Below are 72,089 nucleotides of genomic sequence, written 5' to 3' on the forward strand. Positions count from 1 at the left end.
CGGTATCTGTTAACAATAGCTTATTACAATAACCAACTGTAAGAAATTGGATTATTATTTGGGATGGTTGACCATCCACCTCAAGGAATACTCACAGCGAACGCTTAAAGTCACAAAATTAACCTGAGCTCAACCGCCTGATAACTATGACACAGAGCAGACGGACTCAACTTAGGACACTGTAAACTATTCATGCAGTACCAAACCAATAATAAAGTTGAAATTCAAAACAATAAAAATCCCAAATCAAATTAGAAAAATAGAGTAAAATGTAATAAACAAAATTACACCAAATTGACAAAGCTTCAATAAGTGGAACAGGAGGTACGAACATTAACATTTTTCAGTATGAACAGTGTCAAGAAGCATACAGTGCCAATGATAGACAATGGTTATGTAGACCAGAATCTTGGACCGGTTTTACGCTGACCGTGATGGAACACGGGTAGGATAGACCAATCAGGCTCATCATGCTCAAATATTTTACCTTCTAGCTTCAGTCTTTTAAGTATCAATCCACAATAGGAGAACACTTCTAAAGTCCCCAGAACCTCTGAGGAGGCTCTAAAAGACTTATAGGGTGTCAAGCAGAGGACAACAGCAGGGTCCAGTCCAGGTCCAGTTGCCACTAACCAGCTGGGTATGGGAGGAAATGCCTCTTGTAGCATGAGCTGAAGATCAGTTTCATGGCCCTAGGAGTTCACTTATTTCTAAGCGGTACAAGAAAGAGCAGTTCCAGCCCTGCACTGCTCTTTTCAGTTTGCAGATAGTAGGTTCAGTCCGCTTCTGATCTTCATCTGTCCAGGAGTGTTCTAAAGATTGCACCTGGAGGCGCGACATTTATGTCCAACATGAGCTAGTTCGAAATGACTCCTGGACAAGCCCTAACCAATGGGATAAAAGATCCCCAGGCCAACCTTACCCACTGTTGGCATTTCCAAGGTGACAAAAGTCTTTGGACCCACTAAACTTGGGCTGTGGGAACTGGAGATGTGTGTGGTGAGTGTACCATGGAAACCCTAGTGTCCTCCACATATTGGGAAGTTGGGGGACTACAAAACACTAACACTAAAATTCAGTTTGAGGTAGCCAATGTACCCACAATAAATCCAGAGGCCGAAGCATGGTAGAACAAAAGAAGGGTTTTCCAGCAACCAGGCAGTGGATACACAAGAATAGTCTTGCTATCCTGTTCTCTGCCTTCCAAGTGTGCCACAAAGTGTGATATATAAACCCAGCAGACCTGTCAAGCAACCTTTGACACTTAAACAGGATTTGACACAGTAATGTCGAAAGGGTGCTCCCAGCCCCCACCCTGTATATTCTGTGAGCTTCAGAGGAGTATCTCTACGCCTGTTCATGTTAGCCTATTGTTTATTCCTGAGTGGTAGTGAAGACCTTTTTTCACTCCTATTCAGATGCTAATCCTCAGTTGGGAGATGTTCGAGAGAGAATACAAATTAGCCTCCCGTAATATCAGGCAGTGAAAAGTTAACATTTTAAAACAATACTTTCCCTTAATATTTATAAAAAATTGATTTCACCATTAAATTGGATTTTTAATAAATATTAAAAATAGCTGTGTAATTATTTTTCTAGTTATTTCCATTCCCAAGATACAGTATTAGGATTTGAATCTGTACCCTAGTAGTCTACATTGGACAGCTAGGCCTGTCACAGTGAAAAATAGCTTTTGGGTGCTAGTAAGGCCATGTTAACATTACATTTCTACATTTCCTACTTTTAAATGACGTGCACCCTGCCATGTGGATTACAAGGCCTACATGGAGGTGATATTAATACTGAAAAAGGAGGTTTTGACCTGTCAAAATGGGTTTATTTTAACAGGTTCAATTGCCACTTTCAGGCTACATTAGTAAACCTGGAAGCCTGGTAAAATAGGTGCAGCATTCAACTATTTACATTTAACTTACAGGCCTGGGTACATTTTGTACCAAATTCTAGGGACTTGTAGGTAAGTTAAATATGCCAGTTAACAAGATGACAATTCAACCATGTTCAATGGGAAAGCACAGGTCCTATACCTGGCTGGCACAGGTAAAGTGCACAGAATTCTAATCCAAGTACATCAAAAGGTGAGAAATTTGGGGTGACCACTCAGAAAAGCCTGATTTCCTACACCAGCCGATGCCTCCTGTATTGTCCGTAACCATTCCCACAAGATAACCATCAGGCATACAGCAATAAAATTACACAGTACACAAAATTACAGTTGGCAAAATGGAATACCATCGCTCATAAGAGGGACTAACAAGGATTCTGACAGTACAAACCTTCTATACTCATGGTTTCTCAGTGGGGACAACCAGTATTAATAACTATGGCAAGATTCCCTGTAAACAAACACCCATAAATGTAGGCTTTAATACAGAGTAATAACAATCTACCCTTAAACACCTATATGCTTTTCACAATCAATTTGTCAGGCTACTGCATTTACCACAACGTTTCATTATAAACAATCAGGCCATTAACCTCTATCACGGCTGTCATCATAAGTAACTCAGATGTACTGCGTTTGTTCATAAGCCTTCCCACAAGGCAAACACCAGGACCACTGTAATAAAATTACAAATATGTAAAAAATACAGTTGGTAAAACAATATCCCTACTAATAGAGCTTATTAACAATTACTGTATTGCAAATCGTCTATTTTTAACATAATTTGATGGCAATCCACTGTTAGAGGCCTATTGGTTTTAACATATGCTTTTCACAATAAATAAGCCAGACCTGATGGATTTGTAATAACTTTTCATAATACACAGAAACAGACCTATGGCAGTGGGCATAACATTTTCCTACACACCAATAGCTGTTATCCTTGGTTTGTCACCATAACCAACTCAGGCCAATTGTACTGGGTGCAACCTTTTTCTCCGGGCAACCATCAGGCATACAGTCATAAAATATCAAATGTAAACACAATTAGAGTTAGCAAAGAAAAACACTACCTCCCCTTATAAGGCTTGACAGGCATTCTCACCATGCAATTCTGCTATGCTCCTGGTTTGTCAGAGGGGGGTCACAAACCCCAATTCCCTTGCATACTAGTGTAATCAATGACATTCTATGCAACAGAAAAACGACCTGTAGGCTTTAATTCAGAGTAATAACAATCTACCCTTAAATGTCTATTGACTTTAACATATGTTTTTCACAATCAATATGTCAAACCCGCTGTTTCTATCATAACCTTTTAATAAACAACCAGGCATGTGGCCTTTATCATTGGCTTGTCAACACTCCAAACTCAAGCCTGTTGTACTAAGCGTAAACTTTGCACAAGGCAAGCACATGGCATACAGTCATAAAAGTACAACTGAATACCAAATTACAGAGGAATAGCAAAATACTATCTCTCCTAAGAGAGCCCACCAAGGATTACTGGAGTACGTAGTCTCTTTCTCCTCACTTTGTTCACTTTGATCACCAACACAAAAACTCTTGACTACTATGATAATCTGTGAAATTCCATATAGCAAACTACTTGTCTATAGGTTTTAGAACGGTTTAATAACAATCTGTCCTTAACAGCCTATTGTCTTTAACGCATGCTTTTCACAATAGGTATGTCAGGCCGACTGGCTTTGTCATAATGTTTCATAATAAATAGATCACACTTATGAAATCTGTAATTACTCCTCCCAATGAACCAATGAAGTGTACAATGACTTTACACCTTACCCCACAACATCCAATTTAAGTTCACATAAACTGGCATCCATCATGTATACAGTTCTAAAATTGCAAATATGGTGAAAATATCACTTTCAGAATAATACATAACCCCTCTCAACAGGGCCTAATAAGAATCATCAAGTGAACACCATAGGATTTGTCAGAGTGGGCGGCCAGTGCTAAACCCTTGCCTACTACGGTAATCTGTGAGGTTACATGTAACAAAATACCTGTCTATCGCTCGGACCACAATGTGATAACAGCCAACTGTTAAAGGCAGGGTGGTTTCAACACTAAGGGCCTCATTATGAGTCTGGTGGTCTGAGGACTGGACTACTCCTTGTGGCATGGTGGTGGCAGATCCAGCCACGACTGCACTGGTGGTCCGCCGCCCGATTATGACTCGGGCAAAAAGACCACACTAGGCCTCAGGTTCCACCAGGGAACCGCCATTTCTTGGCATAGGAGTGGCGGGAATGCCCCAGTCCTGCCATGCATATTATGAGTTTCCTCCGGATCAGGCTTTTTAAAAAGCCTGGCAGAGAGGAAACAAAGTGGGCCTTATGGGGCGCCCCTGTGCTTCAAACATATGTGGATTCACACAGGGGAGCATGACATATGCCTCCCTGTGTGCATACACATAGGTTTGTACACGTCATGGACTTTCGAGTCCATGCCCTGCAGGAACCTTGTGAGGCGTTGCCATTGCCGTGCCCTTTTAAAAGTCACGGACGCTTTTATAGGGCACTGCAGAGGGAACTGTCATGCCACCTCCACACCATACCACTGAAAAGTAGTAATCTGGTGGGCGGTGAACTGCTTCGGCTGAACAGTTGCGTGGCGTTTTGCACAAGCGCGACACCGCTCCCCTGAAAGGTCGTAACTTGGCCCTTAGAGTATTACACATACAGTATAAACTTTGCCATAATTCAAAAAGTGCAATACAAGCAGTGGAAGCATACTAATAAAAAATCCTGTACTCTGGGAACCAACATGTGGGTGGAGCCTAAGCCCCTCTATTAGTAGGACTCTGAAAGTTCTTTTATTGTTAATTACATTAGGTCATGTGACAGTTGCGCTGCCAAGCCAGACCTAAAAATACATGTAGATCAGTGTAGCCCTGGTCTGCCTATCACAAAACTGCACTGTGAAGTCTAAAGTTAATGACTGTCTCCTCGCATCAGTGCTGATGCCAGAGAGAAACAAATACAGTATATTATTTAGTTATCACAGACACCTTAATAGCATTGCCCCTGAAAAGCTCAAGCTCAATCAGCTAGAAATATAAACAAAATGATCGTAGCATAGAATCAAAACACGTACTTCTGGACACCAACATTTGGGGGAGCCAGAGCCCCTCGTCTGGTGGTGCTTCTTAGGCTGATCATATAATGCCTGGCCACAGCTGTGCCGTCAAACCGGATCTAAAATGGGTCAATTCAAATATTTTGCCCTGATTACGACTCAGGCAGCGTGGTATCCCATATTGAAATACTGCTTCGCCTGAACACGAATGGCTCATTGTTTCTGTATCTGTCTTCCCGGGTCTAAATATATTACAGAGAAGACATTAGATTTGGCAAGTATTTCAAAAGGGGAAATATTTATGTATTCCACGACCTCAGTATGTAAAACACTATATCCAAGTCAGTATCCACTATGTCCCTGCATGTAAATCACCACTCCAGTGCCAGTTCTGCAATATCCCCGCCTATAAAACATCAGTCAGGCCTGTTTCCACATTGCATATGCATGTAAAGCACCGCTCTCAGGTCAGGTTTCAGGTGGAGATTGTGCTCTTGATAGTTTTTGCTTTCTTTCTATTTTCGTGGTAACGTGCGTTGAAGCTAAGGAAGAGGTATTATTTAAGGCTTAAAGGTTTGACTCTGACCGAGGGGTGTCGCGGTCAGACTGCATTATATGCAGTGCCGTGTGGATTGTGTAAAGGCAGGTCTTGGCTAAGATAGAAATGTTCCCTTGGTGCTGAACTGAGGGCAGAATGGTCCACCCATCCAGTGCTAAAGGGGGACACCAGCCTCCATCTTTCTGCAAATATGGGAACCCACCAGCCCAGCTTTGAGACTGTGTCTGGAGTGGGTCCAGTGACAACATTTACCTTTGGACTGTGACAAGCGTGTGGAGGAAACATCAAGCATCTGTGAGCTTGGCACAGACAGTTACTGAAATAATTCCAGAACCACACACTGTACTGAACAAAAGTGCCAAATATTTGAAGGCACCTCAGTTCACTGAAGCTAAACAAACAGACATAGGAGCCTATTGGTCAACTTATCTGTGCATGGAGATTCTCGAGCATGGAATTTTGCTCAACTTGTTCTACGACCATGTCAATAGTGTGCTCAATGACCTAAGAGATGGTGTGCACCTTTCTGGATTCACACAGTGAGCTTTCCCTTTCAGTTCTTGTTGTGTCTTAACCTTTCTCTCTTTCCTTTACCCTTTCCTGCGCGTTGTGGTATGCGCTCTAGTCTATGAGCGTATACGCGATGACGCGTCACGCCATAGACTGGAGCGGATAGGCGCGCATGCGTAGAGACGCAAGCAGAAAGGCGCGAACATAGAAAAACGGCAGTTGGCGACCGGAGCTGGAGAGAGTTAGACGCTCGGCGCCCTAAGCTCTGTAATACTTTGTAAGATCCAATAAACCTGAGTTATTTACCTCACCCTGGCTCAGCGTGTACTTGTGGGGGAAGAGAGAAACATTACAGTGGCGACGAGGCTGGCTTCCGAACACCACCAGGCACAGTGGACGACAGCAAGCACCCCCTACAACCCACACACACGAGCCAGCACGGCAGGACACCTACAAGGGAGAGCTAAGGGCGTGGCAGCAGCGCAGCAGTACGGTACGGACCCAAACACCAACCTTCTGAGGCAGGTTAGTGCTGCCCAAGACACCAGGAGCCCTCAGCCAGCAACCTGGCAACCAAGGGAGACACCCCCAAGCTAGAGGACGGGGGGAAGAGTGAGCAGTCTGCGCAAAGTGCGAGGGACAATACCCCAGGTAGTCCCAGGGGCCAAGGCGACACGGCAGAGAGCGCAGGAGCGTCCGGTGAGCCTACCCAACGAAGGGCCCAGGAGGGAGACCCTAGAGGCGAAGTCAGAATGGCGAATCAAGCTTCAGCCCTGATGGCACCAGTCCCTTTCCTACCCAGACCGGGAGAACCCCAATTAAAATGGGAAGACTGGAAAGAATACTTCCTCAATTACATTGAGGCTCTCGGGGATGAAAGTGAAGGGGAATACACGCCGGAAAGGAAAAAGAGACTGTTGCTCCACAACTTAGGCCCAGAAGGGGTGAGGGTGTTTAAGAATCTGGTACCCAAGGAGAGGGGTGCAGCGGAGACAGATGTCTTTATGAATGCACTGGACGACTTGGACAGCCATTACCGCCCAGCAGTTTGTGTCTCTATAGACCGCTATAATTTCCAACAGAGAAAACAAGAGGCGGGAGAATCCATTGATGACTATGTGGCGGCACTCCGATGCCTGGCTATCATGTGTCGGTATGGGACTCTGCAGGATGAATACATAAAAGACCAAATCGTGATGCACACCACCAGCAGAGCGGTCCAAGACAAGTTATGGGCGATGAATGAGACATCCCTTAAAGAAGTGGTGGCGATGGTCAAGAAGGCAGAAATGTCTAAGCGAGGCGCAGATGCGGCAAAAAGGGAGAATGGGCCGAGACAGATGATTAACAAAATTGATGAGGCACCACAGTCCAGCAAGTCCAAAAGCACTTATGGAGACCAGAGGAAGGACACAAGAGGGTCTGGAAAACAGACGGCCCGCTCCAGCCCTGGGAACAAATTTGCGTGCTACAGATGCGGCAGTGCAGCGCACGCAGCTCAGGACAGGCGTTGTCCCGCGTTCCGCGCCAGGTGCTCGTTCTGTGGTTTGACCGGCCATTTCGAAAAGGTGTGTCGGAAGAAAGGGTCGAAGTCCACCGTTAAGTGTATCGACTCGGCCACAGCAAACGTGAGTGAGGAAGAGGACCCGGAAGAAGATGATTTGGTTCTGTGCATAGAGGACCAAGTGCTGGATGTAGCAGGGAAGCGAAGAGATAAGCCCCGCACGGACATGCTCATCGGGGGCGTGAAGGTACATGTGGCAGTCGATTCAGGGTCCCCCTGGACCATCGTGCAAAGATCGATAGGGGAAGAGGACTTCGCACCGGTCGTGGGGCCTGACCTAATGCCGCCGGACATCAGACCCATCTCGTATACAGAGGATTCCATCCCCCTGGTGGGGTGCCGGGACTTCGTGTTCGAATTCAGAGGACGGTCGGCCACGTGCACCCTGTACGTAGCAGAGAAGGGCCCATCGGTGCTGGGATGGAGAGACGCTGGAGATCTCGGCATCATACTCAATCCAGGAGGGAAAGAGCAGAATCTGTTAACGGATGAATGGCCCCTCTCGAAAGATGAAGACTGGAAGGCGGCATACCCCAAGGTCTTTGAGGGCACGGTCGGCAAACTGGACAAATTCGTACATAAAATGATTCTTAAGGAGGGGGCAGTACCAGTTGTTCATAAGGTCCGGAACATACCCATATCCACGAGTGAAGCAGTGCAACAGGAACTGCTGAAGTTGGAAGAACAGGGCATCATTGAGCCAGTGGACAGTGCGGAATGGCTATCGCCCTTGGTGGTGGTCAAGAAACCGAATGGCAAGGTCCGGCTCTGCGTGGACCTCAGAGAGCTCAACAAAAATCTCATCGTGGAGAGATTCCCGCTCCCCAGGATCGAGGAGATGCTGGCGAGGACAAAAGGCATCACCCACTTCTCCACTATCGACCTCACGTCAGCATATTACCAAATAGAACTGCATCCATCAAGTAGGAAGTACACATCCTTCATAACGCCCTTCGGGTGCTACCAATTCCGGAGGATGCCCTTTGGCTTGGCATCTGCTGCGGCCGTTTTCCAGAAGTTGATGCACAGGTTGTTTAAGGACATCTCGGGAGTGCAGTATTTTCAAGATGACATCTTAGTGATGGGCTCCGACAAAGAAGAGCACGATAAGAAACTGCATCGAGTTCTAGGAGTGTTGCAAGGAAAAGGCTTAACGGCGGAATGGAGCAAATGTAGAATTGGGACTCAATCAGTGACCTACTTAGGGCACGAAATAGGAACACACGGCATCTCGCCGAAAGAACAAAATGTGAAGGCAATAAGGGACGCCAAGGCCCCAGCAACCAAGGAGGAAGTGCGGTCATTCCTTGGAATGGCCGAGTATTACAGCAAGTTTGTCAGACATTTTGCCACCAGAACCTACAGGATGAGACAACTAATCAGGAACAATGCAAAATTCGAATGGGATGCAGAGGCTCAATCTGAATTTGAGACAATAAAAGACTGCATCAGCCACGCTGTCCCACTGCAAGGGTACGTCCCCACCGGCAAGACCATAGTGACGACAGATGCAAGCGACAAGGGCTTGGGGGCTGTCTTAGCGCAGGAAAGGGAGGATGGATCCAAAGAAACGATCAGTTTTGCGTCCCGAGCGCTGTCCCGGACGGAACAAAGGTACAGCGTAATTGAAAAAGAGATGCTGGCGGTCACGTGGGCCTTGAACAAGTTTAGGCAGTTTATATGGGGTACGAGATTCAGGCTCCAAACGGATCACAAGCCACTCATCAAAGTGTTGACGTCCTCGGGCCATGACACCGCGACCCCAAGAATCGCTAAAATGACTTTGAAGTTGCTGGATTACACCTACGACGTAGAATATCTTCCAGGTACGCAAAACAGGGTGGCTGATTACCTCAGCCGGGCAGCAGCGATGGAGGAAGCGCCGAAGGAGGCCCCGGACAAAGAGGAGATGGTGGCCAGCATGGAGGATCACGAGATGTCGATTAGTGCACAGGAATGGGAGGCTGCCTACGAGCTAGATGAGGAGAAGGTGGAAGTAAGGAGACACCTCACGCTGGGGTGGCCGGACAAAAAGAAGCTCACGGAGGGGGTGCGACGATTCTATGAGATGAGAGAGGAATTGTCCCTGAGCGACTCAGGAATATTCTTGTACAGAGGAGAAAGAGTTGTGCCCCCAGTGACACTGATAACCCGGTTGTTGAAGTTACTACATGAGGGACATTTGGGCATTGTGAAAACCAAGGCGCTGGTCAAGCAGATGTACTGGTGGCCAGGAATGGATGCCCACATAGAGAGACAAGTGCGGGAGTGCGGGCAGTGCCAAGGAGCGGACAAGGTGCTCCGCCCACTCAGACCAGCATTGGGGAAGTTTGACACCCCGCAAGGCCCCTGGGAAGATGTGGCAATAGACATTCTGGGGCCCGTCCTGGACAGTAGAGGGGTGAATAAATACATATGTGTGATAATAGACAAGTATTCCAAATGGCCTGAAGTGGACATACAAGAGTCGATGGACACTGATACGATTTTGAGATTCCTGACCGCGGTGTTCCTACGAGAGGGTATACCCAAATCCATTCTCAGTGACAATGGACCGCAATTTGTATCGGACAAGTGGGGTCGATATATGAAGAGGAACGGGATCGAGGTGAAACACACAGCCGTTTACCATCCGGCATGCAACGGCCAGGTCGAAAGGTTCAACAGGGTGCTCATGGGCTCCATTCAGGCAGCCATATCACAAGGAAAGGACTGGGAAGTGGAAGTAATGAGCATGCTATGGGCCTACCGGATCACGCCTTCTGTAGTGGGGTACAGTCCGTTCCAAGTGCTAAGAGGACGGCATCCCTTCACCCGGGACAACGTAGCATGGAGGGAGAAGACCATCACCAGCAAGTGGTCCCCAGCGGTGGTGCAGCACAATCTGGAGAAGGCCCAGAAAATCTACGCAGCACACTATGACAAGCGACGCAGCACAAAGGAAACGGTGCTGGAAGAGAGGGGTATGGGTCAGGGTCAAACTCCCTACCCTACAAAAGAAAGGTGAAAGCAAATTCAGCCGGCCCCTACAAGTTAAGGAGGTACGAGGCAGGGCGGCTCTTCTCAGTGACGGAAAGGTCTGGTCGCAAGACCGCATGGCCAGAGTAAACAAAATAATAGTCTGGCCCAAGGCTGAGGAGGGTGAGAGACGGATGGACTTCCAGGAAGCAAGACCCCTATCGGGGCACGGCACAGAAGACCGCGGGGAAGGTGCAGGTGAAGACAATGAAACGGAGGTCCCGGGAGCAGTGCCTACCGACGGAGATGGCACGCCGGCGAATGCAGAGCAGAGAGCAGATTTGAGAGAAGCTGGGAGGTCCCAAGGAGAGACAGAAGTGGGAGAGAACATGCCGGTAAGACACACCCGCAGCGGAAGGGCAGTTATAGTGCCCTCTCGTTATAGAGACTTTCTGATGGATGGACACTAGCTTTTGGTGCCACCTCCCGAGGTGCCCCCACATAGACTCTTACCACTGCTGTGGGACTCACAACCGGTTGGGGGGAATGTTAGATGTTGTTTATATTAAAGGGGGGAGATATGTGGTATGCGCTCTAGTCTATGAGCGTATACGCGATGACGCGTCACGCCATAGACTGGAGCGGATAGGCGCGCATGCGTAGAGACGCAAGCAGAAAGGCGCGAACATAGAAAAACGGCAGTTGGCGACCGGAGCTGGAGAGAGTTAGACGCTCGGCGCCCTAAGCTCTGTAATACTTTGTAAGATCCAATAAACCTGAGTTATTTACCTCACCCTGGCTCAGCGTGTACTTGTGGGGGAAGAGAGAAACATTACACGCGTGCCTGTCCCTAGCGCGCAATTGGTTAATGCAGCTGGAATGTTGACAGCTGAGGGTTCCGTGGGTTAACAGTTGATATTGACAGTTATACTGAGTTGAGATCTGGCTGCGATGCTTACGCTTGCTGCGGTGTGTTGTCTTTGACAATAAATAATACTTCAAAAAACCTCTCATGTTCCCGAGCGTTATACTTAACAATTTGGCGACGAAGGTGAAGGCAACACACAAAGAACCCACAAGAAGAAAATCGGGATAGAAACGAACGGAGAGAAAAGGAAAATCTTAAAGCAGCGTGAGCAAAGGAAGTTAATGCAGCAGATGAATGAGAAGAAATGAGGAAGATGAAAGAAAGGAATTAAACGGAAAGAAATTCCAGTGAGGAGAAGAAATACAGTCTGTAAAGTGTTTGTTAAAACACGAAGAATTTATGAAGTGAGGAAAAATAGCGCAAACAACGCAAGTGTTGGCGGCCACAGACAGAACTTTTGGTGATTTTGAGGAAATACATAAAGGGAAAAGAAGTACCTTAAGTTCGACTATCGGTGGAATCTGCGCAAATTTAAAGGTGAGCCTCGTATGCTGAGAGGAGGTTGAGTGACCAGTGAAGAGAGCACTGTGATTTGAGTTAAAGCGCCTTGTGGAAATAAGACGCATTTATTTACATCTGAGCGGGGAAGCGTGTGAGGAAGCATTCTCCTCAGATCTCAAGAGCACCGCATGAGGCAACGTGATGACGTAATATGCGACAGGGGCCATATTGAATGAGGAAAACACCGCAGCTGACGCTCCTACCAGCCACAAGAAAAGCACGGATATTTCAAAAGTAAAGGATTAACTATTGAAGCATCAGTAGCGACTGTTTAGAAGTGGAGAAGATTAAAAAATAAAGCGCAAACGAGCTATATTTACAGTGAGAGTGAAGGCAATTAGTTTAATTGGAAATAAGGAATCGTATGTTTAAACAATTTCGAACAGGAAATTATACTGGGTAAAAAATAATAAGAACATACGTCATAAAGAAAATATTCAAAGCTATTGTAAAAGGAAGATTCTTATATTTATCCAACATGGCTACAGGCAATATTTACAATTTACCACCCCCACAATCATTTCTAACAGGAAAAAAAGAACCAGAAATAAAGTGGGAAGAATGGAGGGAATTCTTTAATAACTATATAACGACTTTTGATAAGCCAGATGAACCTTTACCAGCGGTGGAAAAGAAAAAAATTCTGCTGCACTGTTTAGGGGCAGGTGGTCTGAAGGTGTACAACAGCATTACTAAGAAAGCTCGATGAGTAGATGAAGGTGATGTGTTTAAAAATGCTATGGAAGACTTGAACAATTATTATAAGCCAACTGTATGTGTAGCAGTTAACAGGTATAAATTTTATAGGAGGAAACAAGGAAAGGAAGAAAGTATAGAGGACTATGTTTCTGCTTTAAAAAATTTAGCACTTACATGCAAATTTGAAAATATGCATGACGACTTAATAAGAGACCAAATCGTAATGTGTGCGGCCAATTCCGACATACAGGACGCATTATGGGCAAAGGGAGAAAAACCTCTCAAAGAGGTTATCGAAATAGTTTAAAAAAAAGAACTGACTGGTCGTTGTGCTAAAGCTGTGTTGAAAGAGGATGAGAACAAAAAGGAGGAACCTGGAATGGTAGCTAGAATAAGCTGCGGAAAAAAGAAGCACATAATAAGGAAAAATAGAAATGAGGAAGAAAATGAAAAAAAAAGTGGAAATAGAAATTACAAGGATCTAAAATGTTTCCGTTGTGGTAGCAACAAACACTTGGCAGATAATTGGGAATGTCCCGCAAGGAACAGTAAATGTACCCAATGTGGAATGATTGGTCATTTTCAAAAAGTGTGCTACAGGAAAGCGGAGAGAAAAGTGAGATACGTTGAAGAGGACGAGGAAGAAGAATCTGAATCATCTGATGAGTCTGAATACAACCTATGTGTGCTCGTCATAACAGAGGGTGAAACCAGAGAGAAGGAGGAAGAGAATGGTAATGAAATACCAAAGTGTGTCATCACCATTGGTGGAGTCGAAATAGATATAGTTGTTGATTCTGGAGCATTTTGTACAATTGTTAACAAGAATGTGTGGAAAAACAAACTTGCAGAAAAACTAGGAAATGAGTTAAAGGAAGCTGACATATCATTGAAAACATAAACTGGTGAAATTGTTAATTTGGTTGGATGTAGAGAGCTGAATTTAAAATTCATGGACAGGAGTGCCAGAAGTAAGTTATATTTCTCAGAAAAAGGCCCTTCTGTACTGGGATGGAAAGATCAGAGGAAATTAGGGATAACTCTAAATCCCAACAGTTCGGAACCTGTGAGTTGGATTGCACCAAATGATTGTGCACAATATAGCCATATTGAGACGATGAGTGAGAGAACTTCACTTTCTGTGGACAATATTGGTTGGCAAGGGGCTGCTGAGAGAACGGAGGGGACAAGTGAAACGGCAATGGAAAACTCCGAACAAATACAAAGTACGTACAAGGAAAAACGTAATACAAAACATATAAAGAAAGAAATCGTGATAAGTAAAGAGCAAAGAGTAAGAGTGGAAAAGGGTGGATTTGTCAAAAAGAGACAAAGTAGGTTTTCACAAACTATAATAGAGGAAGAAGACTTTTATAATTCTGCCCACATCAGTGATGGGAAAGTGGGGCAGGCATCTGCATTAACTGTGTGCAACCCCAAGGCAAGGAGAGATTATGCTGGTGACACTGTCCAGGATGGGAAAGAATGTACTTTTCAAGATGAACTAGAGTACAACATCAAAAAGGATTACTTTGACTGGTTGTATTGTGAGGAGTCAGTGAAGGAGGGTGAGAGGATCAACACACAAGTGGATAACAAGTTTACTGCACCATTGGAAGTCGTGGAGGTTACCTGCAATTCTGCTGTGCTAGGTGATGAAAGAGAATGGCACACCTTAGCTATGTACATTTGTCAAGGAGGCAATATCAAGCAAAGTAATGGCTGTGAACGATGCCCAAAGCAAGAAGGAAGCTGCGGCAGTGAATCACAAGGGATGGAAGTGGAGTTAGAACTTGGAGTGGATCGCAATGGAGCAACAACCACAGCTCAGGATAACCTGGGTAGGCAAGACCGAGAGAATAGCGAATCTATTGGCAAACTTAAAGACGTCACCACGGATTCCTCTGGAAGTGAACAAGAGGGAAATGAGTTTGAAAGTGCGAGAAGCGACTACATGCATGAAGATACTGGAGAACTTTTACAAATCAAAGATGGAACTGTTATAGCACCGGCTGGTGCAACTATGAGCGATCCAGAAGATGTTACAGCCTGCACTAGCAGTTTTAGCAGGGTTCTGATTGAACCCAACTAATTGGATGACTATGTTTGAGTGTAGCACCACGTTGTGAATTATTGGGGTTTCCAGCACATGTCTAAATTCTCTCCTTTTTAGGGATGGAGATGTGTTGTGTCTTAACCTTTCTCTCTTTCCTTTACCCTTTCCTGCGCATGCCTGTCCCTAGCGCGCAATTGGTTAATGCAGCTGGAATGTTGACAGCTGAGGGTTCCGTGGGTTAACAGTTGATATTGACAGTTATACTGAGTTGAGATCTGGCTGCGATGCTTACGCTTGCTGCGGTGTGTTGTCTTTGACAATAAATAATACTTCAAAAAACCTCTCATGTTCCCGAACGTTATACTTAACAGTTCTTATCTTGCAAGAAGTTTTTCCACGGTTTTTTCCACAAGATGTCTAAGGTCTTTGATGTTGTTCTTTGTATAAAGAGTGGCTCCCCGTCCTTTAGAAAATCTTTGTGACTTGGCACAAAACAATGAAGAGCCAGCAGAACTGTTCGCCAGCTCTTAGGGCTGATGTGTTAATGCCCAAATAATTGTGTGGATTTTATTCCTGTCTCTTATCTTTAAAGAGCAACTGTGCTGGTTTACCAAAGAGGCCTTTTCAATGGTCATGGTGACCCTTTCTATCACCTTTCACCCTGTGTGACTGGGTGCACACCTGCCATCTCTGTCAAAGGTTTGCCGGCACTTGGGCACCAAGGCAGAAAGACAAGCTCAGGTGTCCTTAGAAAAAGGGTGTTCTGGGGATAATGGGATCGTTCAAACAAGCAAGGAGACAGCCAGAGCGTTTTTTCAGCATGGAGAAACATTCCCAAAAGACCTTTAAGATGACACAGCGCGTGCGTCAGCGTAGGGGAATGTAACTCTAATGGTGTAAGAACCAGTTGCAATTACTAGCTTATCGCATCTTTCACTAACCCCAATATCAATCTACCTTTTATAGCCAAGTTGTCATCAACTTTCTGAGTTGATTGATGCCCGAGTGTTAATGTGGAGTTTCCAGTGTAGCCAACGTTCTACATATGAAAGTCTTTGTCAAGAAATCTCTGTCTGTTGCTAGATGTATTGCCACCTTGTAGTGGACTAAAGCCGGCCATTGCTCACCATTGGTTGGCCTCATTGTCACTCTCGTTTGCTTGCTTTTTATTCGAAAGCTTATGTGTGCTTTGCTTCCTCTTTCTGCGTTTATCTCTTCCCAGCGACAGGGGCGTATTCACCGGGTCCTTCCACTGCTCACTCTTCAGGCACTACTTTTTCGATTACGCACTCCACATGAGTGCATGTATTTTCGGGCTGTCGTCCTCGTGTACTTCCCCCCCTCCACCACATTTGTGCTGCTCTTTCCCCACCGGCACCTCTGTGTTGCTTCTCCGTGCCATTTATGTTGCTTTCCCCCCACACTCTTGTTGCATTTCTATTCCTGTTCATGATTCACATTCTCCGTTATGCATCCTCTATCAGCATTGCTTCTCCCTCCCGTGCTACTTAAAAAAAAAATCTTCACCATAGTAAGTACTCTGATCAGTTAACAACCATTTAAAAAAAAGCACTCAAGTAATTTCTTAGGCATGCACATGCTTGGGGCACATGCCTACACAATGATGCGGCCGACTGTGTAATAGTTTTTTTTTATTATTGCCATGTTGCACAGCCTGAGTAAATCTGTACAGCATGCTTAAAACCATTGAAAAGCCAATAGGTCGCAAAGTCGAGACCTATTGGTTTGGGAAGTGGTAAGTGTGTTCTCCACATGCAGTTATATCAATTTTCAAGATTAATGTCCATTTGTTCAGATCATAATATGGAGGACAGACACATTTTTTTGTTTGCAGTGCAATTTCCTTTATTTTAGTTGATAGAGCAAAGGACAGCCGACACGTGTTTCGCCCCCTATTGGCGATTTGCGCCGGGGCTTTCTCAAGGCTAGGATGATTAGGTCACGTGGACAATCCTCGTTTCCAAATATTTACAATGTCCCAGATACAAAAATATATAGTTCTTCAAAGGTAAAACATTCTTTGTTGGCCTGATGCCCCCGATCCTAAAGTCCTTCCGTCATGGTGATTACTTGGGTTGAATCCCAGCGCTGGGATCAACTAAAATAAAGGAAATTGCACTGCAAACAAAAAAATGTGTCTGTGCTCCATATTATGATCTGAACAAATGGACATTAATCTTGAAAATTGATATAACTGCATGTGGAGAACACACTTACCACTTCCCAAACCTGTTTCGTATCTGAAGTCTATGAGGTCCAGAGCTTCGAGTGTGTCTCCACCCACCCACTGAGATCACTTATTCAAGTGTTGTCTAAAGCCTCAAATTCCCTGGACCTTTGCTATTCTATTCACTTCGAGACCTATTGGCTTTGCCAATGCTTGCCTCTCTCTGTCACCTTTCTCAAATATATTTTTGTGGTAGTGCATATGTAATGGTATGGTATGTAGATGTGGTTAAGGACTTCTGGATTCTTAATGAAACATCTGTCAGCCACAATGCAAGCCTTCTTGCAGGCTGACGAAAGAGGGTACAGCCTGGATTGATTATTAGTGACCAATATCACAGCTAACAATACGTGAGGGAAAGATTAATAGCGAATAATAAAATAAATATTACAAGGTCTTGTCTTGACCTGATTTCAGCCTCGGGGATCCTAAGTTTGGTTTGGGGTGGGGAGTGACTCACCTAGCAGGATCCTGTAGCTTGATGACATTTTTCGATAAATTGTACCGCCGTGTACAATTTAATTTCGTATCGTAACGTCATTTTTCAACACTGAGATACACAGAGGATGGGTAATGTGTTATTTGCAGAGACATCAGGCAAATAAGGTATTTGAGATAATAGGGGTAATCTAACTAGTACACGAAGCTTGCTTATTTGCAGTATACGCGCAACAGTTGCTGTTGGAAAAGCTTCAAAAGAGTAAAAAATACATTAGGAAAATTGTTTACATTCTGATGCTAAAGTTTTTCTAAGTACTCAATTGAAATTATTATACATCGCGTACGATAATTTAATGAGTTAATGTGTCCCCTGCATATATACCTCAATGCAAGTCATTGATTTCAATATAAAATGACGATTAAGAAGCTGAAATAATATCAATAGTACCTACTTTTGTAGCACATAAGAATTGCTGCCTGTGGCAGTAACCTTGTAGATACAACAGTATTGCTATCAAGGTCTAATGCTGAAGTGACAACGTGCTGTTGAAAGATGACTTTAGGTGTTAGAGGTTTACAATTTCTTTAATTTCCATGAAGCAAAGCACTTTTGAAGCAGTTACTTGAAGGAATGAAATGAACAAACACCCTTCTTCCAAAGAGGTGAACTTTTGATCCACTTAACCAATTTACACCTAATGTGGCCCGCTCAGCCTTGCCTACAGCACACTGTACCCTCCAAGTGTGGTGCAATTTTTCAAAGGTGAGCAAAGCAATTAAGTTGCAAAAATGAGATTGCCTTTGAAGTGAGATGTCAACTTTAATTACAGAGGCGCCGTCGCACCTATGTAAGCTTACATCATCAACAATGGGATTTGTTGTTTTCAGGGCCCTGTCCCTGATAAGACCCCTCTTCCCTTATCTTCCTCACTTTAAATGTGATTGTGAATGCCTTACAATGACTTTTCAGGGGGTCTGAAATTCTGACATTTCTAACCAAAGGGCTGGGAAGGCTTTGGGACTCAACATCTGTGGCTGTTCATAGAAACTGACGTTTGTCATGGACCACGGTCATGCTGTCATTGAAAAGGGTGTCACCATCAAAGAAACACAAGAGTGGAAACTCCGCACGTGGCAACTGTAAAGGAACCCAGACTGAGGCTGGCACTATTCCAGGCGGGCACCAGTTTCAAAAAGTCCTACATCTCCTGGATCTCCTTGGGTTACAGGGCTGGCCAAGACCCGGAGCAGCCTCATAGCACCATATGAAATCTCCCTCAGTTCTTGGAATTCTGAAGCTGATTCTCCGCCACACACCGTCGACCTTCACAGACCTCTGCAACTACTGGTCTAAGGTCTCCTGTACTGCCCTAGAGTCCCTCCAGTAGAGGTTGTACATTAGGCAGTGTCTCTCCAATCATGGCTTTAGGCACACTCTACAAATACATCTGACCTAACATCACATAATTAATGCAGTGCAATGTCAAAAAACTTCCTTAAGAGGCACTATGAAACCATTTGTGTGGATAGAGATGTGCATTGAGAAGCTCCTGCAATAATTAAAGCTAGGGGGAGGTGTTGAATGTATTAATGGATATGAAATAAAGATTAGTTAGACTGTAGAGCATAACATTTACTAGCCGTGGCTATGGATATAGAAAGGTAAATGTGAACTCTTGAAATGCTGGACTTCCCGTGCTACCAATGAACCCCCAGGGTATGGACAGGTAAATAGAGGCTCGGCCAGGCCAGAATTCACGGCCATACACCAGCAGCAAAGGTAGCGTGCCTTTAATGGTGCTGGAGGCAATGTACAAGAAACCTGTCCAGGTGCAGCCTGAAAAGTACGACATGGCAAACACTACAGCGGTCTGGTACATGGAGCAATATGCCTCGAGCTAGGAGTCACTCGGTGATTACCGACACCTCAAATACATTCACCTGAGGCCTAGGGAAAACAGAGGCAGCATCACTTTATTAGGTTACTTTGTAAAGTGAGGCTGTCTATAAATAAGCATTAATAAGCACTTCCTTGGTGTTTCAAAGGTTTCACCATTATTCCCCAGTCGCAACCGAACGGATCTGAGATAGAAAATAAATGAAACCCTAGGGGGTTGTATGTATTTATTACAGAATCTTTCTAGAACCCCAACACACCAGTGTTTCCTTTAAGAATGCCCGCCAGCCCTCCCTGTGATATAGAATAAACAGGAAAGGAAGCGCACACTTCCAATAGCATATATTTTCACGTCTTACCTCTGTGCCAGAGGTCATCAAATCACAAAAAATAATAATTAATAGGAGAGAGGGGCATTGACTCTTCCCTTTTATTGATTTTTCATAGGCACTGGGTGGGGCGGCAAGTGTCTTTGTTCCAGTGTTGATAAATCATAGACACATTGTTAACTCCATGCAGCATGCAAAAAGAATGGGCTCGGTGTGGTGTTGCAAATACAATAGGACAGTGTTTTGTGAACTCTAACAAACACAATATGGAGAAGTAATATATTGGGAACTCTATAATATATACAAAACAACAGTGCTTTACATTGTTTAACACTGAGGAACATTTGCATGCAGATATCTAGCTCATAAGGCGCTAGAGATGATCTGGCTTTCACTGTGTACATGTATAATTTTATATTTAGTGTATGGAATTAACATACATTTCTTTTCTAAAAGTAAAAGGACTGATTCAACATTTACGTGTTACTGTATTTTTGTGGACTTCTGACTTTTTAACTCATACCATCTTCTTAAGAAAGCTTTGGTCTCTGTCATAAAGGGGTGAGTGCACTTGTTACAAGTTTGGATCTGAAAGTAATATGGCCCTGAGGCTTTTGTTCTACCCTTTTCTGAAGTTCTCCTTTAAGGCAAATTGTATTAGCACTCATGTTAACACACCTACGAAGTAGTTCCTTTGGTCGTAACTGACAAAGGCATTGTTAACACAGACCCTGTGTTAAATGACATAGGAAGGGGCTTTTCGTGGTATTACCGGTATTACCCTGTGATAAATTCAATAAGAAGGTGTTCAAAAGACGCAAAGTCCACTGGCAAACCTTATTCCAAGAGGGAAAAGTAGGATTCAGGTTCCTGATAACATATCAAATTATTCTCTTCATTTAATTAATTAATGAATTTATTTGTTAATATAACACCAGAATGGACTCCCGGAGGAGTATTTCTGCGCTTCAGACGGGCATCATAGATAATTACAAGTGCAGCAGAAGTCAGAAAAAGAAAAGGGTTGTCTTAAGCAATTTTCTGAAGCAAAGATGATTAGAACATTGCCTTAAATGTAGAGGAAGCTCATTCCAATACCGTGGGCCAAGGCAGGAGAGGGCTTTTCCTCCCAGTCTTGCTCTCCTATCTCGAGGGACCTCCGGCAGATGTTTGGAGCTGGAGCCAAGAGACCTTGAGGGTCGATAGGGAGTACATTTTTCTGAAAGATAACAAAGGCCAAGGTTAAGGAGTGCCTTGAGGATGGTACAGCAGATTTTGAATTTTATTCTTATTCGTTACCGTATGGGGAGCCAATGACGTTGCAGAAGAAGGGGACGAGCATATGGAAGGCATATTCGGAACCAGTCGTGCTGTCGTGTTCTGGACCAACTGAAGTCTGCTGATCAAGGGCTAATTAGCAGAGATCAGTAGACCGTTCCAGTAGTCCAGACGGCTTAATATGAGAGCCTGAGTCAGAGTCTTCAGAGTAGAGTCCGGAAGGAGAGGAAAGACTCGACGCAGTAGGCCCAGAGTATGGAAGCAGGTACCCACTGTCTGAGCTATGTGCTCCTTAAAAGTTAGGGCTCGGTCCAGACGGACGCCTAAGTTCTTAACAGTAACTTTAGGAGTAGGGGGGGGGGGGGGGCACCATAGTCGGTCGGCCACCACTTGGGCGACCAAAATAGGGGACCCTCTCTGAAGAGCAAGATCTCTGTTTTACCGAAGTTACATTGGAGGAGATTGCTTTTCATCCACTGTGAGATAGCTCTCATTCCAGAAGAGAAGGTCGTCTGTACAGAGGGAGTGAATTTGTCGAACGGGAAAAGCAGATGTGTGTCGTCGGCATATGATATTGGAATAAACCCATGGGTCCTTAGGACATTGGCCAAGGGAGCAACATAGATATTAAACAGGGTGGGGCTTAGACATGAGCCCTGAGGTACTCCCTTGGATAGTTCCATGGGTGCCGAACGAAATGGTTCCAAGTTGACAGTCTGGGATCGGCCTGATAGAAAACTCGACATCCACTGAAAAGCGGAGTCTTTTAGTCTGATCTCCTTCATTCTCCTGACCAATATTTGATGAGAGACCGTGTTGAATGAGGCCGATAGGTCCAATAGCACCAGAATCGTAGAGTGGCCCTTGTCTAGAGTCATTCTGATGTTTTCGGTGACCACTAGCAGAGCTGATTCGGAGCTATGTTTGGGCCTAAATCCTGACTGGGAGGAATCTAAACAGCCAGAAAGTTCAACATGGTTTGAAAGATGTTTATTGATATGACTCTCAAGTATCTTGCTGAGGAGAGGGAGGAGCGAAATGGGGCGGAGGTTAGTCAGATCAGTTATAGGGACATTTGCGTTCTTACAAATCGGTGTAACCTGCGCAGCTTTCCATTCCGATGGGACATGACCCTCTTTTAATGAGAGACTGAGAAGATATACAATCTGCGGGGATAGTTGGGGGGCCAGGATGGTGGTGATTCTAGCTGGAATCAAATCACAGGGCAAACCATATTTTATTTTATGGATTAGAGTTATTACATCAGCTGTAGTTAGAGGAGGAAAGCTTTCAAGTAACAGCGGATTGGCTGATTCGTGAGTGTCTAAAGTCAAAGGAGCCAGACACTGGCTTCCGGACAAACCTATTTTTTCATTAATTAGCTTTATTTTTTGTGAAAAATAGTGGTCTATATCGTTACACAATGTTTGTGTAGGTGCTTCAGGAATCTCACAAGCCTTGGGTTTCGTAAATGATTGCAAAATACGGTATAAAACCTTAGGGGCACTGCCAGCCAGTACATGTTGGGTGGCAATGTGGTTTTTGCGTGCAGTTTTGATGTTACTATGGTAGCTAGAGAGGGTAGCTAGGAACAAAGTTTTATCGCTTTCATCATGAGTGGTACGCCACTCTTTTTCATGTTTCCTGCAGAGTTGTTTTTTGGAACGCAGCTGGGGAGAAACCCAGGCAGCCTGAGGACGTTTGGAATGGATCGTTTCAAAGGTGCAAGGTGGTCAATAGTCTGAGTTAATGCCAAATTAAATTTAGTTAGAGCCTCTGCTAAGTTATCCAATGGTTTATTCCGGGGCATTTCAAAGGAGTTTTGAAAACTGTCCGAGGCGACCTTCTGCCATTATCTACGAGTTAGATGGGGGGCCACGTTCTGTCCCTTGGGTTCCTTAGGGTCCTGGATTGAAAACTCAATTAACGCATGGTCAGACCAGGTTACTTGAGACGGGGGCTCGCACTGAACATTAGGAGAGTTGTAAAAAATTATGTCCAGTGTATTATCAGCAGTATGAGTGGGACCTTCATTCGACTTATTTTGGCCTAGGAGTGCAAGATCGTCCAGGAGGGTTTGTGAGTCAGTTTTCGTGGTTCATTCCATTTTTGGTTACAAAAAGTGCAAAAGTTACACTTCCTAACAAAGGGCTTTTGTGCTTCCTTACGTATTTTGGTCACCTTCTCAAACTTTCTCAAAGGGATTATCCATGCACCTTTTTGAGACATTCTTTTATGTAAACAGTTGGAATTCAAATTTAACAAGCTCATGTGATCTGTCTTCATCTATTCATTCTTTCTCAAAAGTCAAAATGGACTATATTAAACATCTGTTCCATCTATTTACTGCTGGCTTTTTTTCTAATCTAGGCACATTGAGGCTTATTCATGAAAGCATCTTTGTTAACAGGAAGTAGTAGTCCAGTAGTATACTATATATATTCACAAATGCTATTCATAAACTGTATCAGGGGATCTCTGCATACCGGTGCCCTGTTTCTTATGGGTGAAGTTCTCCATACTGAGAGATATATGTTTCAGTAGTAAAAGTGGGAGAGACAAGGAGGTAGAGGGTATTAGAAAGTGGCGTAGATCTAATTCTAAATGGGTAGGGGTTTTGAAAATTACCACATAAGAAATGAAACATGCGTTATTTATACCCTCTGAATCCAAGATGGCATCAGCCATTGCACGTCGTGTGAGAGTCCCATGGCTCACTGGGACATGACATGTAGTCTGTCTTGTCTCTGGTGTTACCTCCTTCCTTGCTGCCACAGAAGATATCTGCACCCTCCTTGACTGAGGCGAAACTGCCTCCCTCATTCTCCTGGACCTCTCGGCCACCTTCCATACTGTCTCCCACTGCACCCTATGTACATCACTTCATTATGCCGTCATCCATGAAAGAGCGCTGGAATGGATCCGCTCCTTCCTCACCGGCCGAGCACAGACAGTCAGGCTTCCACCGTTCCACTCTGAACCCACAGAGATCAGCCATGGAGTGCCTCAAGGATCCTCCTTGAGCTACTCTCTTCAACATCTACAAGGCTCTGCTATTAGCCATCATGAGGATCCATGGACTCAACAAGTGGATCCACACAGAGTCCAGAACGACCATCACCCACGCACTCATCAGCAGCAGACTCATCTAGGGCAATGCACTCTACGCCTGCATACCCAGAAACTCTTCAAGAAACTACAGTGCATCCGGAACGCCTCCACCAGGCTCATCCTCAATATCCCCTGGCCCAGTGTCATTACCAGCCACCTGAGAGACCTCCATTGGCTGCCAGTCAACAAAAGAATCACTTTCAAGCTCCTCACACAAGCCTACAACGCATTACACGATGCAGGACCCGCATACCTCAGCCACTGCCTCGTATTCCACACACCCATGAAAGACCTCTGCTCTGCCCAACTGCCCCTGGCCGTCATCCCACATATCTTAAAGACCATTGCAATGGGAAGATTCTTCTTCTTCCTCGCAGCAAAGACCTGGAACACCCAGCCTCTCCACCTAAGCCAATCACCATTTCTGCCCTAAATGCACAAAGCCTCCCGACAAGTTTCACACTGCTGATTTTCTCAGCAATGGAGGAGCCGAGCATCTAAGAAGTTCAAAAGAGAACCTCTCCATGTTTGCTCAGCTGACAGTGGTGAGTGGTGGTCGCTGATCATGACATATTGACATCCTTTTACACACAAAATGGTCCTTATAAAGTGAAGTACATACAATATAATACAAGCCATAGACACTCTTCGCATCAGTGATTATCTTTTGTTTGACCATTGACCCATAACTAAGTAAGGTGAATAGAAGGGTGACATTGCTGAAGTAATTCAAGATATCCTATGTTTTAAGACGTAAATTGTCCATGTCAAACAGAGAAAATGTAAAAAAGTTTGAAGAGGAAGTAACATGTGCCTTCAGCTGTACAGTGATTAATTATACACAACCTGTGGTATCTTGCAGAGGTAACGCTGTGGGGCAATGTGGGGGGGCTGGGTGGGGGGGGGGGGGTAGTGGAGTCCGACATACGACGGGAAAGGTGAAAATAACTAAATAAATAAATATCTGCCATCGTATATGGGACTCCACTACCCCCCAACCCAGCCCTGCCTCACCAGCCCACAGTGTTACCTCTGCGAGCCGTCACTGTACACAACCATGGCCGAAGAGGCCATTCTTTCTCTCTTGCATTTTCTTGGTAGGCTTCAGGCTGAGGGACTGCTTTTATAGCTGAAAGGGCTGGTGTAACAGCCTCTTGTGGTGTGAGGCTGCTTTGAACCTTTTTGGTAGGACTGATTTTGATTTCCACTATGGCTCTTTACACAACTGGTGATATAAGTGGACGCTGCAAAGATAAATCTTGCATGTCAAAGGGGAGTAGAGTATATGCTAATGCCACTTTATCACATGTACTCTTGTTTTTTTTAAAATAAAAAACAAAAAAAATAAGGTACATGAAATTTTAAACACACATACTCACCTTTTGCCATCATTCCTGTTCATCAGGCAGTGCTGGCGAATCATGAAAATAGCACGGCCGTAGTAAAGAACAGGAAGAACCCTAGCTAATCTGTATTCACAGGAAGGATAATGCTCCAACACTGAGGAGGAGGAGCCTGTCACCAGCAGGAGTGCACCTGCCTGGAAAGTCACAGATTCTCAATCTAAAAGACTTTGAGTGGATCCCACTGAGGGGCGATGGAGTTGAACACCGCTTGACAGGAGGAGACAGAAACGAGGCCTCCACGTGACCCAGAAGAAGTTACTTCAGTATTGACCAGAAGATGATCTGACTGTCACTGGGCATACAACAACTGCTTCCTTCATTCCAGAAGCCCCTCACCAATGGAGTCTCCAGATACACTCCTTATAATACTTCCTCATCCTACAAGTGCCCACCTGGAAGATTAACAGCTGAAGGAAGCATTTGCCACAACACATGTGAACCCTTGCATGTTGGAGATCATCCACTGCCAGGATATACTTTCATGGCTGCTTTTCAGCAAGCAATGACGCTGTTGAGAGATAACTACAAGGCGCTCTCATAGGATGTGAAATAAATTATTGTGGAGCTCACAAAACCCGAGAGGCCCAATCTGGCTAGCATTGACTTTGCAGCCATCTGATTTATGGATGGTAGGCATATGATCTCCTCTTGAAACATATCCCTTCCTCCCTAGCATTGTTTTGTTTCCCAGAATCACTGTTGGAGGTGCACCAAGAATTAACAAGGTGTCTAACAGCCACCTTGCACAGATTGAATTACAAGGTTTTGAGACCCAGTGGGTCTAAGATTGTAGTTTTGTTGTGGTTGTGAGGTCCATGGTCTCCCTAATTTAAGCCTGTTAATGTGGGTCCTGCATTGGTCTCTGCAGAGAAAGTCAAGATCTTAGGGTTTTATCTTTTTTTTTTAAATAACATTTTTATTGAGGTACTTTGGAATCAAAATAAACAATAGCATGCATAGGGTCAGTCAACAGAAAAGAAACAAAATAATATCAAGAATACTATCAAGAATGCTAAATAACAAATACAGGGAGAAAATCATAATATACTTTTTAGATACCAAACATAAAAGTACACCTAGTCAAAAACTGAATTCCAGATTTTGTCAAACTTTCTAATCCCTCTGATTCGTTGTGCATATAGCAGTTCAGTCTTTCTTACTCTTTTCATTTTATCTAACCATTCCTGGAACAGGGGAACATGTATTGACTGCCAGTTCTGAAGTATCAGGGATCTTGCTACAGCTGAGACTATATGCAACAGTTTAACCAAATGATCTGCCAAACCAAGAACCGGGTCGTAGCCATATATTGTTATTTGAAGAGTTTGAGCAATCCTGATATTGTAATTCGAGCCAAGGAAATCAAAAATGTTGTTACAAAAAGTCAGGATTTTTGGACTCAGTGCAATAATGTGGGACCAATTGGCAGGAGCAAAATGCCAAAAACACAAAAAATCACAATGGGGGAGGTAGAGTACTGATCCGTTCAGTCTCCTAGGATTATCAAAATATCAATGGGGAAGGATCACTAGTCCTGCATAACCAGGGTATGCAGGTCGGTTCGTTGTGTCTCACAAAAGCAAAAGACCCTCATGCACGTGTTTTTTTTTGGTAAAGATTCGTAGCGGTACATGTTGTCTACCCGCTTTATAACACGTGTGTGCATAATCCTTGGGTCAGTTATTATGCAACCTCCACCCAGAGGATTTACCCATGGTTAAAAACAGTAGTGATCGTGGATAAGTGACGTGAAGGGAAATTAAAAATACCCGTACAGCCAGCGGTAGGAATTTTATTAGCTCTGGATTCAGGTAATGATAGTCATCAAGTAGGCGTGTTGCTCTAGAATATTAAGGAATTCAGGCACACTAATAAGTGTATCTTAAAAAATGTTCAACATGTTTCAGCCTTAGTTGCCTATGTAGGTCGGTCGGCTTTCTTCAGGACCAATGTGAGGTGAACAGGTGAAGTGAAAAAATGTTGGTATCCAACCTGATTTAGGTGGTCCACGGTAACTTTGTACCTGTTGGAAAGAAGGTTAAAACATACATAGTAGGGTAGGGTGAGGGTCAGTGACACACGAAGACATAACAGAAATAGACATAAGGTTAGTCAATTCTGGGTTCTAAACATCTTTAAAATGGCAATACTTTAGCTCAGATACATGCTCCATTAAAGGTGTCAACTCACACAGTCTAATGCCGTGAGTGGGAATATCATGCATGACTATTTGTCGGTGGTATAGTGAAGTTTGTTCAAATACAGTAAAGTAAGCTCATTGCGGCTGGCGGTTGGTCTGTGGAGAGCCACAATTATTAGCAGTTACTCATTTAGTCTACAACCAGAGTGAGGCGCTGTCTTGTGCTCTTGTCATTAAATCACGGAAGTTGTGCCCCGTGATGCTTTATGGCGTGATACATGCCAGTATCGTCTGACCTAAAAACGAGTAATGATAAGTGCGCTCGGTTAGAAATGGTCAAAAAAGTGCATGATTAAACTCCCATGGGGTATCGCTACGGCGTTTTGCTAGCGTGTTGTGCCTTGTGATGTTTTTGGCGTGTTACATGCCGGTATAGTCTGGCGTGAGAGCGAGTTATGATAAGCATGGTTCGTTAACAATCACGTCAGTAGTGAGCATGATTCACTAAAGGGGTGATGCTGCGGCATTTTGACAGCATGCTAAGTCGGGATTTCTGCAAAATGCCTACATCTAAAGCAGGTAGCAGACGTGTTAGCATACATTTTAGCGATTAGAGCAGGAGTGCGATATAGTAACCATTTATTAAAGAAGAGCATTCTGCGCCAGTTGGACCCTCTCAATACACTAAAATTTAATTCATTTAAGGCTTTCCACGTATTAAGAGATATAATATGATTCTCATGTTCCTGCCATTTTTTGATTGCTTGTATACTAAGGTCTTTCTCAATACTTTGAGCAAGGCAGCGTTTCCATTCCCCCGGCTTTCTAACCAGTGAAGTTGCAAAGAGGTCATTCCATATCTGATTGGGGGACTAATATGTTCAAAGTCTAGTAGATTCAGCGTTTTGTAAAACCTAATATAAAAGCCACTAAGCAGGAAATTTCCTTGAGTCAGTTGTGACATCTGTACCGGAGTTAGCCACCTGCCATCCCTACAGAAGTCTGCTAATTTATGGAACCCTGCACGGTGATAGTTATCTACGATTTCCAAACTGATTTTTATCTCGGTATGTACAATAACGTGTCTTAAGGAGTCATAAGGTTAAACTGTGGAAGAGATTATCTTTTAAACATACCATCTCTTCTTTTGAGGAAGCAATTCATAGTCTTATATCTGATGAGTTTCGGAGATCTAGGCACTAGTAACGGAGAGGGAATTTGAGCTTCAAGACAAATTAAATCCATGAAGAAATTAATAAATAAATCTGGACCTTGTGTTTCGGGCTTACATCTATTTAGGTATTGAGCCAAATAGGCGTTATAATAATCTTTAATGTTTGGTAACGCAAGACCTCCTTGCTCCGTATCTGCATATAATGTCTTTATTGCTATGCGAGGAGTTTTCTTACCCCATATAAACCCAGAAAACAAATACTCTATTTTTAAGAAAAAAGAACCTGGGAGAAAACAAGGGATTGTTGAATATAAAAAATAAAAAAGTGGAAGGATAGACATTTTAATCAGGGCGACTCGGCCCAAAATGGATAATGGGAGCGGGTTCCATTTAATAAACATGGAGCGAACTCTCTGAAGGAGCGGGTCAAAGTTAAGCCCATACAGATCCGAAACAGACACGGAAAACAGAACTCCTAGATACCTTTTAGGCCTAGGATTGATACAGTTAAATAGATCTGGGTGAAACTCTGGATTAGCACCCCAAAGACCAGAATTTCGTTTTTTTTCTTATTAATCCGATAGCCTCCTAGGGCTTCAAATTCTTCGAAAATCTGTAAAACTTGGGTCTGAGATTGCAATTAATTGGATTAATAACATGATGTCATCAGCATACAATTTAATTTTAGACATAGAGGTAATCGGAGACGTAATAGTCAAGGAGTTCCTAATTGCAGTGGCCAGTGGTTCGATAAAAAATGCAAAAAGAATAGGTGATAAGGGACACCCTTGTTTAGTCTCACGTTGCACCACAACTGATCCCACCATAACAGAATTAATAATAACGTTGGCTTTGGCACCAGTGTATACATTTTTAATTAAAGTGATAATCTGTGAAGGAATTCTAAAGTGTGTTAAAATAGAAAAAAGAGTGTCCCAAACTACCAAATCAAAAGCCTTTTCTGCATCTAAACACAAAATCAGTGCAGGAATACTCCTTACCTGAAAAAAATCTAATGCCTCAAATAAAAAGTGTGTGTTAGTAATTACGTGACGACCTGCTATAAAACATTTTGATCAGAGTGTATTAAAACAGCAGCAATGATGTTAAAACAAATAGATATTAGTTTGGTGGTAATTTTGTAATTGGAGTTTAATAGAGTTATCGGTCTATATGAACTGGGATCTTTAGAATCTTTCCCCTTCTTCAAGAAGCTCACTACCATGCCTTCATGAAAAGAATCTGGAACTTGACCTCCATTTAGCATAGAATTTAATAATTTTAACAACAAATCGGAAAAAGAATTAAAGAAGACTTTAAAGAATTCTGAAGTCAGCCCATCCGGGCCGCAAGCCTTACAGAGCGGTAAGTCCTTAATTACCGATTTTAATTCAATTCTAGTAAATGGGCTAAACATTTTCTCCTGCTCAATATTTGAAAGGAAGGGAATTGGGTATCTACCAAGAAAGTTTGAGAGCTTTTGAGAGTCAATGGCTTGATGTTTACTATAGATCTGTTGGTAGTGTGAAATCATTATGGAACCGATTGCCACCGGCTGTGATATCTCAGTATTTTGGACGGGACATTTTAAACAACGTATCTGATTTGCGGCAGCTTGTTCTTTCGCCTGCCAGGCTAAAAGTTTGCCTGTGAAATTGCTTTCCTCATAAATTTTTTGATTCTGTCTAAGGAAAATTGCTTCACTCTGCGAGAATAGATTAGAACAAAGTTCACGTTTAGCTTCATTCAATTGGTTCTGAACCTGACTAGAAAAATCAGCTTGTCGTTTCAGGGTTAAAATCTGAATTTTTTCCTTTAGTAAGTTTCTATTTTGCTTAATATTCAACCATTCAGCTGCGTCCTTACTTATAGCGATACCACGGATAAACGCTTTCAGGGAGTCCCAAATTATATGTACGGGGGCGGTATCAGATTTACGGACTATAAAATCTGCGATTTCTATTTTAAGGAAATTAACCCAATCGTTATCTTGTAGGTATAGTTTATTAAATATCCATCGCTTAGGAGTTCTAGAATCTTCTCCCAAGACAAACTCGGCTATCAGCATTGCATGGTCTGAAAAACCATTATGCAGAATTCTTTGATGAGAACATTTTAATTTCCGGGAAGCCAGGAAGAAATCAATCCGTGAGAAAGATTTGAACCTACCTGACCAGCAGGTAAATTCTTTTTTCTGTGGGTTCTGTATTCGCCAAGGATCACATAAATCAAGAATAGACATATTGGTATTAATTGATCAACGTGACTTAGGTTTGAGCTGTTTCTTAGAGGATGATGTAGAATCCAGCTTTGTGTCCATCAGAATATTAAAATCTCCTCCAATAACAACATCCCCCCCTACCATAAGCAGTGATTGAAACAAATCTTCATAGTCTTGTGTGTTATCGTCCACCGGTGCATAAAAAGTAACAAAGGTAATCGGCCTTCGACTATGCATAACTGAACATGTAGCCCAACAACATCTGCCTCCACTACCCTCCTCAGAATGCATAACTTCTGCATTCAGATTTCTATTCAAGAAAGGGGCAACACCTCGTTGAGATACTGTAGTGGACGAAAATCCATGAAATGTGGCCCATGTCTTAAACATAGTTAAAGCATCATTTTTTGCAGCGGAGATATGGGTCTCTTGTAGCATAATGACCGCAGGATTTTCTGTTTTAATCCACAATTCGATGGCTTTCATTTTTTTCTTATTTTTTAGGCCATTGACATTAAAAGGGATTATTTTAAGCCCTCTATTGATAGACATTTGGATCTAATTTATACAAGATTCCAGTAACCATTTCAACCAAATATATTTTTTCAATTCAATTAATTCACTCCCTATGCATATGTTACAGAAAACGTCTTCGACCAACAATGCAAAAAACATCCAAAATACGTCAACATTTTTTCTTTTTTTCCACCCCCAGCACCAGTGGTCCACCCCATACTACCCCCACCCCTATGGCACTGTCTCCACACTGGCCATACAGGGAAACCCCTTTTCATTAAGGCGCCTTGCTGTTGCTCCCCTTATCCTCTCTAGGAGTCCTATCCTGGTCCCCCACCCCCTGCCCTGAGAACCAAAAGAGAATAAAAGTACATTGCGACATTATATTGGAAATCCTTAAATCAAAAAAGAAATCCCTCGCCAAAGTATAAGGCTGAATCAGAAAAGTTAATCGGAACAGAACAGATCAGAGACCACATCGAGTTTCACTAGTACCGTTACTCTTGTGAGATCTTATGAAGCAATGCTTGTGCTTCATCGATATTGGTCAGCATGTAAAATTTGCCTTTAACAAGAACTTTTAACTTTGATTGCTGGGCAATCATGGCTTGAGCACCCTTATCTTTAAATAGTTGAAGAATTTTTACAAATTCCTTTCTCCTCCTGGCCGCCGCAGCGGACATGTCTGAGAAAATCCTACATTTCGTGGTAGCATTTGCTGTAGATTGCCTTTGTTTAAAGACCTCGTAGAGGATTATCTCTTTGACACGAGCATCCGCGAAATTCACTAGAATAGTTCGAGGAAGTGTAGAGTTTGTAAGAGGCTGCGCATGAAATTGATGGGCACGAGTAATCGTGAGATCTCCTTTATATTCCGGTATAACCTCATGAAGGAAAAAAGAAGTGATCCATTGTTTCATATCTGATCCCTCAATTTTCTCAGGAACTCCAACAATTCTGAGATTTGATCTCCTATTATAATTTTCCAAGTCGTCAAGCTTGGATTCAAGTGATTTTGAGTTTATAGAAAAGCTTTTGACCTCCTTTCTCACTTCAGTCATATGATCTTCCAGGCCTGATATCCTGGTTTCGGTTTCTTGTAATCGAGCGGGGAGGGAAGACATAGATTCTTCAATTTTATCTAAGCGTTGATTGATAACAGCGAGTTCGGTCTTTTGAAATTGCTTCATTTCCCTCACCTCACCATGTATCATATTTAGCATGTCTTTGACTGAAATCTGAAACTCTCCCGTGGTCTCAGTCCCCATCTCTAAAATTGGGCTGTGAGAGTCAGTGAAAGGAGGGGATACATGATCAATATGTGACATTGCTGTCACTTGGTTTCCTTTACTCTTTTCCAATTCGACCAAATCAACAGAACTGGGTATCAAACCCAAAGTTTTGGAGGTAGGTGTAGGAGCTCCCGTAGCACCCATGGCTCCAGTAGCACCTACGGCAGATGTTTCAGATAAGGGGCGAGATATCACTCCTGAGACAGGTGGTATAGGAGTAAAAGATGTCGAAACAATGGATTTCCTCTCAAATAAGGGAAACTGTTTAGGAGTTTTGGTAGTTTTAGGGACTACCGGAGTCATCCCGTCTTTTAATACCTGTGCGCCATTTTGAGGAGAAGGTGGCAGTTGAATCAACTCTATTAATGTAGTTCCAGGGTTGTTGATTGCCACCGCAGATGGCCCTGGCGCTGAATTGTTCCCTGAATCAGGCTGAGTCAAAGGGATAGGAAAAGTTTCAGGAGACTGCTATTCTACTTCCCCCGAGTTTTCTGAGATATCAGCTCCTACATCTGCATCTGCATTTTGAGCGATAACAGCGTTGTCTTTCATTTGCTGGCGACGAATTCGTGCCTTTGCACGTGCGGTTAGTTGTTTCCCCATCTTCCAACTGTTTCTGAGGGAAAAAAAAAGCCAAACGTTATACTCTCCAACTGCTACCCTCTCTGCGCCTGTCCACTGCTAATTCTGCAAGGTATGCTGGAACCTGTTGTTGGCCCAAAACTTCTGCCGCTGCCTAATTATATGCAGCTTCAGCGGCAGAGGAAACTCTCAGCACAGCATTAGAGTGGGCCCCAAGGGTAATATGCAGACAGTATGGGGAATAAAGACGTGTAAAGGCGTATAAAGGTGTAGAGGCATAGAGACGTAGAAGAGCAAGGAGGAGAGACAAGTAGAAAGCACCCTGCAAGCTTTATCCGCATTACCAGCAGTAGGAATAACAATGATAATTTCTTCAGCTCTGCGCTGATATGGTGTAACCAAGATCCGTTATAATGCAGCACACGACCGCTGAAATTGAAGACCGCACAACTGATCACTAATCAACAGCTGTGCTCAGAGCTCTCTCTAAGTTCTTTAGGGTTTTATCTTGATAAGAACCTATCCCTGGTTCCTCAAGTCAATTCTATAATTTCCTCATTAATGCTTCAATTGACAATTTCAAAGATAATTCTTCCCTTTATTCCTATTCATCACAGGTCTGGTGAATTTAGTTATAAAGTCCAGTTTGGATTATGCTTACACTTGTTATTTGGTCTTTATGTGTAGATCCCTTCATATATTACAGACAATTCAAAACGTGTTGGCCTGGCTAGTTTTGGACCTGTGAAAATATGACAGGGTCACTGAAACCCAGCAAATTCTTCACTGGTTACCCGTTGGAAGAGGATTCCAGTTTAAAACCCTATGTTACTGCCATATAGCATTTTAGCGAAAAAGTAGTCAGCTGGTTCATAGGGTTCTTCCCAGATATTCAACTGTTCGTCTTCTTAGGGTTAGCAAGTTATTGTTATTGACATGTCTTGTTTTGCCTTGGTAAGACCCGGTGGTCAAGCCTTTTCAGTGGTTGCACCCTCTCTATGGAATGCTCGGCCACTGTGACTTTAACTACGAAACAAATTTTAATTATTCAGAAAATCTTTGAAGTCTCATCTTTTCTTGATGTTTTAGTGGCATAAAGCCCCAGTGTGCTTGTGTGTGCTTTACAAGTCACACTCACTTACTCATCCATTCATTCACTTGACTTTATATTTTAGTGGGGCTTTGGACTTTTTATTTCTATACTAACTTTATCTTTGGATTTTTGGACCAATATTTCAACTATTTCTGTTGGACATTCTGAATCTTTCTTCTTAATTTGTCATTTAACTATGTGAACAGACTTGTTGCCTGAGTTCCCACCTTGTTTTTGATGTTGTCCACCTCTCTCCAAGTTGACTTTCCCCACAAAGCAAAGAATTATTTTTTTTCATTTGTCTATTCCCAAGGATTATTTCCTTAAAAAAAAAAAAAACATTATAATTTCTGGATAAAGCAAACTTTCAAATAAATCTTGATGTATTGCTTCGCTTTCATGGATCTGTGCGTATGTTTCTTGATTAAAATGTTTTGTAGAACTGTAAAATGTTAAACAAAAGTTTGTAACACAATTAATAAAAAATGTGATAAAAAACAGCATTAGAACATTTCTAAAAGGTACACAGGTGTATATAAGGTAATACTGATCCTTATTTTCTAAAATAGACAAACAATAATTGTAAAATATTATGAGGTATGAAATGAGTGAATATCTAAGTTTCATTTTTTTGTGTGATGTTGAGTCAGTGAGGGGTTTGGTAAAATGTTTGTGGGTTTAGTGGTAGTTGTCTTTGGCCACAGTGGGGGAGGAGGGGTTTCATAGCATCTCTGAATATACAATGCTGAACCAAAGGATGTTGGGGTAATGTTTGTGGAGTGGGAGCTTGTGGGTTTGTGGGTGCCATGGATGGTTTGTTGATATAGTTGTTGTACCTTACAAGATTGTTATGTGCCACAGTTGACTGAAGAGCATGTGATGGCCATGCAAACTGACGTTTAAATCTATGTGATATGGCATTTATCATCTGCATGGCTGAAGCATGTTGCCTTCCATCCTTCTCCCTTGACAAATGAAGATGTTCTTGGTGCAACTCTGAAATGTTTTGGAGATGTGTTTATCTCCTTCAAGACAGGGGTCTGTCTGTTTTTTAGCTTTGCTACCCATTAGTTTGTATAGTACACCGTATCGCCTCATTTATCGATTATGCCCCTCAGAGAGGACTATTTTTGGAAAAACTGATCCTACCAGCGGAAAGGATTTGTTCAAAATTCCTCCCCTCCATACATGGACATCTGACAATGCCGGCATGTTGTCTATCATGTAAGGGATTTTTCCCTGGGCGGTTAGAGAGAGATTAGATTTTTGAATGGGTGTAAGGTCCTCCTCACCAGGGCTTTCACCTTCTTCAATTTAGGAATAGAAGACTGGAGTTGCACCTACGTTGGAGGGAGGAATAGAGAAGTCTAAGGTACCTGCATAGCCGACACAACCATCCATGGATGGCTAGCTGTCACTGAGCATTGAGGGCTTACAATACATAAGACTTGTCTAGAAGGGAGACTGCTAGTCTTCTTGTAAGCATTCTTTGCTGGATTCCCAGGATCAAGCAGGCCACATAGGATGTAAGAATGGATATTGGAAGAGATACGCTCATCGAGGAGGGCGAAATGGAGACATAATAAATCTGAACCCTACATCCTTGTTCATACATCGTCCTTACTCTAACAACTTAAATCTGATCTTTGTTACATCTCATAACCTTTCTCCTCGTATATTTACATTGTGCACTCATACCAAATACCATACAAAGGAGCTTTACATTGTTTATTACAATCCACAAACCAAATATGCCACCTGCCATATGTTAACTATGTCTTTGCCTTTGACCTTGTACAGTGCTCTGCTACCTTTTGCCTAGGTTTGTACTGTGCAAATACCACATACAGACATACACACAAATATTAAGGCTAAGATACCTTCTTACATGGATCTCTAGTTCAGGATGGGCTAAAGAGACTAGTTTTGATTGTGTAGATTTGTGTTTGGACAAAATATCGAATTAAAATATTGAGATACAGAAATATCGTGGCCAACAATATCAGGACTTCAAATATATTGTGAACAGGAATATCAAAGATAAAAAAATATAATTTTTATTGTTTGTTTTTAATATTGTTGTGAAAAATATCAATGTAGGAAATACTGTTTTATTTAATATCATTTTTTAGTGTTAAATAGTGTGTAATGTGTTGCATTTATTTTTATTATTTTTGTTTATATTTTCATCAATTTGTTTTTATTTTAGTTAAATAATTTTTTAATGTATTAATGTTTTGAAATTACTTTTGAAATATTTTTTAGTAGTGGGATATATATTTTAATGGAATTTATTAAAAAAACAATTAATTATGTTTTTGCAATATATACATTTTTTAAATACATTTGTATTAAATAGTATTTTTATTTTTTAGGATATTTAAATGAAACATAATGTATTCATTTTTAATAATTGAAACAAAATCACAAAATATTGTCATACTTTTTAAAATATATATGTTTTTGCACTTTAAAAACAATAATCAATATTACATATTTTATAAAATGTAAGTTGATCTTTTTTCATTTTATTTTTAAAAGTGTATGAATGGTTGCTAATATTAAAGAAGACACAAGATTTTACATACATTTTATAATATACAGATTTAAATGTTATTTTTTTATTTTTTATTTTAAGGTTAATGGCTTAAAATAGTGTGTTTGAACATTTTTTTTCTTTTACTGAAATGTTAGAATGTTTGGTAATAATTTCGTTTTTTAAAATTTTGATTTGTAATATTTTAGGTACATAAGTATTAATGTGAATTGGATTTATCATTTTTGAAGATTATAGTGTTCAGCGTCTTTTCTCAAACTGGTATAGATTTGAGTGGGAATAGTAAATGTCACCCCTTTAGTGTTCAACGCCTTTTTCAAGTTGGTTTAGATTGGAGTGGGAATAGTAAATGTTACTCCTTTAGTGTACAATGCTTTCCATAAATTGGTTTAGATTGGAGTGAAAATAGTAAATGTCACCCCATTAATGTTAAACACTTTCCCCACATTGGCTTAGATTGAAGTGGGAATAGTAAATGTCATGTCTTTAGTGTCCAACCTTTTCCCCAAGTTCTTTTTGTTTGAAGTGAGAATAGTAAATGTCACCCCTTAGTGTCCAACAGTTTCATTGAGTTGGTTTAGATTAGATTGGGAATAGTAAATGTTACCCCTATGGTGGTCATCACCATCCCCAAGTTGGTTTAGTTTGGGGTGGGTAGGGTAAATGCCATCCCTTTAGTATTCAACATTTTCCCCAAGTTTGTTTAGTTTGGGAATAATACATTTCACCCCTTTAGTGTCCAAAACCTTCTTCACGTTTGGTTTGATTGGATTGGGAATAGTAAATGTCACCCCACTAGTGTATAAGAATTAGTTGTTTTAATTTAGTATAATAAAATGATGTGACACATTTAAAATGTTTGACTTTATTAGAATTTTCAATTTATTCTACAGTTTTACTTTACCAAATATATTTTTAAAGTAAAAGTAAAAGTAATTAAAAAGCGATGTGAAAAATACTGTTATTTTTTACTGTGAAAAAACAGAAGTACATAATCTTTTATATATCTGTATAATTTACATTTGCATTTTCTATTTTTTGTTTTTTAAAATTGTTATACATTTGTTAACTTTTTTATTTACAGTATTTGTTTACATTATTTTTATTGTTTTATTGCATATATTAAATAATTATATATATTTATACTATTATTTCCTTATCATCATCATCATAAAATTCTTTATTCAGTTAACAACAACTATAAAAGAGTACAGTAAACATTGCATAAAATCATAATTATGTAACACATGTGCATAAAATACAAATAATTTAAAAATTGCATAACAATAAAAACAGATAAAAAAGTACCCTGTATGCAGCAATACCATGATTATTCGGGCCTTGATCAACTGGACATCAGTGCTGCTCAAAAAACCAAGAAACAGCGAATAAAACATGTTCATTAGGGAGCATCTACAGATACACAAGAGCAGGGCATACTTGAGTGAAGTTCAGGGATTTCAACAGTGGAACTAAAAACTGCTTTCTGGGCCTACTCAAATAGTTGCAGAACATTACAAAGTTTAAACTGCGCTGCGGGGACCTAATGTTAGTACCCTAGGGCAACCTGTGACCCGGTTGACCCCAGCCACTAGGTGAAGCCAGGAGATGGTGTAACAAGTTAAATCTGAACCTGGTCAATAAAAATGGTCAATAAAAATCTATCTTGCATATTGGATACCTGCACTAAGTAATGCTTCACACCATGAACGGTCTTTAAAAGCATTTGTCCCCTCACCGAGTGTTTCAGCAACTCAACCTGCTCTCTGGTTGACAGAGCCTGCTCAAGAAACAACAACTTTACTCTTTTAAATTCTCAGGGTGACAGTGAGTGGGGATCAGAGTATATATCAGTTCTCCGTAGAGAGGTGAAAGCTGCCTTCACATAAGCTATCCAGGGGAGTCAATGCACAAAGTGAAGGGACAGACAGTCCAAGAGAATTAGTTTGTTGAGCTTTAGATCCCCCCCTGGTCCAGATCTTAATCCAAGACAGCATTGGTCTAAGGGCAACTGTGTCAGCTAGATGACTTGTTCCAAGCTCCTCATGGACTGAAAAGGCTGGGCTACTTTGCGGGACCAGCACAAGTCATCTTAAGTATTGATTTTCTGCTGCCTGGATTTTACCAATCTTCGCATACCCCCAGACCTCGCTTCAATATTGGATCTGGGACACAAATTTGGCCTGGCAAATCTTTAGTAGGAGAAGCGGTGATCAAGAACCCAACCTGCATGTGAAGCTAGCCACTGACTCAGTGGTTTTAACAAGATCGGATCTACTTCCTTCAATCCGGGGTTACCAGCTATTCTTCACATCAAATGGTATTCTAGGTAGGGAAAGGCTGGAACTTTTCCCAGGGTGTGGTTGGCCACTTTAAAGGTCTTAGTAGTGGTGGGCCGTGGGCCAACAACCATGACATAAGATTTAGTGAAATGTACTGCCAGACTCAGACTCCCCATAAAGGCAATAAATCTATCCAGAAGTATCTGAGTCCCCTGGCCGTACCCGCCATGAGAACTGCATTATCAGCGTATAACAGTACCGGAAGCGGTCTCACTCCTACCATTGGACAGTCTGCCTGAGTTGAAAGGAGAGCTCACTCAAGCCGATTAACATATTGGGTGAACAGAAATGGCCCAAGGATGCACCCCTGCCGGACACCCCGGCTAGTGGGAAAGGACCGAGTAAGGGTAGCACCTTGCAAAAAGCGCACAACGCAGAAGTGTCAGAATGTATGTCGGCTAAAAGGGCCATTATGGTCAGGTCCACCACTAGTGCAAAAAGCAGATCCCACATTTTTGCATGGTTAACTCTGCCAAATGTGGTTGGGATTCGGGTGGAGGATTCGGGCAAGGCTACACAGTATTTATTAATAAATAAATAGAGATTCAAACATTGGTCAGATGTGAACCTGCCAGGCCTGAAGCCATAGTGGACATCAGACAGGATCTCATTAGCATCTGACCACACCATCAGCCTGTTAAGGATTATCCTCCTAAGGACCTTCACTACCAGATCTATCTATGAAATGGGGTGGTAACCCTGGGAGTTGTCCTTATCCCCCTTCTTGAGCACGGGCACAATCACCGCCGTAGACCGCAAGGTCAGTGCCCCTGCCCACGCAAGCACGTTCAACAGTTGGGCCAGAAGGATGACCATAAAATTCAACATCAGCCCAAAACCAGACCAGGGGATCCCATCAGGGCCCGGGCCTTGTTGCGTTTTAAAGCACGACTGCCCTGGGTAATTTAGTCTAGTGCAAAAACTGCAGAAACACTCCCTGCTCTGCTTCTACCCTGACTTCCCCCTCCCCCACCTCCTTAAAGTTATAAACCCATCAAAGTGATGAACCTGTTGTGAAATATGGCGGCAAATTGCTGGTATAGACCCTCCAGAAAACAGAGCCTATTGGGTGCCCTCCAAAAAAAAGAGCTATCTCCGCACTCACTCACCTAGCTTAGCTCCTCTCGGGCTATTTCCCACAATATCGATTTGCGGTAGGCATGGGCCTGCTTGTATGCCTGCCTACTGACTGCAACAAAGCTCCTGTCTCTAGGACCTCCTTCAGAGCTGCCTTCAATTGTCGAAGGCTCCTTGAACAGTTTCCCCTTTGGGTCTAGTGAGCCTGAATGAGTCACCTGTGCTGACAATAAATCTAGTACTTTATGGGCAATATCCTCCAAAGACTGCAAAACATCAATCTCCGTGGCATCTGCTTCCGGAAAGTGGAGATCTCCTGCACACAACCAGTGAAGAGGGAGGCTTTGAAAAACATCTGGTCCACTTGAGTCCATTTAAGTCTTTTGGTTTACTGAAGAAGGCAAATTCCTATATGATCCCCGCCCTTGCGCTAATAACAGCAATGATCCCCTCAATAGCTAGGGACACTGGATTGTGCTCACAGAACAGGCTATGACTATGAGTGATGTTAAAATCGGAATTGTGCAGAAAAGGGAGAGCGGAAAGAAAAATTAGGTCAATAGTTGACGTGCATCCCTCCCCTTAAATGTTGGAAAATGTGTGGCTTGGGAAAGTTACCTAGTTTTTCCAAGGCAAACATGGGATTATTGGAGTCTAAAATACGTCCAAGCTCAAAACCATCCGTGGAGTGTGTGAAATTGAACTCCGCCAACAACATGCATTTGGGTTTGAGACATCAGGCACTGAAGGGCTTTCACAAAAGTAGCAGTTAAAATCAATCCCTAACATTAACATTTCCCTCCTGGTGCCAAACTCTGTCAGGGAATTCAGAGCCATATTTAGACTAAGAAGGCTGGAAACCCCATCAGGCCCAGCCCTGGCATTATATAAGTTAACCAGTACTATCGGGGTGTTACCCGGCACCGATATCTTTAGCCTCTTCAGCGTCTGTGCTTCCCAAAACAAATCCAAGACATGCCCACTCATTTCCAGTGCTACAAAGCCCTCCCTAGCCCTTCCTACCACTGAGGGCACTGCGGGGGAAAAATGGGTCTTGTAGCCTCCCAAAACAAGGTGTTTTCCTCCTTTCCTGATTCATGAAGGCAAATAATCTGATAAGATTGAACAAACTGCACTCAGTTGAAATCAGTGAACTTAGTTGATAACTACTATGAGAACCCTGCGTCGGCCATACCTGGTACCTAGGAGGACAGAAGACCTTCTCAGGCTTATAAAAGAACCCCAGAGGGAGAGCTACAATGTCAGGTGGATCAAGAAACCTGAGTGGGGATGAGGCAGCCAGAACGTGTGCTACGATGGAGGGTTTATTAAAATTTACTACTGCATAGTCCTCCATCTATCTCTTGCTGTGCACACCCACCCAGCTGGCTCTACAAACCATGACAATTGAGTTAGAGATCCCCAAACCAACATGGGAGTGTTGTGTTTTAACTTCTGAAAAGATTTGGGTGTGGGATTGGTTGTGGGTGGGACATTCCACAGAACCACAACACATGGTGTTGCCTCTGGGGGCAGATTGAGCATAGCCCGATGTCCACTGGTGAGAAGAACCTGGGGCACAAGAGCAGACCACAGCTCTGGGAACAAATTATGTTTGGTGGTTCAGGGGAGCATTGTAAGGGCCCTTAAAGGGCTTAGTGACACTCGCTAGGGCACCTGAAACAACATGGGGCATACTGGTACTACAAATTGGGGCAGAAACAGTGAGATTTACCAACTCTGGTGAAATATGCTGCCCCGTCTTCTAAACCCTCCTGGGATTTATGTGAGCCAAGATTTATAAAACTCAGGACTCAATTTGGGTTAACCTGGGCATGATTGGGTCAAGTTTGGCATTTAAAACTGTATTAAACTCTTATAATAAATCCTTAATAGGGGAATCGCCCCCCAAAGGGCAGGGTAAATTGGGGTCGGTCTGGGCAGCCGCAATTGCTAGGGGCTCCTCTGACTTGCAGCTGCCCCCATCTCCATATTTGCACCTTGGGCTGACAGTATGGCTTAACGATGTTGGTTCCTGGTCAGGGTCCACAGCAACCCCCCTTGGGGGCACACCTCTGCCCCCAGAGTGCCTCCCCTGTCCCCCCCAGGTCACTCAGATCACCCGATTCACTCAACCCCTCCATCTTCCTGGGTGCCTCGGCACAATGGGGGAGCAGAGAGAGGTTGGGGAGGGCTATCCCTGGACTAAGACAGCCTTTCTGGCACCTCTATTTCTTTTTAGACCCCCACTCGATAGTAGAGACTCCAAGGGCAGTGTGCGGTGACAGTACCATGATGGCAGGCACTTTACACCTCTCAGGCCACTCAATCCCCTACAAAAACAATTACCAAAAAAACGAATAAAACCCTGATACAAAAACCTATGCAACAGGCATGGTGCCCCAACTACACAGTCAACGAGTCCTCCTACACAATATAGGCCAAATCACCGGGTTCAAACCCAGAATAGTATCACTGCAGGTCATTACCAATTACCCTGAGGATGCAGTCCAGTCACAACCCCAAGTGTTGTGGACAATTAAGGTAAATTTGTCTTGACCACCTCGTCGCCAAATTTATATTGCATCCAAGGAAAACAAAGTAGGGGGCGTGGCTAAGCACGCAATGGAGGCAGACGTCCTAGGGTAGAGCTCCGGCCTGAGCTCCCCTTCCCTAGGCCATTACCCCGCTCCATTAACTTGCCGCCAGCTGAAAATTCAAGCGAAGCATCACTAAACCACTGGCCGCCACCCTGCTGAATCTGGGACTGCTCGGAGGCTTCCGACCGCACCGTAGTCTCCAGGGGCGACACGGCCGTACACCTAACTGCCGGGCCGGCGGGCGCGCCTAAGCAGGGTCGGGGCTTTTGCCGGCGGGCTGGGCCCCGGGGCGCGGCCTGGTGCGAGGGGTGACCGCGGCTGGCCGGGGGCGCAGCACTCGGCCGTGATGCTCGCTACTGCGAAGAATACCCGGACACTGGCACGATCATCTGGCTGCCAATCACCCCGGGTGCCTCGGCCTCTGGATCGCTTGAGCCCCGGGACAGGGTGCTCACCAGGCGCAGTGGGCAGCGGAAGCTCTGCCGGCAGAGGCGCCTACGAGAGGCCGAGGATTAAACCAGCCGACTGGGCCCAGAGACATGGCCTAAAAGATAGGGTGCCCGCTTTTGGCTGCCGGCGCCGCATATTTGGAGGGGGGCAGTTGCTGTGACCTGGAACTGCCCCGAATCTGGACCCCGCACTGAACTGGTCCCCCAGCCCTGGAAGCCACGCGCTCCACCGAAGCTGGGCCCTGTGCGAGGCGATGACCCGGGACACTCATTACTGGTCACCGTGGAACGAAGCCACTGGCTGTTGAGGACAGAGATGGGAAGCAGATGTGGTGCAGTCCAAGGGGCACTTAAGTGGGGACACCATTGACGACGCGCCCTGTGGCCGCCCTGGAGTGCTGACTTTGGCCCACTGATCGCACATAAGCCGCCATAGCTGGGACCCACTGAACGGAACCGAGTGACTCCCCGGCCGACTCTGGGTACAGGTGAAACAACCCCCCCATTCCTGATTCTTAGCAGGCTGGAGATGAGAGGCTGAGGAGAGGCGTGACCGCCGATTCAGGTGCAACATATCTTCTCACGTGGCCCTTCACTTCTGCAGCCCTAGCTCCCCACTGACGCCCCGCAGACCGCTGGACATTGTTGTCACGAGCGCAAGCCCTACTCTCGCTATTCTGCTCATGTCTGGGGGCACTAGGGCATGGACTGGCACTGGAGGTGCACAACTGAAGGAGAAGATGAACAAGTCCACGAACCCTGCGGATGCCGACCAGATGGCAGCCAAGCTCGACACCATGCTGGCTGCCATGGAAAGGTTGGAGGAATCTGTCCAGCTCACTCACACCTCCCTGGAGACTAAAATAGACAGTGTCACAATCGATCTTACCCACCTGCGAGCTGATCATAAAAAAATTGGCGGAACGCACCACGGCATTGAAGGGTGCCAAGGCAGAGATTGAGCCTCGGGTCACCCAGACCGACAAGCAGGTGCAGGATCTTCTTAATAGGGTCGAATTCCTGGAGGACCGTACAGAAGACGTGGAAGGGCGGGCACGGAGAAATAACGTGAGAATCGTGGGTGTGCCGGAGCGATGGGAAGGGAAGGAGCCTGCGATGCGTATGGAGGACCCTACTACCTGAGGGCGCGCATTGCCTTACTTTGTTGTGGAACGGGCACACCGCGTGCCGACGAGACCGCTTCCCACAGGATCCAACCCCAGACCGCTGCTCCTTCGGATCCTGAATTATCGCGACCGCGATTCCATTTTGCGCGAAACAAGCCTGACTACACCATTCAGGTTCAGCGCCAGAGGCACTCCTTCCTTGCCGTGAAGCCATGAAGCAACGCCTGCGCCAGCTAGACCTTAAGTATTCCCTCCTATTCCCCACTAGACTGAGAGTGGTAGCGCAGGATAAAACACATTTATTCACCAACCCGGAGGAGGTTGAAGCCTGGCTGGACAGCGGAACAGAGACGGTGCCCCGGCGAACGTCGGGCCTTCCGGCACACGGCGCATTCGTGGACCTCGACAGCGCCGCAGGGGCGGGTCTTCATCGGCCCATGAGGCATGGGCGGCAGCGGGCACTGGCCCACCTGTGGAACTCATACGCCACGAACAACAGGATGCCCTTCGCATGGTGACGGAACTCATATGCTTTCCCCTACGGACACGGCTCCGGATGCCACTGTCCCCCACATGGCAATGACCCCGCCCCCCCTTTAGCTAGGAGGGCTTGATGCTCATAGCCCATGATCATGTTGCACCCCTGCCACCCAACCCCCACACCACCTTTCCACTGGAATCAAGGATAAACGTCCATGGACACATACAGACGCAACGCTTGCTTCCTTACACCTTTGCATTTTCTCAGATTTTTTTCCTTTTGCTGTTTCCTTTCTCCTCTTAGTTTTCATGGCCTTCCTGTCTTCTTTTGTTGTTTTTTAACACTATGTTCCCCCATTGCCTGACATATTCTCCCTTCCCGATACGGACGTATTGCTTTATAGGGAGGAGGCTCCTCAACGAACATAACATGCCCCCTTGAGAATGTTGGTTTACTTCTTCTCTCTTTCCTCACTTTGCCTTACCGCACGCGATGTATGACCAATGTCCCAAAGAACATTATTATGCTTATGATCATCTTTGTAAATTTATGGGATGGTTTGTTGCATTTATTGATTATTACATTGGCATGTACTGTGACTTTGCTCTGAAAAACTAATAAAAGATATTAAAAAAAAAATCCAAGGAAAACAAAGTAGGACATAGTATAAAAAAGGAGATTTATTCTTTAGTAAAAGTACAGCACTCAGATCCAACAGAGTGTTTCTTCTTTCAGCTCCAACTTCCAACTGACTGCTTGAAGCTTAACATTCCATAACTGCTAGACAATGCAGCAGTCAAAAGATGCATTCCTTTCTAAACTATAATAGAAGAAGAATCCTATCTAAGGTACAACAAACGCTTGAAATAAGTACAATAAACAAATTAATATTAATGAAACAAGTACAATAAATAATTAATATTAAATCACAGAATATAACACTTTGCCCTGGACTCAGCATGTTAAGCTGAAATAGGAGACAAAACCTTAACTTGCATCTGAGACCCAGGAGTACTCTGGAACAAGTTTAGTCAGTCTGAGCAGCAACAAAACACCAGCAAAAATGAGAAACCGGCAAGGGACTGGCCCCACCCTGCCTCTTCCTGGTGTTGATGGGCACAGGACGGGTCCGCCCGTGGTCCAGTATTCGACCAGGCACAACCCACATGCGTCCCGCACTGTGGGGTGGGGTAATGGCGCTGATACAGTGTGGTGGAACTCCTCCCCCTTGCCACAGGTGAAGCACTTCCTGGCACACTGGATTGTGGGGCTTAGAGTCCCCAAACAAAGCAACAGACATCCTGTGCTGTGAGACGGTAATGGCGTGATGTATCACAGTGGGTGGCTCTTCCCCCTTGCCATAGGTGAAGCGCCTCCTACCTCACTTGATTCTGGGGCTTGGAGTACCCAAATGAAGCAACAGTTCGTGCTGCGGGGTGGTAATGGCGCAGATATTGCGTAGTGGGGGGCTCCTTCCCCTTACCACAGGTGAAGCGCTTCCTGGCACACTGGATTCTGGGGCTCAGCGTCCCCAAATGAAGCAACAAACTATTATTTAATTTATAATTTACAATGTTGTAAAGATTTTTACAACAATGTTTGACAAGTTCAACATTTTAACAATTGTATTACAAATGTTAACATATATTAAACACCAAGGGGCCGATTACGTTGGTGGTCGGACTGCAACCAAAGTCTCATCTGTTGCTTTCCGACCACCATCTACTGCTGTGGTCCATTGCAATGCATTAAGATGCGTGCTGTCAGAGGCAGCAGACGGAGGGACCGTCCAACGCTTTGGTGCATCAGAAAATACCATAACCCCCTTATGACGGCCCAGCCAGGCTCGGCTCCGCCATTGGGATTATGATGGTAATTTGCGAGAGCCTTTTCATGTCGGCTTTCTGACATGGAAAGGCTGTCGGAAAGTGTTTTTGGGGGCCCTTTGCAATGGGAAGTAGGGGGCACCATACCTCCCTGCACTGTGTGGCAGTGCAGGGATGTGGAGAAGTGTGGCTCAGGGGTTAGAGGCGGCAGACCCGGAAGCTGAGATTGGCCCTGGACCAGGGTTCAATTCCCCGCCTCGGCGGGTCTTGGGCTCAAAAATTCCACGGACTCGATAATTCTCGCTCTGGTGCCTTCTCAACTCAGGGGTTCACACTCTGCGACTCTGGGCAATAGCTTGCTTAATCTCCACAATGGCCCCTCGCGGCGGGATGCCTGGCTTTCACCTTGTGGATACCCTGCCGGGTTTATCTCACAGGGGAATACCAGGACGGGTTCCCTAAGCAAGCGCCGGGAAACCCTTTGTGGGTAGCTGTGCGCTATATAAGCTCAAATACATTTACATTTACAGGGATGTCTGAAAACATACATTTTTAATGGAAACTTGTGCTGTGGGCCTTTTCCGCCTGTCGCACAAGCTTCCATTGAAAAGTACTGCAGGAGGAACCGCCGGCCTGAGGTCGGGTGGTACCCAATCCGCAACAATATCGGTATCGTAATTAGGCCCTCTATTTCCCATCAATTGCTATGGGGGATAGCCTTTTTAAAAAAATAATTTAGTTTCATTTGGCAGCCATTTTGCTGTGTTATTTTAGGTCATTATTCCAGGAACCAGGTCGCGGTTAGGTCCTGCTGTTCGTCAGTACAGGTAAGTCCTTTTTAAATGATTTTTTAAGTGTTTTGAAGGCAGGGGGGGTTTGGATGCATGTTTCAAAGTTGTGTTAGTGTTGATTAAATGTGTTTTGGACATTTAGATGTGTTTTTGTGGTTTTGCATTTTTTTTAAATGTGATGTAAATGTAAGGGTGTTTTATGTTACATTATGTGATGTTATGTTTATTTTGATGATTTAATTGTTGTGTGTTTGCATATTTGGGACTGTGATCTATTATGCGGTTGGGTGTTTAATGTTTGTTTTACAGTTTTTTCTTCCCGAACGATTTCTGTGGAACTTTTTTTTTACGGAAAACTCTATTATAAACCAATGGTTTTTACTTAGATTATCTTTTTCAGGGTTTCCAGGAGCGGGTCTTTTTTTTTAAATGCCTTTTTCAGGTGTTTTATGGATTTTGGATTGCTTCGAGGGATTTCGATCGGATTGTTCATATGTTTTCTATTTTTTTGGGGGGCTTTTTGGTCTCAGTTTTTTCTTTTTTGTGGGATCCTATTTTTTATTTTGACGGTATGGAAAAAGATCTGCAGCTACAAAACTGTAAGTTTTATTTTTGACTCATTTTGTGTGCATGGGAAATGTGATATATTGTTATGTTATAAGTATGCTAATATTATGTGCAATTGCTTTGAATGTGTGGTGTATTTATTGTATTTATTTGATTTTTTATGTTGGTTGGTGGAATATTGTTTTTTAAAAAAAATTATATTTATTATATGTATTTTACTATATTATTATTTATTATAATTATTATTATTATTTATATGGCGCAACAAATCATCTCCGAAGGGAACTCTCGGCGCCTGGGAAGCAGACAACATACATAGAGAGTGCTCAATCAAAACAGCCAGGTTTCGAGGCGCTTCTTAAATTGTGCCAAATTGGGACATGCTCGTAGATCCTTTGGCAGACTATTCCAGTGGGCGGGGGTTAGATAAGAGAATGCACACCCTCCTATCTTGGCTTTCCTGATTCTACAGCACAAAGCAGATTTTGACGGCTAGATCTCAGGTGGTGCCCAGGAATATTCCTTTCCAGTTTTTTAGTTAAATATGCCGGTCCCAGTCCCTGCAAAGATTTGAATACCAAACATAGGAGTTTAAAGACTGATCTTTTCCTAATAGGAAGCCAATGCAGTTATCGCAACAGCGGTAATGATGATGTTTGTGCGGGCTTGTTAAGGGCAAGGCACGCTGTTGTATTCTGAACGACTTGCAGCCTTGATAACAGATCTTCTCTAATCCCTACCAGTAGAGAGTTCCCATAATCTAGTCTACTAACTAGCAGCGCCTGAATGAGGACTTTTCTGGTATAGAGGGGAATCCACTGGAAGACTTTTCTCAGCATGCGCATCATACCAAAGCACTTGCCAGAGATGGTTTTTACATGCTCCTCCATGGAGAGTCTGTTATCGATCACGATACCCAAATTCTTAGCATATTTTATGGGAATGGGTGCTTCCTCCAGTTCGACAGGTCACCACGCCATAGTCTATAACTCTTCAGCTTTCCCAAACAGCAGAATCTCTGTTTTATTGGAGTTCAACTTTAGGAATTTGTTGCTCAACCATGTGGCTATTTTTAACATGCGGTACAAAAGGGGGTGGTGATGGACGGAGCATCTGAATCAATCAAACACTCACACCCAGTCAAAAGATCTGGGTTTAATCTATCACCGCTCTTTAGCCCACTCTGCCACCCCAGTTCAGACATGGCTATATGCAAATCAGTCTGACCCTGTGCCTCATGGGAACAGTCCAGCCCGAACTGCCAAGCCATGTCTTCCCTGGACCGGAAACAAGCTTCCGAGGACCGGTTTCTGGCATTCCAGCCGTCTTCAGCCCCGCTTGCTGGACTGTTCCCATGAGGCACAGGGTCAAGGCTGATTTGCATATAGCCATTGTCTGACCTAGGGTGGTGTGGAGTGCAAAACAACAATGGATTTAGGCCCAGATCCTTGTACTGGGGTGAATGTAAGACATTGTTCGGCATTCTGTCCATCAACTGTGTTTTTTGCAATTTTCACCCCGAGTGGGCTGGGTATGCTCAGACGTGAGTCCCAGGGTCTCCACATCACTGGAGTCAAGCTATCCAGGCTGAAGAAGGCTGATAGCCAGAAACCGGTCATTGGATGCTTGTATCCGGTCTAGGAAAGACATGGCTTGGTAGTTCGGGCTGGACTGTTCCCATGAGGCACAGGGTCAAGGCTGCTTTACATATAGCCATTGCTGACATAGGGTGGTGTGGAGTGCAAAAAAGCGATGGATTTAGGCCCAGATCCTTGTAGCGGGGTGAATGTAAGACATTGTTCTGCATTCTGTCCATCAACTGTTTTTTTTGCTATTTTTAACATGCAGCTCTTAAATGTTTCTCTGGTCACAGTGGGGTCCTTTTCTATGGGAACTATCACCTCGGTGTCGTCCGCATAAGAGATCATTTGGAACCCGCAAGGTCTGATTATGGGGGTCAGAGAAGACACAAAGATATTGAACAAGGTGGGACGAAGCCCTGTGGTACCCCCTTATCCACTGTTGTAGTCTGTGACACAAATGTGTCCAATTGTACACATTGTGTTCTGTCGGTCAGAAAGCTATGCATCCATTTTAATGCTGAATCTCTGACACCAATCTCTTGCAGCTTACCCAAGTGGAATCTGTGAGAGATGGTGTCAAAGGCTAACAACAGATCCAAAAGGAGTAACATCGTAGGAGTTCCCTCGTCCAGCAACATCCTTATCGAGTCTGTTACCTCCATCAGAGCAGACTCAGTGCTGAAGCCTGACTGTGAAGGATCGAGCTGGTTATTTTGTTCCAGATAACTCAAAAGTTGTTGATTAAACAAGGTTTCCTTAATTTTTGAACAACAATGGAGAAGAGAAAAAGACCTATAGTTTTGTAGGCCTAACGGGTCCGCCAGTGCTTTCTTAAGCAGTGGTTTGATGTAAGCCTTCTTCCATTTTGAAGGAAACAAAGCTGTGGCTAATGATAAATTGCAAACTTCCATAATTGGGTTAGACAAGGCCAGTGCCAGATCTGAGATGATGTAAGGGGGGACCACATCTAGTGGAGAGCCTGACTTTGTGTGTACCAACAAAGCACGCACTTGCTCTGAGGTGATAGCTGAGAAATGTCTCTAGACTGGGGGAGAGAGGATCTTCAGGGGAGGTTTTAGTATCTGGGCCACCTCTTCCGGTTCAAATGATTTATACATTTTGTCGATATTCTGTTTAAAATATGTGGCTAAATCATCACATAGTCCCTGTGTGGGAGGAAGGGAGGAGTTGTTGGCTCTGGGATTGGTGAACTCCTTAAGAATCTTAAAGAGCTCTTTAGAGGAGTTGTTTGCTTCGGCAATTCGCATACCCAGATGTGATCTCCTGGCCATATTACAATTCTTTAGATATGTTCTATGTGCTGATTTATATGCCAGTTTGTCCTCCTTCAATTTTGATTTCCTCCACATCCGCTCTGTAATTCTACACTTGTTTTTTTCTGCCTTCAGGCTTTCTGAGTACCACAGGGCTGTGGCAGCCCTGTCCCTAACTCTAACTGAGTGTGTGTGTATACCCCTGCACACTGTGGGAGACAAGCCAGGGTGCCTGCCACACAGTGCATGGTTGTACAGGGGGTCCCTTAGGTATCCCCTCTGCCCCCAACCGGAGGTCTCAGGATGAAGGGGCCTAGCCCCAAAGTCACTTTCCGACAGCCTTTTCATGTCGGACAGGCCGATTCGGAAAGGCTGTTGGAAACTAACATCGTAATCGCTTGGTCAGAAACGTACGAAGCAGGTCCGACCAACATAGATTCTCTGAGAGCCAGTCGGAACCGATTCAGAAAGGCCGTGCGGTTTCCAATCTGACCGCGAACATGGTAATTGGTCGGGTGGATTGGAAACCAACACGGTCTAGGAGAATCCAACTGTCAGGAGTAGGCTTTCCACCTGACATCGTAATCAGACCATAAGTGTCTGAGAACACAAAAAGACCTCAAAGAGGGGGTAAGATTATGTTCACCCATTTAACTGGTGCTTGGTGAACACAACCGTTTATCCACATGATTTGTGGGTGAGTGATATGTGCAGGGATGCGGGAGTTGGTTGATGTAAGAGGCCTGCCAGTGGTCACTGGCCAATGATTCTCAAAAGTAAATAAATGAACAGCCTGGGTCATTATTGCGCCCCCAAACGTAGGGAAAGCAGACCATCAAGGGTCACAAACAAAGGAAGACTACACTTAGGAATGATTGCTGTAGTATTTGTTGCATATTTTTTGCGTCTTCTTCAGCCCTGGAGCATGCAAATAAAGTACAGCAAAACCAGAGCTCCGTTTCAGACTTCTTTATTGTCCAACATTCATTCACACACTGCATATCTCATAGCTCCTGTGAAGAATCCATCCAGAACCACAAGGGTCCTAGTGCGTGCAGCATCAATATGCTACATCTCCCCCTTTGCTAATAAAGAGTGGCAGGCATCATTAAATCATATCTCTTCAATAAGTCGTTGAGGCACTAGAACTGGTCTGCCGGCTCGGGTGATCTGAGGTGATTGTGTGCCCCTCTGATCAAATAACGGTAGCACAGGTTCCGGCGCTTCAGCCGGACCTGCAGTTGGGGTCGACTCACACGTGATTTCAGAACTCAACACATATCGAGGTAGGTGTTTAAAGTGTGATGTGTCCCGAGTGATGGTCCTTCCAGGATGTTGTGCTATCAAACTGTGTCTCTTACACTCTACCACCTGTGAAGGCTCAGCTGTAAAAGGAGTGTCAATTTTCTTTTTCTGTTGCTGTTTAACCAGTATCCAGTCTCCTTTGTCGCAGACTGTTTCCTGGGTGTGTCTGCACTGATCTGCATACATTTTTCTTCTGCTTTTCTGAGTCACGTCCGTATTGCAAACTTTGTCAGCATTTACTGACTGGTCTGATGTCCATTGAGGTTGTTTTGTTCTGATGGCAAATAGCAAAGTGGCTGGACTTTCACTAGTTGTTGAGTGAGGAGTTGATCAATAGGTTTGGTTCTGATTAATTACTTCCACTGATGCTCGTTGAAGTACCCTTATGAGGCTACCCATAAATCTTTCATATACACCATTGACTTGAGGCTAGAAAGGTGAACTCTTTTGGTGTTTGATGTTGAGTCGAATTAGAAATCATTTGAACTCTTTGCTATTGAAAGATGGGCCATTATCCAATTTAAGGATCTCGGGATACCCCTCACACTGCAAAGATGTTATCAAACTGCTATATGACTTTGTCATGGCTTGTCGATGATAGGTCTTCTACCAATGGAAAACGTGAATATTCCTCAATGACTACCATGGGATTGGTGTCCAGAGACCCAAAGAGATTTCCTAGAGGCCCAAAGAAATCAACTGCAACTCTCTCAAAGGTATGAGCAGGACGGTCAGCGCAAGCAGTTCCAAATGCGGCCCACTTTCAACTCTTTCTGAACTCACTCATTTAGTTGAGGGAACCACACTCTATCTCTTAAGGCTCTTTTGGTGGCTACAATACCACAATATCCTTCATGGGCCAGCTCAATGACTTGCTGCCTTAGGCTCTTAGGTATGACAATTTTAGAGAAGTTCAATATTATGCCTTCTTGTGTGACTGTTAGTTCATCCTGTATATTTTTTAACTTTTGGAATTCTATGTCAACAGCAAGGGGCTGTGTACTTTTTCTCCATGATTGCGTTGAAATGAGGTCTTTGATAATAATAACATCTCTGTCCGTATTGGTGGCAGCAATGATTTGTTCCACAGATAGAGCCGCTAGCATGTTGGATTTTAGGATGAAGTTGAGATATTCTTCAGCTGTCCTGGATGTCGAACTGTGACATTGTTGTGACACGCGTGAGAAGTATTCTGCTGGGTTTTTGATCCTTCCCCGGTTTGTGTACAATCTCATAGTCGTACCCTTGCAGCCTTAACCTCTTCTTGATGCAAGAGAGCATCTTGGCCTTCTGGTTTCCAATAATAGGGAGCAGCGCCTGGTGGTCCGTGATGACAGTAAATCATTTTTCCAAAGAGGAATACATGAAAATGTTTGCAGGACCACACCACCGCTAGACTATCCTTCTCTGGCTGAGAGTAGGCATGCTCTCTCTCAGATAGACTTTGACTGGCATAAGCCACATTGTGTCTCTGGGCATCTGGATGTCTGTTGTATTGAGCAATGACTGCCTCCAGTCCTACTGGGCTCACATCTACCGGGATTTTGGTATGTAACTTGGCCTCAAAGTAGGCCATTTTGTTTGCAATCTCAATCGCATGCTTTATTTATTTAAAACTTTGATCGCATTCAAGAGATCACTGGAGTGGGACATTTCACTTTTTTAAGTCTCTCAATGGGGCGCTCACTGTAGAAAAATCAAAAATGTATCTTAAGCAGTAACTGGCCATACGCAAAAAGCATTGCAGCATGGTAATATCATGGGGGGTGCAGTGGGTGGCAGGGCTGGTTCTGTAGTCATTCCCCCTTCAGAGAATATGTGCCCAAAAAATTCAAGTTTGGTTTTCTGAAACTCACACTTTACTGCATTCAGAGTGAGACCTGCATCAGCAAGTTGTTGACACACTTGAGTAAGGGCTTTCTCATGTTCTTTTTGTGTCCTTTATTTTTGTCCTTCCAAAAACCAGTATGTTGTCACTATAATTGAAAGCCTGTGTAACAGGGTGTATTACTCGGCGAATAACATCTTGAAACATCGCAGCAGCTGAAGACATTTCAAAACTCAGTCTCTTGTATCTGAACCAACCAACAGGAGTCAAAAAAGGTAGTAATGTACCTGTAGTTCTCTACTAGCTCTAATTGATGGTATCCTTTATGCAGGTCAGGACGGGAGAGGACTTTGGCTTTGTATAGTTGTTATCATGCCCGCTATATGGGGACCAGGTTGTGTCTCACTCTTTATTGCTTTATTTGCCTGGTGCATATCAACACAAATTCACAATGTTCTGCTATTGTCCTTTTTGGTGCAACAACTAATGGCAAAGCCCATGGTGAGCAAAGAAAACACTCACCCGTAACTTGGTGAATGCTGGCCCGGAGGTAAAGTGTAATACTGAAAAAATGATCGTCGAACGTCGGGATCTGTAAAACAGATATTCTCTGTAAAAAATGCTACCAATAACGGTGCAGTGTAGTTCCTATATTTCCAATAGACTCTGCGCATTGGAATAATATATCCAATAGATTAGACGTAGGACGGAGGTCGACTAGGTCTCATTCAAATATACTAAACTTAATAGTGAGTGCCAGCTAGCTCAGAGGTCACTAAAAACTTTCTCGAATTCACAAGAATGGATTAGTTTCTGACAACCGCATAAACATGACAACTTTGTTTCCCAAGAATAAGAAATATATCTCTAGAGTCGCGGAAACAATAGATAAATATTTCACTCAGTCAATCATGCATGCTTCATTTCAACAGGGTTTGTAGAGAAATAGAGAGACGGGTGTTTGCAATAAAAAGGTTTATTGAACTGTGGTAAATATTTGATTTACCGTCCTAATTTCTATGCAGGTAAGTACTTAATCAATAATAACTCAATCGGAAAGAAAGAGGCAGAGTCCGTGGTGTTAGAGTTCTCAGGGGTTTTATTCCTTAAAAAGGAATGGTCAGACCGGATATCATGTTCCTACCACCACTGGGGTGTAGGAAGGGATAGAGCAATATTTTATTGACAATACATAGCTTATATACTTAAGTCACATTATAGAAACCAATACAGTAGGCGTAACAGCTGAGAGAAACAAGATAAAACACACACGTGGTAGTGATACGTAATTAAGGCGTGAACTAGGCGTGAACATAGAGGTGTGTGCTAGAAACGTCACAGGTAGGTGTCACAAGTGGGTGGCAACAAAGCAGAATCTTGTAATGTCAGCAGAAATCTGAGGCCTGGATGCGCGCGCAGCTGCATGACGTGTGATTGACGTGAAACTGGAGGGTGCAGGGGACTTGACATTTACACTGGCGGAAAGAGACAGAAGTCTGGCATGTCAGATCAACTCGTACTTCTATCATATCTGATATCTGATGTTTGGGAACCATATTATCTAGAAGGAAAAGGTCTCTGGGGCAGAAGCTATTCTATACTGACTGTGAGTGCGTGTATAAGCGCCTAAGTGTCTACATGAGAATGCGAGGGGCATGGGCCTACCATGGTAACAGAGGCTATGAATTACTTGCACGGAGACAGTGAGGCCGGGCCCTTTGCTCTGCAGCTGGGGGGATGTTTACTTAAACTAGTAGGCAGGAATGCATTTTCGAGGAGCGGAACAGATAATTCGAAGGTTGAATACAGTCTTGGCAGGCAGCAGGCTGAGCTAAGCGCCGTGAGCCGCACAGGGAGTAAGGCAGAGGTCACGGGTACAGAGACAGCCTGGGCTGAGGCTTTCGGAGTCAGAAAGCAGGAAAAAAGGCTTGATGGCAGAATTCAGGGCCTACTTCGCCAAAGCTGAAAAACGTGTAAAGTACACCACAAAAAGACGTTGGCATAGCATACTTAGGAACGGAGTATTCAACCCATTCAGGGTGGGTCTGAAAGAGGACATGTTAACGTTGGACGCAAATGTATTTGCGTCTTCATAGCTGGCACAGGAGGGAAGTTACATGCACTTTAAGCTGGTACATGGAGACGGTGGGGTACACGTTAGGGAACATTACTTGACCATAAAATTTATATTTCCTCATTCCCTCCTTGTTCCCTACGGACCCTTCATGATATATCGATCCTCATGAATCGATCAGTCTGTTCTTGTAACATCATTTGTTCTTCTTTCTTCCTTTCACGTTTTGAGAGAAAACTGGAATGTTCAATGCACGATGTGGCACACAGTCCACAAATCGCTGGCCCACACTGTAGGCACAGGCAGCAACTGAATACTATGACAAGGGCAATGCCTAGGAAGGATAGGATCTTCCATCCCCAAGCGGTTAACGTTGTCCAGAACCAACCGGACCAAGTCCAGGTGCCTGGATTCTGATGTATCTGATTTGCAATTTTATGAAGACGTGTAATAGCTTGGTATACCGTTGGCGCGTTTTCTGGAATGAAAACACAGCAACTTGACCCGATGACCTTACAAGCTCCGCCTCTATCTGCCAAGATGACGTCAATAACAAGACGATTCTGAAGAACAACAACCCGCATGGCGGACTGCTCCTCTGTTAAGTTACCTAGGGCGGAGGCAGTTTCATTCACTACTGCTTCAAGTGTTCTAGTTAATCTGCGTATTAGTTTACTATTTTGGACGGGACCTGTGAAGAAAAAGAATCCTTTATTGAAATCTGTGTATTGCTCCCATGCCGTTTCAGTGTAGTCGACAATCGGGAGATCTCTTCGGAGTCTATTCTTTACTAGATTTGTATTTCTGTGATAATCAGGAGGGGCTAGAAAAACAGGTGGCAGAAGGAATGCAATATAACAGGTACCATCCCAATCTGGAGGCAAGCGGATATATGCGGTATGGCCACAAACAAAGTAGGAATGACGGGTAGCTCTAAAGGAAGATTTGCCTTGGTCACTGAATTCGACCACAGTAGTACATTTGCTATGACCTAAGTGTACTGAACCCTTCTTACTGACACATAAATCACCAGTGACTGGTAATACTGACATAGCAGGGAGAACTGGTGCAGCTTCGGATTCAACAGTAAGAATCATAAGGTTAATTGTATAATTACCTAATCCATATACTTCATTTTCTAGATCAGTTCCTATTCTAATGGGAAGTCCCTTCTTGTCAGGGTAACAGGCATTAAGCAGAACTAAGTTCAAGTTTCCCCAAACCCAGCTCCCTTTGAAAACAGCGACATCAGGATCTAAGGAATTAATTATTCTAAACCATGCACCACAGGAGCCATTGTGAGTGAACGGGTACGGAAAGAGGGGCAGAACTCCCTTGTATTTCTGGTAGGGAGGGAGTCGGCCACATATCCAACAGTTTGTAGCGTTGTTAGTCTGATGGGAGTGATGTAACATACTAATGAATGTGTTGTTGCGCAGCGCAAGTCTGTAAGAAAGTTCGTGGGGAGGTAATTCACTAAAAGAATGTTCGGCAGTGACATTGTAAGCAGATTGTTCACGCTTGAAAATAGGGTAGTATATGGGAAGCAATATACTCGCAACAATAATCAGAAGACTTAGAAAAAACATAACCAATAACGTCACTATACAGTGACTGCGCAGTGATTTGCAATATGTACGTTTCTTGAGTTGTCTCTCTCTCTCTCTATCTCGATCTAGGGCATACATGTCAGAAACTATTTAACCGATTCACCTAGGGGAGGACTTAAACAATTAAACTGTCTGACTTGCTAGAATGAAGTTTAATGCGGTACTCCTCTTGGGGAGTTTTCTCTTGTTTCGGAACTTTAAAGTCACAAGGTTCGATGCAGTCTTTGGAGGGGGTGGACGAGTCTGTTTCTGGCATCAGTTCGTTACATTTTTTTATATGACTCGTATGGATCCACCCCTTTCGGCCTTCCACTTTGATAGCGGTCCGTGTTGTAAGAAGGACGGTCTTCGGCTCTTTCCAGCGGGGCTCCAGCGGACTTTTCCTGTCGAAGTTCCTAATTAGGACCGTGTCACCGGGACGGACATCATGCGGCTTTACATCAGTGTTGTCAGGGAAGGCTGCGGCAACCTGTGAACGACATGATTGGAGTGCAGACATCAAGGAGGCAAGGTAATCTGTCAGCATATTACAATCAACATCGGTAATTTTCTTAGGTATGGGCGTCCCCCACATATTCGGTGGTCTGCCAAAGACCACTTCATACGGAGATAGTCCTGATCTCGAATGGGCGACCATTCTCATATAGAACAATGCAACTGGCAGGGCGACTATCCAGTCGACCCCTTTCTCTTTACAAACTTTAGCAAGGCGGGTCTTTAGTGTCTGGTTATGCCTTTCTACAAGGCCAGCGGCTTCGGGATGTCGGACACAATGGAATCTCCACTGATATCCTAGCAGCAAGGAAACCTGTTTCATGAGTTCGGATGAGAATGGCTGTCCGTTATCTGAGTACACGACACGAGGCAAGCCGTATCGTGGGAAGAATTCTCGAACCAGCTGCCTGGCAGTGGTCGGAGCAGTGTAATCTGGGACTGGATATGCTTCGGTCCAACGGGAAAGTGCACAAACAATTACGAGGACATATTTGAATCCTCGACAACGGTCCATCTGGATATAATCCATCTGGAGGACTTCAAAAGGGTGATCGGGAGTATGAAATCCACCTTGCTCTACAGGGACGCTTTTACCTGGATTGAACTGACAACAGATCATGCAAGTACGCACTTTCTGTTTTGCTGCTGCTCGTAAGTGTTTGTTATACCAGAGATTCTGTAAACTGTCTAACATCGCTTTCTCTCCTAGATGTGCTGGACTATGTGCTGTATTGATTATGACTTGAACCATAGAGTCGGGGAGAAACCATGTAGATTTTCCCTTTGTCATCCAACCTTGATCTGTCTGGATCCCTCCTAGTTCAGTCCATTTCTTTATTTCATCTGTAGTAGCATGTGTCTGAATATCGATTACATCTAGTGTGGGATCCCTGACTGTCATACAATGTGTCGGTACTATTGTCTTTGTCACGTCAGTTGTCTGGGTGTGAGTCAATGCTGTATGTTTTGCTGTCTGGTCTGCCAGGTCGTTACCCTGGGAAACAGAATCTGTAACTTTAGTATGTGCTTTACACTTCATGACGGATATGCCTGAAGGCAGATGTATTGCTTCTAACAGTGCTTGAATGAGGGGACCGTGTTGGATCTTGGCACCGTGAGAGGTCAAGAAACCTCGTTCTTGCCATAACATTCCGAAGTCGTGTACAACTCCGAACGCATAACGGGAATCAGTGTATATGTTAACATTTCTGTTCTCGGCTAGTATACAGGCTCGGGTCAGAGCAATAAGCTCTGCCGCTTGAGCGGACAGCGTGTCAATACGATATGTTTCTTTAACTTCAGTTTCAGTGGTTACTGCATACGCGGCCACTAATTCTCCTGTACTTGTTCTCATACATGAACCATCCACGTAAAGTGTCAGGTCTGGATTTGTCAATGGAACATCGGTTAAGTCTCGTCGGGGCTTTGTTACTGCATTAATGATCTCTATACAATCATGCGGGGCTGGATCTGTCATAATTGAAGGTAACAATGTTGCGGGGTTTAGAATGCTGCAGCGTCTGATTTCTATGTGTGGCTGGAATAGTGTTAATTCATAACCTGTCAGTCGTGCTATAGTCAAGTGTTGAGTCTGAGTTCTGTTTAAAAGAACCTCTACGGAATGTGGAACTTGTACTGTTAATTGATGTCCTAAAACAATTGAGTCGCTCTGTCTGATTGCTAGTGCTGTTGCTGCTACTGACTTTAAGCACGCAGGGAGTGCCTGGGCTACTGAATCCAATGTACTTGAAAAATAAGCGCAAGGCTTATGTGATCCTGCTTGGTCTTGAGTGAGGACAGACAATGCTGTACCATCACGTTCTGTAACAAAAAGTGTAAAAGGTTTGCTGTAACATGGTGTCGCTAAAACTGGTGCTTGGCATAAAGCTTTCTTTAATTCCTCAAAGGCTTGTGTGTGTTCCTGAGTCCAAGGAAGGACAGTCGAAGTCGCTGCCTCCTGTGTTGTCAACTGAATGAGTGGTTTAGCTAGAAATGCATACTGAGGAATCCATTGTCTGCAGTACGAGGTGAGGCCTATAAAGGCCCGCACTTCCTTTTGTGTCTGGGGTTGCGGCATATTTACAATTAACTGGATGCGATCAGGAGTGAGCTGTCTCCCCACTTTAGACAGCAAGTGACCCAAGTACACAACTTGCTGAACACAGAATTGTAGCTTCGAAGGAGACACCTTGTGTCCCTTGTCGGCCAGAAAATGTAAAACTGTCAGTGATGCTTGTTCACATTCGGGCTCACTTCGTGCGGTGATCAGCAGATCATCGACGTATTGCAGTAAAGCGGTGTTAACTGGCATTTGAATACAATCTAGTTGTCTTTTCAGTGCTTGACTATAGATGCTGGGGCTTTCTGTGAATCCTTGAGGTGCGCGTGAAAATTTGAAACTTCGTCCATTTAAACTGAATCCGAAGAGGTATTGGCTCTCTGGGTCAATAGGCACACTGAAGAAGGCGTTCTTGAGGTCAATTACAGTAAAGAACGTTGCTTCAGAATCAATAGCAGTCAATAGGGATGAGATGTCGGGAACCACAGGGTACTGTGGTACAATGCATTTATTCAGTTCTCGTAAATCAATCACCAGCCGATATACTGGCGGTGCATTGGGATCAGTACGTTTAAGAATCGGAATGATAGGGGAATTACAGATATTGGAGTCGGTCTCTACTACCACTCCTTGGGCAATGAGCTCTTCAATGATTTCCAGTAAAGCCACTACAGCATCGGGTGGTAACTTGTATTGTCTGATTCGGGGTAAAACAACACCTTGTTTCAGTGTAACACGGTATGGTGTAATGTGCATGCAGCCTACATCGGTTGGGCCTTGTGCCCACAGGTGATCCGGTACATTTTTCAATCTGACATCAAACTCTCGTAATACATAGTGACCCTTGAAATCTCGCAGAAAGAGTCTAACTCCCTCCGGAGAACAACATATCACTGCTCCTAGAGCCTTCAATGTTTTGATACCTAACAGATTTTCTGGACATGATTTTGTAAGTAATAAGTCTGTAACACGTGATAATGGACCCACAGCCAGGGGGACTGGTTCTGATACCTCATTTACAATAGGCTGTCCTGAAAAACCAAGGGAAACATTCTGTGAGCCTGAGAGGGGTGCCCCTGGGACTTCGTCATGGCTGATTGTTGGCGGCTTGCCCCTGTGTCAATTAAAACTTTCTGTCTTTTCCCAATACTTGACTGTGTACATAAGGACCCTCTTGATCTACAGGAATATCAATAAGAGGCAAGCCAAACTCCCTCTCTAGGCTGTTTCATGTGTATCGTGGATAATCGGGGTAAGCAGATTGGGCATACTGGTACATCTGTTGTGAAACTTGCTGAGTCGCGGCAATGGGCTGTGGCTGTGGTACCGCTACCGTCTGTGCTGTATGTGATGAAACATGCGTAGGCTGTGTATTCTGTGAAGTCTGTTGCTGGACCTGGTCTTGTCTAGGTGGACGCGGTCTTTCTTTAGTTTTACCTGTTGATATATTATGTTTCAAGACTGGGTATTCATGTACGTAGTGACCTCGCTGCTTGCAGTAGTTGCATGTCCCTTTAACGGGAGCTGCTGAATTCTGGGTCTGGGTCGTACCCTTTCTCTGGCCGTCGGCTGGAACCGACTGGGCCACTAACATTTTCATTTTCGTGTCTTTCATACGTTTCTGTTCATGATCCTGTTCTTCTCTAATTCTGTTCTGATGGTATTGTAACATCTGTAACATCTGGGATGGCGTATTTGCCTGCCATGTACTCTCAACCTTGTATACACGAGTTTTAACTGCTGCCAGGGAATTCTCGACTAACTTTGATACAAAAAGGTGCGGGTACGATTCGCTACTTGGTTTAAGGCCGCTATTAATAAGGAAACATTTCTCGAATCTTGAATAGAAGTCACTAGTATCTTCATCGTGTTTCTGTTTACAGGCTGAGATAGCGTCCCAGTCTTCCTTTCTAGTTGTCAGTAATCTTGGCAGAACCTGTACTATCAAACCTGGTAATGCTTTAGTTTTCTCCCCAAGGCCTAGCCCTGGGGTACGAAGTTTTTCCTCGTCTTCTATTTCTGCCCATACAATCTTTTTGTCTCCCACCTCCCATTCTCGTTCCTTAAGTTTCTCGTAGATGCCGGTGGGCAGCAGTACCTTTAACATTTTCATGATATCTGCATATGTGTAATCTCCCATCAGTAACATGTCTTTAAGTTCTCTGTGAAAACCTGCAGGGTCTTTATCATGACAGGGTACTAGTTTCTTCATTTCCAATAGTTCTAACTTGGTCAGAGGTGTGTGTACATACACACGTTTCAAGGTATTATCGGTACCCATAACTGGATGTACTTCTCGTAAGGGGTTCTGACTTTCAATGCCATGCAGACGCTCCATATGGTACATTTTTCTTTCTGGGGGCGGAGCGGGAACATATTCGGAGCTTAAGAAAGTGTTGTATCTGTGCCGTTGTTCTAGAATTATTTGTATTTACTTGGTACTTAGACCTCTCCATCTATCCATGAGTAGTGCTTCTAATGTATCGTGTAAGGGACCTGGATCAGAATGTTGGTTTCTGTATAACGTGAGGAGGTGCTGAATCATGTATACACCTGCTAATTTCTGCTCGTCTGGGGATAGGTTCAGGAATGTCTGCGCTACTGTGTCATCATTGTATATGTTCGGATTGTCAGCCCATAGTACTGCTGACCGGGCTAGTTCTTGTTCGTCCATAGAATTGAGTACATGGTACCCCATTCGTTCTCGAAGCATTTTATCAGTCTCTTGGAACTGATGTTCAGGAGAATTCGGTTTTGATATGCCAGAGAGAAAAACTCTCTTGCTTTCTGGACGAATGCCTTTCCTAAGGTAAGTTCCCTTACCTACATACGCTATCGTATCTGTAGTCTTTTCTGGTTCTTCAGGTTCTTCCTCCTCCTCGGAGGAAGCTTTTTCTTTCTCTTTTTCGTGTATTTCTATCACTGCTTTTCTTATTTTCCTGTACATACTGGCTATGCAACCCCCTTTATCATGTTTTCCTTCGGATATATTTTGGCCCCACTTGTTGAGTCCCTCTAATTCATCCTGTTCTGTCTCAGGCCTGTCTCGTTCTCTTATTAAACAATTTATGAAAAAACGTAGTATATATGCTTGAGTGTCAACTTTCTGATGTGCCATGGCCTCCTTAATACTTTCAGGGTCTTCCCCAGTCTGGACAAAATGATATATTCTATCTAGGTGCTCTTTCATTCCTGAGAATAGTATTAGGTAATCTGTAGCTTGTCGTAAGCGTAGCGATGCTATCAACATTCTATCGTCTTTGCCAGGTACTGGATCATATCTGCAAACTGAAAGCGGTCCTTTGAGTCTGTCGAGACGGGGTGATTGGGGCGTAAGGTGGTTCTGCATGTCCCTAAGGTGTAATCTGTGTGTTGCTGGCGGGGTCTGGTAACCCCCGGTCGCCCCTCCTGAGGCAGAGGCTTGGGCATTATCCCTCTGTGGAGTCTATATGTGTACTTGAACTTGTCTTTTAGTAGGATCAGGTAGAAGCGGATTTGGTATATTAATTTTAGGTGCGGGAAGTGGTGGAGGTGGAGGAACGATGGGCTGTCGAACGGGTAAACCTGGTTGCGGTAATGGCGGGATATGGTCTGGAGGCGGGTTGCCATCTCCGTCACCGTCAGTAGGCGGGACGTGGGCATGTGGATTGGTGTAAGCGGGTGCTACATCGTTTAGATAGGAATTCAGAAATATGTCTTTAGTAGTCTTGTGAGTTACTTTAGTTGGGACCAATGGTGGTGGCAGATTTTTCGGTATTTCTGAAGTGGCTTCAGGCGAACCCTCGGCCACAAGATACATGCCATTTACGAGATTGTTTCGTGCGCGGTCTACTTGTTCTGATTTTACTCGGATCCCTTCAGTAACTAATTCGTTTTCTCGGACTTTATCCGGTGCTTCTCTAAGTCTGTCTTCTCTACGGAGTGCTTTTTCAGCACGTTTATGTGATTCCTTACGCCAAAATTCTATGGCGTCTTTCTGGGATTGTCTGGCTTTCTTTTTCCATAGTGCTTCTTCTACCTTCATGATGCACTCGGCATCCCATGTTCCGGTAACAGGCCATCTGTGTCTCTCGTCTAGATGCTTAGTATAATCGGCCCATAAATCTAGATACAATATGGCATCTAAGCCATGTTTCTGATACATGAAATTTCCAGGAGTGTCCCTAGGGGGGATAGGAATTTCTTCCTCTAGTATCCCTTTCCTAGTTCCTATCTGCTTTAACTTATTGAAAAACGGCATCTTGTTTACTTAGTACTGAATGCTCAATCCTTGCTACTCAACTCTGAACACAGCTAGTTACACGAAAACAAAATAATGCACATTAAAAACAGTCACTCATACCACGACATTAATCACATGAAAGACATTTGAGACATATATGACTACCCCCCTATACTGGATGTACTGCTAAACAGCACAGATACACTGCTAAGAACAGTGCAAGAACTCGAATAACTGATATACTGCTAAACAGTACAGATACACTGTCTAAAACAGTGCAGACCGAATTTGTGTACCCAAACCCGTCTTTACCGGATACATAATAATGCACCCGTCTAGATACGTCCCAGCAATGGTACTCACCGGGAAGCACGGAAACAGAAGGCCTCGGAAAACTCGACTGGACTGGACCGGACTCGACTCGACTCGACACGTGGATACTTCGGAAACTGGTGGGCCTCTTGACACCTCGGACCTTGCTTCTTTCGGCTAGGCTCTGGTCGGGATCCTCCGCACTCCTCACCCGCCTCGTCTGGGTGCTGATCGCAGTCTTCGTCACCTCTGTGGGCCAGAGGGAGATACAGGAAATCCTGCCAGTACGCGTAGTTCCGTCTAACTGATGGCAGGGGACAGAGCTTGCAACGCACCAACCGGCGCGTGGGGTGGGGGAGGGGTCCCTGTTCGGGCGCCAGAATAATGTTGTAAATATTTGATTTACCGTCCTAATTTCTATGCAGGTAAGTACTTAATCAATAATAACTCAATCGGAAAGAAAGAGGCAGAGTCCGTGGTGTTAGAGTTCTCAGGGGTTTTATTCCTTAAAAAGGAATGGTCAGACCGGATATCATGTTCCTACCACCACTGGGGTGTAGGAAGGGATAGAGCAATATTTTATTGACAATACATAGCTTATATACTTAAGTCACATTATAGAAACCAATACAGTAGGCGTAACAGCTGAGAGAAACAAGATAAAACACACACGTGGTAGTGATATGTAATTAAGGCGTGAACTAGGCGTGAACATAGAGGTGTGTGCTAGAAACGTCACAGGTAGGTGTCACAAGTGGGTGGCAACAAAGCAGAATCTTGTAATGTCAGCAGAAATCTGAGGCCTGGATGCGCGCGCAGCTGCATGACGTGTGATTGACGTGAAACTGGAGGGTGCAGGGGACTTGACATTTACACTGGCGGAAAGAGACAGAAGTCTGGCATGTCAGATCAACTCGTACTTCTATCATATCTGATATCTGATGTTTGGGAACCATATTATCTAGAAGGAAAAGGTCTCTGGGGCAGAAGCTATTCTATACTGACTGTGAGTGCGTGTATAAGCGCCTAAGTGTCTACATGAGAATGCGAGGGGCATGGGCCTACCATGGTAACAGAGGCTATGAATTACTTGCACGGAGACAGTGAGGCCGGGCCCTTTGCTCTGCAGCTGGGGGGATGTTTACTTAAACTAGTAGGCAGGAATGCATTTTCGAGGAGCGGAACAGATAATTCGAAGGCTGAATACAGTCTTGGCAGGCAGCAGGCTGAGCTAAGCGCCGTGAGCCGCACAGGGAGTAAGGCAGAGGTCACGGGTACAGAGACAGCCTGGGCTGAGGCTTTCGGAGTCAGAAAGCAGGAAAAAAGGCTTGATGGCAGAATTCAGGGCCTACTTCGCCAAAGCTGAAAAACGTGGAAAGTACACCACAAAAAGACGTTGGCATAGCATACTTAGGAACGGAGTATTCAACCCATTCAGGGTGGGTCTGAAAGAGGACATGTTAACGTTGGACGCAAATGTATTTGCGTCTTCATAGCTGGCACAGGAGGGAAGTTACATGCACTTTAAGCTGGTACATGGAGACGGTGGGGTACACGTTAGGGAACATTACTTGACCATAAAATTTATATTTCCTCAGAACAGTCTTCTTTCTCATACAAGAGAAGTGAACTGCTACAATCGTTAAGCAGACTGCAAAGTATAATGCGTGCAGCGAGAATAGTATTATAAAATAATACTGTAAAAGCATTGTATGGTTTCTAAGCCATATAGAAATACATACATAAATAACATTGACTAAAAATACTCAACTGGTGCTTCTAAATGCACCTACCCCAATGTACCTAACCTAAGTCTAGTAAGCGTGAAGAAGTAAGTATTGTGTAGCATAGGTTTAGTTGTTTTTGCGAAGAATCTACCAAAGGTTTCTCTTGGTTCTAATCAGCTCCATACCTTGGTTTAGAATGAAGGAGGTCTGGTATCTCTGTCTCGGGACTCGTTTTCCCAACTCCCCACAACAACGGGGAAACAGAATGTGCTCCAATATGCAAACGGATGCTGCTTACCTCTCGACATTATACGGGATCGTATAACGCCATGGAGAACCGTTGTCAGCTGAACCATGTGGAGTCACCAGCGTGCTCCGTGGAAATACTAAAGAAAATGAAAAGACAACTGAACTCTGAGATCCGATGTGAGGCCATCTTGAATCACAAAAGGATAGTGAGAAAGTGGACTAAGCGCTAGCCATTGGTCCAGGGTATGTGGTAAAAATTATATTCCGTCATTATGGAAATGGAGAGGAGAGTTGAAAATAAAGATATAAATATATTTCGAAAGGCCTATGTGCCTTACATAACGTTAGAAAACGATGCTAGAAGCCCAAAAAAAAGGAGGAACAAAAGAATCATTACCAGGGGGCAGGAAAGAACCTGGCCCTGCTGTAGTGTAGTTCCTAGTTTCCCACTAGGCCCTGCGCATTGGAATAACATAAACAGTAGTATCAACGTGGAACTGCGTATATTCCAGGCCTTCACTGACTATGCTAAACTTAATTGGGTGTGTTACCAACTAGCTCAGAGGTCACTGGAAACTTTCTTCTCTGCATAGGAAGTGATCAGCTTCCCTGGCACAGACAAGAAGGGATTCAGTTTTCCAACAACCGTGCAACATGACAACTTTGCTCCTCAGATCAAGAGTCAATCTCTAGGGTCGTGTGAAACAATAGACAGGTATTTCACTCAGTCAGTTTAGTGCAGTTTACTTTCACGAGATGTAGAGAATAGAGAGACGGGCGTTTGTCAATAAAGGGTTAACATTTATTGAACAGTCTTTCTTCTCGTACAAGAGAAATGTATTGCCACAGTTGCAAGACTTGTTATTATAAAAAGTACGTACAGTAAGATAAGGATTGCGAAATAGAACTGTAAAAGCATTGATATGGTTTCTTAGCCATAGAATGGTTTAAAAGTAATAAAACATATATACATTCATATATACATTAGGCTAAAATACTCAACTGGTGCTTCTAACTACGCCTACCCCAGTGTGCCTGACCTAAGCCTAACACGTGGAAGGGGAGTAAGTAAGTAGCTTTAAGTTAAGTTGGTTTTGCCAAGGTTTGCTTCAAGAATTCTCGTCTAAGGGTTTAGTCAACACCATACCTCTGAATAGAATGATGGAAGTCTGGTATTTCCTTCAGGGGGCACTCGATATCCCAGTCACCCGCGAGGGCAGACTAGAAACGCTGGAGCTGGATTTCTCTGCAGGAGAAAGGCAGCGGCTCTCTTCTCAGCACGTCGGGAGGAGGAGGCAGGGGACAGCGTCCGCGGCAGCTTGAATCTGCTAGGCTCTTCGCAGAGGGACGGCTGTTCAGCTCCTAAGCGTACTGCACCATCGTTCGCGCTTTAGCAGCGATAATAGTCTCAGTAGCTTCACCACCGAGGGACAGCAGCAGCAGCGTACTGCCTGCAGCAGCAATGGGATGCACAACAGGGTGCACGGCAGCATACAACAGCACGACAGCTTATTGCTTAAGGCAACGTTGGTAATATTTATACCTGACAGGTGCCGGGTTTGACGCAAGTTTGCTGGACATAAGACGTCAATTAAAGATGTCACTAGGAAGTGATAGTTATCAGTTGCTCATTAGAGTTCCATTACTAATCAAAACACAGCAAGCGGGGATTTCCAGGTTTGCTGAGTTTTTATCTTGTTGAAGAACTCGGAGTGTTAATCTAGGAATATCAGATAGTGACTTCTGCTCTGTCATTGCACTAATTGGTTGCAAAGGAAGTGGCAGAGAACTATGCTGGAATGTGGCTCTGTTCGTGTGAGGCCAGAGATGACTTTTCTGAAAATCGCACTTGAACGGTTATGCCAATATAGGGAATAAATGGATTTATAGCCGAATAGGGGCATAAGGTCGCAGTATCGATCAGGAACCTAGATAAACACGCAACATCCACTCCACGTTTTCATGTCCATCAAATTACTAAAACTAGAGCAATTAGATGCATGTGTAACATTGCCCACCCCAAAATACATAAATGCATTCGAAATAGGCGTATATTGTAATACGTGAAATTTAGGTACTGTACGTTTTTGAAGCATAGAAATCATTCAAAAGTTATTGCATATGAAATCAATGAACGATTATGCAGAAAGAATTACACATGAAGTATCTCTGACAGAAGAAGGGCGAGATAAATCATCACATATAAATGCATTGCAATAACATGTGCTAGAGGCTTATGTAAGTTTGTTATGTCTCTAGATGTATTTTAGAAATAGAAGTTTGAAGCTTCTGTTCTCTAAGAATAGTTTTTACCTTAAGCAAAGAATTGTTCGTGCCAAAAAAAATGTCAATATTAAAAAAAAATTGTCCAATTCAAAAGAATTAATGCTTGAACGGGGAAATAGAGTTCCAACGCTTTTAGCAGTTTTTGTTGATCAAAACTGAAGGCCGAATTCAGAGTTCATGGGAACGCTGTGTGTCGGAAAGCTTCTACAAAGTTATTGTTTCTGTACGGGTGAGAACATCGTATCAGACAGGCTCTCAAAGAATTGGTCTACAAAATCAGGTGACAGTTCAACCAAATTCGATAGCGCTGTAACTTGGCAGGTGTGAGAATGATTGCTGTCATCGTAGTCAGGAGCAGCAATGCTCACAGAAGGCCGTACCTGGGTGATGTTGCTTTTGTCACTCGCTCCACTGTTACCACCTAGTCGTAGTACAGGTGTCTCAACGAATGCTGTCATCAGGATTGGTAGCCGCTGGGGACAACACAATGCGTGAGCCGTTATTGGACTGAGCAAAGTATCGACGTCCATTAGTACTGCTGATGGAAGTGAAAGACAGATGTCCAACATGCATTCATCGCCGCAAAGCATACATCTTAGTACCGGTAAGATACAGTCCTGCCATTTAGGTCTGAATGAAAGGAACCAGGTCATGTTTAGATCTCTCAGCCTGGCCAATCCGAGGACGTTAGTTATCCTGTCCCGGTAGCGCATTGCTAGGATTGTCTCTTCCATTCCCATGGGAGCTATGTCTGAGCTTTGGCTTGCCATAACGAAGCAGGATGGTCAAAAATAAAATCCCTGCTACAAGTCCCAAAAATAATGGTATGCCGCCAAAAACAGAGTGTACAAAATTAGGAACGATTCCCAAAATTGCTTGAAAAGGTGTTAGCAGTCCCGTAAAAATCGTCTTAAATATGCCTGGGATGCTCATGGCACTAGACATGTTAAGAAGTTGGCTCAACATTTCTACGAAATGCACGGGGCAATTTGTTGATAAAAGGTCATGAACTTCAGTAGCTGTCCTTGCAACTAAAAGATCATACGTCTCTTTTGATGACGTTATAGGCACTGTTGTCTGTAAAAGTACAGATTTCATTTTGCTTAAAGTATCAATTCGTATAGAATAGAGATTCAGACGAGGCCAGATGGGAGTCACTGTGTCTGCAGGCCCACTTGGGAACAATGCTTGCATACAGCATTTGACCATGGATGTTACTCTTACTAGATAACTTTTCCCTGGCACAAGGCCACAACATCTGTGATCCGTTCTAAGAATGTAACTCCCATTTGAAAGTTGCATAAAGAAGGGCTCTATCTGAGTTGCAGGTGTGACTAGCTGGTGGCATGAAAGGTTGTTTGAATTTCCATCACATGCTCCGTGTAAATTAATACCTTGACACAAAAGTATACTGCTTAGTGAATGTTTACAGTTCTCACCACTAAGAAATACATTTTTGTCGCTGTCACTATAGCAAGAATGTGTGTATGGTAATTTCCATTCAGATTTTACATATCCTTTACCCAATTGTTCATACTGGCCAGTAGGTATGTATTCAAGGCACTTTTTAAATCGGAAAGTTGTTATCGGAATAGTGATAATTCCGTGTATTATCCATTCAATGACAGGACTCTCTGACATTGTCAATGGTAATCTCTCAAGTTTTTCGATGCTCGGGATTGTATAGTCTGCTCCTTTCTGTGCCAAACTGATCTGTTTATCAGTAAGGTTAAAAATGGAAAATAATGACGTTGTGTTGATTAAACGCCAAGGCACATAGCCTGAACGAAGATTTTGCAGCGTCCAGCCCAATTCTATAATAGAGCGTAATTGAGACTGGCCATGTTGTAACATTAGCAAGTCTCTGTCTATCACATCAAAGGCAGAGGATACAATATTGTCCAACGAATATATTCTGGAAGACAGAGTCATTAACCCATTGTCTACTACAGAAAGTGATTTCTCCAAATTAATACAACCAATTTCTCGTATTTTTTCAGCAGTTTCAATTTGTTTGACTTTCCAAGCCTCGTTGTAAGCAGCATAGATACTGGTCGCTATGAAACGCTTTTTGCGCTGTTTGCGTGGTCCAAGAATGAAATCACGCAAATCAGCACCATCTTTTAGTAAAGACAAGTGTTGCTTAATTTCAGCCAGTGTGGATGTTGTTAGCCATTCAAGGCAGAGTTTCCCTACACTGTATGTTGTTATTATCCCTGGATGTTGTCTCTGGGAATATCTCGAGTCTAATCTGGTCATTTTTAACCCCTGTGTTTTATTCAGGAATCTATCTTGACAGCTGTTTGTGTCTGTAGGCCAGATTAACCACTTTTTCCAATCAGGATGTGTTCTGTTCAAATGTAAAATTTGTGATACGTCTAATTCAATATCTGTAGTCGTATTCTCAGGTATTGGCTTTGGTATAGACGGTGTTTTAAGGTCTTTGATCTTAGCTAGGCCAAGACAGGATGTTTGGTGTATTGTGTCATTTAAAAACAACATTTGTTCTGGTATCATGCAGGTTCTAAATAGTGCTTCAATGCCTTGCACCTGCCAATCTTTTGTACCCCAAATTGTTTTCGTTTCAATATTATTTTTCCAATAATCAAAACCAAATGTCATCATTTTGTCATAAAATGCTTCTGAATATATCAATTTAGAATTTGTCAGCATTGTTTTCATTCCTGTTTTATCTAACAGTTTGTAATAAAACGTTTCTGCATCACTGGTGTTAAAC

This window comes from Lissotriton vulgaris, chromosome 2_1 (assembly GCF_964263255.1).
Source record: "Lissotriton vulgaris chromosome 2_1, aLisVul1.2, whole genome shotgun sequence".
NCBI classification, from domain to species: Eukaryota; Metazoa; Chordata; class Amphibia; order Caudata; family Salamandridae; genus Lissotriton; species Lissotriton vulgaris.